Below are 72,089 nucleotides of genomic sequence, written 5' to 3'. Positions count from 1 at the left end.
CACCGGTCCCCCCCTTGCTCAATTTCCCTCTCCACCCTAATAACCACACCTTGACCCAGATCCCCCTTATCTCAAAGGCTAATTTTTTCACACTTTTGCATAAAGTTTCCTCTGGCTCCCCTAGCGATTGTTGCCCCCCCTCGGCCCTTCGGGAAGCCTTTATCTCTTGTCCTGAACCCCCCCTAGCCCTCTTAAACAACTCTCTGACTATCGGGGAGGTTCCTGGATCCTTCAAACGGGCCGAGGTGGTTGCCATTTTGAAAAAACCTTCGGCAGACCCCTCCATCATGAGCAACTACCGCCCAATTTCCCTCCTCCCTTTCCTCAGTAAAGTTCTGGAGTCGCACGTAACCCAAATCCTTAGTTCTTTTGTGGAAGACTCGTGTGTTTTAGACCCTCAGCAGGCTGGGTTCAGACCTGCGCATTCCACAGAAGCAGTTATCCTTTCTGTGATGGACGAACTGCGCAGGGGGGCCGACTCTAACACCTGTCAAGCCCTGGTCCTTTTGGATCTGTCGGCCGCCTTTGACACGGTCGACCGTGACATCTTGGTCGACCGTGTCAGAGAGGCTGGCATCCAGGGCACCGCCCTGGACTGGGTTCGGTATTTCTTGACTCAACGCCATCAAGCAGTCAGGCTGTCCCAGTTCTCTGCCACCCAAGTCGAGCTGACCTGCGGCGTTCCACAGGGTTCTTCCTTATCCCCTCTCCTTTTTAATTTGTACCTGGCCCCACTAATTCGTTCCCTCCGTAGTTTTAATGTCTCCGCGTTTAATTACGCGGATGACATTCAATTGATCTTCACCATTGATTCCTCTGATGAATCTATTTCTACCTTTCAAAATACCCTCTGTTTTATCAGCAATTGGATGGGCTTAAACCACCTGAAGCTCAACCCCGACAAGACTGAGCTGGTTCTTGTCGGGGGACCTTCCAATCCCTGGCATCCCTCCTTCTGGCCTGCAAGTCTCGGCAGCCCTCCATGCCCTGCTAATTCAGCCAAAAGTCTGGGAGTTGTCATTATCAGCGACCTTTCGATGACACCCCAGATTAGTGCCGTAGTATCATCAAGCCATTTCCAGCTCAGGAAAATACGTAAAATCTCCCGCCTACTCACCACTGATGCCCTTATCTTGGCTCTGCTTGTGTTAGTCATGTCTAGGCTTAACTACGCAAACGCACTATATGTAGGCATTCCTGCTTATCAACTTAGGAGACTTCAGTTGATCCAAAATCAGGCTGCCCGCCTGATTTACTGTCAACCTAAAGATCAACATGTTCGCCCCCTTTTAAAAAGTCTCCACTGGCTTCCGATAACGGCTCGATGCAAATTCAAGCTTGGCTGCATTATCTCCAAATCTCTTGCAGGTCACAGCCCTCTTTTCATTTCCTCCCTGCTTCACCCTTATGCCCCTCCTCGTACCCTCCGATCATCTCAGATGGCTTTGTTATCAGTCCCCAGATTCAAGAGGAAGAAACACGGTGGCCTTAGGTTCTCTTTTTTAGCCCCGTCTTTTTGGTACTCCCTACCCCTCCCTCTTAGGTTGTCTTCCCCTCATCCCAAGTTTAGATCTTCCCTTAAAACTTTTCTTTTCACTGAGTTTTATAATTAGTCGCTTTTCCTTTGTTTCTATTTCCGGCTCCCTCAGCAAAGCGCCAAGAAACCTAATGGTGTTAGTTGCGCTCAACAAGTTCATTTAACATAACATAACATAACACTGTCTGTTTGGACAGCCTCTCAGGCTGTCCAAACAGTCAGTATTATCAACAGTGGGCAATCCACTCCCCCAAGACACTCCCCCCTGAGGCTCGAGTTAGTAACCAGGAAGAAGTTATGCTGACTGCTTTCTCGCCGTACGAGAAGGGCAGGCAAAAATAAATGGTAGTTATAAATAAATAGCTACCATTTGTTTCTGTCTTCTTCTCGCACGGCGAGAAAGCAGGGGGGGCGGCGCCCAAACGCCCCCATGGTAGAACCGCCGCTGCTGCCCTGTGCTTATGACGAGTTGACCTTGTCATGAATAAAGGGATTCATAAAATGTCAGCACCCAGCGGGAAAACCCCCTAGCAGCCAAGGTGTTAACAAAGGTTGGCTCAACACTTTTCAGTTGCTTAGTGGTGTATTTGAGTGTTAAACTGGTATTAATTAGATGAAACGATTATCAAGCCATTGTTAACATGCACAAATGGCTAACGAATAATACTGTCAAAAACTGTGCTGCATTACACCGTATAGTTTGTCTTTGCTTGCCACATAATTTGGTCTTCCTCTGCCACATAATTTGATCTTCCCCTGGCACATAATTCCAGTGGTCCTGATTGTATGGCTCATCTGTTCTGTTGGACTAGGGTCCCATGTTCGTGTTCTAATGTGTACTGCTAAGAGTTAGCATGTATGGTCCATGACCAGAATAATTACTGGAAAAACAAGTATAAAGCCGGAGAATAACCAAACAAGTAAGTTAGGTGGGGGAAAGGCAACCAGTAGCTAAAAACACTGGAGGGTAGCAAGAAGAAAGTATGTAGCATCAATCTGAGAGATACCTGCTTTGTACTTCATATGGGACAGTTCTGTTCATTTTATCTCCCTGATCTGTTATCATTCGCTTTGTGCCTGAGACCTTGGTGTTTTTAGAGGTGGACGAGCCACTGAAAGCTTGAGCCTGAAGCCTGGCTCTGGCCCAGCTCGAGGTCCTGTTGGAACTTCGAGTTCATAGTAAGGCGAGCTTTCATGTTGCTTCTGCCGAATCTGGGGAGCCAAGTTTCTGTCTCGGCGTCAGCTCAACATAATGTGATTCAGAGCAGATCACTTCATCTCCCCATCCCTATCAACAATGAATGGTGACCTTTTATAATATAACAGATGCTCATGTTAAGTGCTCCAATACCCTCAGGTCGAGTTTGTCCTATATAAAAAAACTGCAGAAAATTATACAAGGAGATAAAAACGAAGCCTTAACATAAGGAAATACAAATATAAAGCCATTTACTAGCTTATTTGTACAAAGTGAAACCAGAATCCCTGGATACATTGTGGCTTCCCAGCCTAAATTGTGTGATCTTAAGCAACCATTTGATTTTACTAAAACTCTTTTTACTTCATTATTGTTTATGAAAGCATTTTCAAATATGTGAGTTCAGAATACCAATTGCACAAAAAACTATTGGGTTTGATTTATTAGACTATGATGATGCTCTATAATAATCTGGACCAGTACATGATTTCCATGACAATGTCCTTGCCTGTTAGTTCACTAACCATTATAGTGCCCACTTTTAAGAAGATGGGCAGATCTGATCCTAAGTGCTATCGCCCCATCTTCCTCCTGGACTCTTCTGCAAATCTTATTGGCAGAATACTTTTGCAGAGACTGGACCAGTGGGCTTTCGGTAATTCTATCATTTTGGAGGCTCAGTACAGGTTCAGGAGGGGCCTGGGGACAGTGGAGAAATGTGTGAATTTAGGTCTGCTTATTGGCAAATATACAATGGCTAAGTCAGGTTCCCTTCATCTGTGTTTTGCTGACCTTAGCAGTGCCTTTGTTCTGGTGGACCACTGAATTTAGAGGCACACATTACTTCCACTAGGAGCTTCTGCAAATATTGTTTATTACCTGTCTCGGATGTATGATAATCTGTTTGCAAAGTAAAGATATGGCCCCAATGGGGATCGACCTCCCTCTTTTAAAATCATGAGGGAAGTCAGGCAGGGCTGCATCCTGCTCCATTTCTCTGTTCTCTTTCTAGTAATGGAGTAGATGATACCCTGCAGGCTCTGCAGTCTGACTCGCCCATAGTTGGTGGACATCCAGTCCCAGTGCTTTTGTATGTAGATGACGTGGTCCTAATGTCTGGGACCACTGCCGGTCTGCAGAGACTGATGGAAACTTCTGCAGACTTTATGGAGGCTAGCAAACTAGACATTAATATACATCAAAAAACATTCTCAATGACTTGAGGTGAAATATCCTGAAATGTAAGACATTTTTTTATCAAGGGCATCCCTATTGTGAAGGTCAATTTCTTTTGTTATTTGGGCATCCTTTTTTACTAATAATGGTTTATGGACTCAACACATTCAAAATGCTTGATCCACGACGATTGGTGTGTGCGAGGGACTTTTTTAGTTCTTCTGTAAATGGGTCAGCAGATCCATTAGGGAAATAGTTAACATTAAAAAGCTAGGGCTCTCTCTGACGCTATGTACAGAGGGGGGCCTGTGCAGTGATATTATCTGTAGCCATCTACAGGAGGAAGAGAATGCCTTTCTTAGACGCCTCTTGTTTATCCCAGCTTCAACACCATCCCCTATTGTACATAACAAAGTGGGGATAATCCTCTTGGAGGACCTACTCCCTCTTAAGCCCATTTTACTCTGGCACTCAATTTGGGCCAAAACTGAAACAGCTTTTACGAAATCTATAATTTTAGACTGCCTAGCATTAGACCATGTTCTTCATTTCCGTGACTACCCTGTATTTATGAAGTTTCCATATCATTGCTTGATACCCCAGTGCTCCAAGACCCTTACTTAATCCTTGTTTTTCATAAAAGCGAGGTTAAGGCTCTGTTTTTAGGTGATAGTACAGAAAATAGGGCCCTTGTTGAGTCCGAGAAATTGATTGTTATTTCTTATCTGTCAGACTCTTATCTAGAGGGACTTCAATTGTATCTATCTCTGGTAACCATTATGCAACATTACTAATTATGAATCAGTGGCGTAGGGACTTGATACCATGCCCATGTGACGGCATTTGGAAACCACAGCACTTAGCACTTTATATTATTTTGTCATTTTTTTGATGGTATAAGGAAATTTTATGTGAAATAGATTTTTGTTGCAAACAGTATTGGGGACTACGTCACCCTACTGTTATATTCCGCTTTAGGTGTCCATATATAGGTTTTCATGATACATGTCCTTATATAGACACAATTCGCATTGACCTTATATAGGCATAAGATCCCAGTCCTTATTTAGGCATTATATCAAACACATAGGACCTGCTTATCCAAGGCTTCATATTTAAATAAGTAAGTGGAGGCAGAAGTTTTCATCACTTTTCTTCAACTATCACTCCTCGCTTTCTTAAGAGGTAGTGTCCTTCCATTTCATTTGCCTAGAATTTCTAAAAATACTGTGTTTTTTTAAATGACAGTCACACATCCGATGTACGGTTATATATGGAAAAAACTTAAATAGTGTATCTAACACAAGACACACCTGTAGGTGTGTTAATATCACAAAAACAATTGTAAAAAGGCAAAATGGCACCTCACGTGCGCACCACCAGTCGAGCTTGCTGATTGGTACTCATCAGCTATGCTCACTTTTTTCATCATCGGTAATCATTTTGCTTGAAAAAAATATATATGTGTCCCAAAAATTTGTGCCAAAAAATTATAATACCACAGTGACATGTGTGTTATGACTGCTACACAGACAAGACCCAGTGAAAATAAAACTGAAATAAGTCGCACAGTTACCAATTTTATTCTTTTCTTGTGCACTTATTCAGAGATTTAAAACCAGCTGCATTTACACAGATCACTTTCTTTCTCAGCCGACATGTTTCATTGTCAACACTACTTTCAGGCAATTTCATCAGGGCAGGGTCATTTGTCACCAATCTTGGACACTGGTGCCGTTTTTTAGAAAGAATTGACTGTCAAATGAAAAAAACACACACATTGGCCAGGTTACTAAAACCATTTCTCTTTTCACACATACGACCACATACATCAATGTTGGGCTTTTCATTGTCTGTCTTTACCATGTGGGAGCCCAAGTCAATCGTACCGGCTCTCCACTCATTACACAAAAAGGCGTATCCTCAACTGTAGCGTATTTTCTAGGAGCAAAGAACACAGGTGATTATCAGTATCTTATCACATCTTTATCGTAATTATCCCTGCCTGCTTGTTCTGAATCTGTCAGCAGAAATCTCATCTTAGTGTCCCCATTGGAATCGCTACGTGCTTACACGCCCACCTTCTCATATCGCTTGTTTACTCAACCGCTTTCCTGCTTTCATTACGGCAAGCCGCTGGGTTTAATTTACTGCATCTTTGTGACTCTGCATTATTTAGGCATTAGCCATGCTATACAAATACAGGCATGGTCACCTACATCCGTCCACCCCAACGTCACAACGAGTTCTTAGAAACAAGACCCTTAAGCACTTGGGAGTTCCCCTAGCACCGGATTATTGATTTCTCCAAGAACTCATTTATTATGCATGAACCGCTATTCCTTAGGGGTTCATTCCTGACATCTTCCTCTGCCCGACTTTATGTCAATAGTCACATTCCAAGGAACCTACTGGGTATAAATATACCTTCCCTTGCCCAAGCAAGTAGGAGGAGACCTCAACTTTAGAGGAGCCCGTGTCCCGGTCTGACACACTGACAAGAGACGCTGTCATCCCTGCTTGCAGAGAATCCAGCTTCCAGGGTTCTGACTCCCTTCGCGGGGAGTTATGAGTTTGAGAACGGGAAAGAGATTCACACCTCTCACATTCTCAAGCTATGGAGCTGACTAGAACCTAGAGGGACTCTTGGCATACCAGACTTGGCATACTATAGCCAACCATACTATAGAATACATCACCTACTTCTTACCTTGTACTACACTTAGGTTAGGTACACTGGGGTAGAACTAGTTAGAGGAGCATCTTATGAGTACTCACATTTTTAGCTTATGTTATTTATGTATATGAATATATGTGTCATAGCTAAAAGATATTGGTAATACAGTATTATTTCTTCCTACTGCTTACGCTGTACATAATATATCTCGCATACTAGCTCACAATTGTAACAGCTCATATCTCTTACATGAGAAACAAGACTGGTGAATAGATCCTTTTATTGAAACACCGTCTATTCTTTCTGTGTAACTCTGAAGAAAGTAAGCATGCATGATTAGCTGAGTGAAACTGGTATCTGTTGTTTCCACGATTCTGAGAGTGTTCTGATTCTATATGGAAACAAAATTGTCATGCTTATGCGGTTGCGAGAAACTACTACCTTCTTGTTTACAAGGAGTTTCTAGTGGCCTCTGAGTTACCTGGTACAAAGTAATTAAGTTTAATATACTCGATAGAGGCATGCTGACCTCAGTCTTATGCCAAAACTATAGGGTATATTATTCCAATGCGCAGAGCCTAATAGGGAAATAGGAACTACACTACATGGCGCCCAAATTTTGGTAAGGCACTAATTTAACGCTTTTTTCAGAGACCCCTACTCATATAATCCATAAGATGTCTGGAGTGGGTAGGGTTAAGTATCCGCCAAAGCTGAATAGGACAAACATCCTATATATTAGCTGTATATATTAGCTGTTTGGTTTGTTCAACGTTGAAGAATACAGTGTTCCAAAATATTGTGCACCTTATCTTTCTTTCCTTGAAACTTGTTCTACATTTTTCAAAAAACAATGTCCCTGAATGGGGATACTAACACCGAGAATTTTGTAGCTGTGGCTGATCCAGCCATAACAGCTTTTAATTTACAGGTTTAAATGAAACTGATGAGGGTGTTATAAACATCCCTCCAAACTTAAGGAGAGCCATCACTCTAAAACTTATAAAACACAGCCTAACACCAAGAGGTGGTAGAGCAGTTTTCGTGATAGAGGCACACAAATCCTTTCAGACAGAGGTATTCTATCCATCGATTGTATTTCCAGAATGAAATCCAGTAACAAAAGTATTTCACTTCTTAAAAGAAGGTGAACCACCTGAGAAATATATTCCTTTCGAGGATATTAAAATTCCACTCACATACCAGGAGTATAATCTCTGGTTCAAAGGGGCCCTAAAACATCACAAAAACATTACCAGGCTCGGTCCACTAGGTAGACCAGGTGCAACATGGCCGATTCTAGCTGGATACACACCTCAGCCTGACATCAAAGAGTTGTCAGACAATGTATTGCTTACTCAACTACAAGAGTTAATAAAAATGTACATACAAGTAGTCCAATATGACATGCAGACTTTCACAGTCCAACCACCAATGAACATTCCACATCAAACACCTCAACAGGGATATACACTAAAAATGACTCCACAGACTTTACATGCAGTCATGGGTAAAATGCCCACAAAATGTGATCAAATTCCCTTCTGGGGAGCTCAAAAAATTACTCAAATCGAAGCAGTATTTCCAAATACTAGCCCTTATGAGAAACACAGAATCCTAACAATATGTTTACTAATGGGGATCACACCACATCTGGAAGACTGCACCACTTGGGGCATAGTCTTTGCTGCCATTTATACTAAACAACAACAGAGATTGCATGTGCTGCCACTCATTTAACTCTCTTATTTTGAGTTTGAACATCTGACCATGAAACAAATGTTACTGTGACCAACATGTGTCGTTTTATTTGTATTTTATTTTGAAAAGAGGTTGTTTCTTATCATTTGTATCTCAAAGGACAATTTAAGAATTTTTGATGCAAAATTTAAGACCTTATGTACAACAAACAAATCATCATTACTCAAAGAAAACAGAACTTTTTTTCAGGTAGAAATCTTTTTAGACTTTTTAGACAACATATAGTACAAACATTCAATCATACCACTCTCAAACCACACTATTTACATACATACAAACAATACAAAGAAAGAACATATAAATTGTATCTACAATGTAATCACTTTGATTGCCGGGACACCAAACCATATGAATATGGTGGGTCCGGGCTCCCTGATGTAAATAGTGTGGTTTGAGAGTGGTATGATTGAATTTTCAACGCACAAACAACGAGCAGCCTAGGTGGACCGGACCGTACCTTGTCCTTCTTTCCAAAAGATCAGCCGTTCGGGTGGAAGGAAAAAAGAACTGGATCCACGGGACCCACTGTAAACGGGTCCCTCTGCCTCTTCCATATGACCGGTGGGTCCAGGACGGAATTGCTGACTCTGAGACTGAAACTGTACCTCGCTTTACACTCTTCAGCGATGCACGACTGAAAGGAACTGGTACAGAAAAGGAGAGTGATCGTATTTTGCAAGGATTTGTGCCACTGTCAATGCAGTTGGACACTACAGAACCTGAAACATTGTTTGAAGACCACACCTTACCTGGGAAACAACGATATAATCTGAGGTCGAGAAAAAGGACTAATAAAAGTGAACTTATGTGACTTACTTTCCCCTAAGAACCATTTTTGATTTTACAGCTCGCTCGCCCAGGGAACTTGCTCATTTTGATTTTCGAACCGCCATCCGGTTCTGCTGCTAGGGCCGCGGTTGAAGTCTGAGTAGTGCAGTTGGGGATGCCTAGGTCAACGGTTCTGGTCGGTCTGAGGGAATTACCCCGGACTGGACAGAGCGCACTTCTTGGCAGAATCAAACTCCCACCGCGGGCAGCAACTAGAGGATGGAGCTCCCGAGGGTAGAGAGACCTGCTAGACCCATGAACTTTAAAAGGCAAATATGCACCGTGATGGCCAAAAAGAGATTCTTGATAATATGTATTCTACTGTTGTGCAGCATAACGGTAGGCAGACAAAATATTGAAATTAAAATATCGATATACAATAATATCGATGTTTTAATTTCGACAGTACAGAATATCGATGTCCAAAATATCGACAGACAGAATATCGTTTTTTTAAGGTATGTATGTTACTAGTATCGAATTTTACTAATATCGATTTTTTTTTTCGTGTTATGTATTTTATTATGTTGTTTATATGTTTGTTAAACATGTTTTGTAATGTATGTTTGAAAATTTGTAAATTTGTTTACATTTTGCGTTTTAGTATCAGAGCGGGTTGTGGGTTTATAGGGGAATAGGGTGGGAAGTAATTTAATAATAATTAAGTAATTAATATATGTTTGTAAATATTTTTAACTAATAATTAATTGGTAATTAATTAATATTAATTAGTTAATTAATTAATATAATTTTGTACATATTTTTAATTAATAATTAATTGGTAATTAATTAATATTAATTAGTTAATTATATTAATTAGAGTAATTTTTTTATATATATAATTTTTTGTTATTGTCAATTAATTAATTGGGAAAAAATAATATTAATTATTAAATGTAATTAATTACAGCTAATGTGCTAATATATTTACTATATTGTTATTGTTAATTAATAATTAATTGGTAATTAAATAAGATTAATTAATTTTGGGTAAAGGAGTATTTTTAGGGTTCAGGGTCAGTTTTCAGTTTTTGGGTAAAGGGGTATTTTTAGGGTTCAGGGTCAGTTTTCAGTTTTTGGGTAAAGGGGTATTTTTAGGGTTCAGGGTCAGTTTTCAGTTTTTGGGTAAAGGGGTATTTTTTGAGTTCAGGGTCAGTTTTCAGTTTTTGGGTAAAGGGGTATTTTTAGGGTTCAGGGTCAGTTTCCAGTTTTTGGGTAAAGGGGTATTTTTAGGGTTCAGGGTCAGTTTTCAGTTTTTGGGTAAAGGGGTATTTTTTGAGTTCAGGGTCAGTTTTCAGTTTTTGGGTAAAGGGGTATTTTTAGGGTTCAGGGTCAGTTTTCAGTTTTTGGGTAAAGGGGTATTTTTAGGGTTCAGGGTCAGTTTTGGGTTTTTGGGGTACAGTCGTACAGGGTAAAAATAAAATAAATTTAAATTAAATCAATTAAAGGAAATTAAAAAATATATAATTACATTAAATTATTAAGTTTTTAATTTATTTTATATGTATATGTATTATTTTTAATTTTTAATTATGTTTTAATATTTTTATTTGATATTTGTAAAATTATATTTATTTTAAAATTATTTTTACATTATTATTAATACATTTTAAAAAACGATATTTTTAATTTCGATATTTTTGTACTACGATATTATTTTTTCGATATTTTTGTACTTACCTTTATGAAGATATGACTCCGATATTTTTGATTTCGATATTTTTGTGTCGATATTTTTGTATGTAGATATTCTGTCTGTCGATATTATGTCAGACATTCCAGCATAACGATGTTCTTGATTAGCTATACTCTATCCACGTTCCAAGTTACCCTTGTAAATAACACTCAGCCCACACCTCCTCCTACTGTTCCCACACACTCCTTTCACCCTCTGCCTGAACACGAGTCCGCCAGAAGACTAGAATTTGTAAATAACTCATTAATCCAGCTCCTACACCAGCACCAGTCTATAATGAACACAACGAACTGTTGGATATGTGGATTTATGCCACACACGACCGATAAGGGCATCCCGTACTTCGTCCTGCCATTCAGTTAATATGGTTCTCTGTGGGCTTTCCAGACAATGTTCCTGTTCGCCATAGAACCATATCCACCGCGTCCCATAGGGAGCAGTTCCAGCAACAAGGCACTAGTGGCAGGAGTAAGGAATATGAGCAGGGATATCGACTCATATCGAACGATTCCCAAAGACGAGTTTGCCCCGTACAGTAGGTGGAACATCACCAAATATGGGATTTCCTTAAGTGAGAGCCAGAAATCGAAGAAATCCTCCCCAGTTTGGGTAGTACCCCACGGAGGTCACCTATGTCTGCAAGGTATTGGTAGGGATCCGAAAGCACAGTTGGGGATGAGCGTATGTACGGAAACATATGTGTTCGCATCCCGAACTTCCCCTCCATTCTTAGCGGCTAAGGGTACGTACTTCGTCTGCCATGACAAAGCATACACATGGTTGCCCCCTGACTTCTCGGGCATATGTTTTATCTTGTTTCTGCTGCCACCCACCTACACGGCAGATTACCATCGGACAAGGACAGTTAGGGGTGTCGTGAGTCAAGACGACACTGCGAGTCAAGAGTTTGGGGACTTCGCAAAGGGTTTTCTGCCGTTTTGGGGGCCTCTGGTGAACAGCAGGAACATTCGCCAGTTAACAAGGGTAGTTGAATCCTCCATGACTGAGACGGCCGGTGCCCTTAGTAACCTGACTGCCGAGCTTCAATCGGACCGACTTATGACCCTTCAAAACCGGGTTGCCCTAGATGTCATACTCGCAGACCGTGGTGGTGTATGTAGAGTGATCCAATCCAGTTGCTGCATTTTCATCCCTGATAATGCTCCGACGGTGTACCAAGCCATCTCCAAACTACACAAAATCTCTGATTCCCTTCACTTGGAAAAAGGGGATTGGTCCTTGCTCGGGAGGTCTTGGGAACTGATATCTGCCTGGGGATGGAAAACTCTGATCTTCATTGGGATGATCTTAGCCATTCTGTTTATGTTCTGCCTGTTTGTGCAGTGCGCTCCTGCAATATGTGGCCTCTGTGCTACTTCATGTGCAAGGAAGCCTGTGTCGAGGGACGAATTGAGCAACAGAATGATGCTACAGCAACATCTCCATGAATTCATCAATACAGATTTGGACTCAGATTAGCATGAGTTATTGCCTAATATGAGGGCAAAAGGAGGGTCTGTGGTTCTGAAATTCCGGACCTTGCTGTAATATGGTACCGAGGTCCAACACTCGTGTCACAAAATATCATCGTCCCATGACGAATTTGGTATCGGCAGACCGGTAATGATTAGGACATTATCCCTGTGCATTTGCGTCATGATGGGGTGATGCTAACACCCTTGAATCATGGTTTCCGTTCCAAACCCTCGGACTCCATTTTGTGAACGGCATCCGTCTTATGCCTTGCCCTCATATAAGTCAATTGATTAAGGTCGAGCTTGATCTGAAAGGACACGTCCACCTTAGCTGACTTCCCATGACCTGGCCGAACTGACTCTACCGCCACCAGCCAAACCTGTTTGGGCAGCTCCTCGCCCAGTGGCCGAGTAAGATATCATCAAAGCACAACATGCCATAAACCATTCACCACCTACAGACCATGTTTTCTGCACACATACACCTGTCCATGTTCCTTGTTTATGGGCAGTTTTATGACAAGGAGGTGCCCTGTTCTATTGGGGTTTCATCGATATCTGATTGTAATTCCGGGCTGGGCTGGGTCATCTATCACCAACTGGACATCTAAAATATGGGTTGGCCGTCATGACTTCGCTCTTTGCTTTATTGTGTAAATATGTCTATGACCATATCATAAACTCAAGAATTCTTGCCTGAAGTGTAATATCGTATATAAAAGGAGAAGGCTGGTTCTGTAAAAACGAACAGTCTCCTGAGAACTTACGGCCCGTGCTGTCGTACTTCTAGGACACATGTTACTTGGTTGCAGCCAATAAAACTTGGTCTCTGACTTCACCTAGAAGACTCTTGGTTTCTGTGGTCCTGAACAGGGAGAACTCAGAGGTCTTCGGAGTGTGATCCCCTGGCACCACCGGGTTCCTAAAAACCCGGCACCTCAATTGACTCCCTTAAACGCACAATAGCACACACTAAAAGACTATCTACCACAACACAACCTAACCCTACTACCTTTGAGGAAATTATAATTTCCCCAGAAATGAGCGTAACACACAGTAATGACAAATTTATCCTTTTTGACAATGAAAGCAGTACAAACAGAATAATAATGTTTGCACCCACTCACAATCCTGGGAAACGCAAAAGGGTAGATTTGCACGATTTAGGGGAACAAATTGAGGGTTCAAGAACTACCTTTATATCCCCCACACAAATACCCACTTCCATAGCAGTGGTTCAACCTGAGGAACATAATACCACAGTCAACATCGTAGAAGGAATACTTCTGGCTAAAATAGAGTTATTGATTAAATCCTTACTCTTACCGTTATTCGAACGGACCAGATTACTAAACACAAAAATGGACTCTTTAGATACACTGGTAAAAGACAATATAGTGGCAACTAATAGAATTCACGCCACTCTAGCCTCTAAGGGTATAGCCCCAACAGCCCCGACTCTTCCGAAGACTAACATTGTGAATAATAAAGATGGGGGTAATAGACTGAAAACGGGACCACCTACCACAAAAGTTCCGCAGCAAAAACCTGTTCCTGTCATAAAGAAAAAAACAATTACTGAGAGTATACCCCAGCAAAAGGTCACGGAAGTCTCTACAACACATCCCCCTGCTAGGAAACATCCTATCCCTACCAGTCATCATGACCAAAGTACACGGCCCAGGATTAAATCTGTTCCAAGAAAACAATGCGTGAACCTCCCCCCTGAGTCACTCCCTTATACCATCATCTTAACTGGCGTGGCTCCCCTTGGGGATGGTAAAAGAGAAACACACAAAGATCTTTACAACAAGGTAACATTCTGGTTAAACAAAAATCGCCCACTCCCTCCAAACTCGAATATTGAAATCCTTAATGTTAGGAGGGTGGACTGGGTAGGTTACAGTAAAAAAGATTTTGAGGGGGATTGTGTGGTAATCAGCTTTAGAGAGCCATGGGTTGCTGAATACATTAGTAGGGAACCAAGATATGGTAGACTTGGGGATGTACAGACTCTATCTCTGCATTATTTTTATCCCGCACTAAATTCTAATAGAGCCCAAACACCGTACCATTACTTTAGAAGGGAAAGACCTAGAGATAGATTTCATTTTGAAACACCTATTTACCCACTGTTTCAGCCCCACCTCTCGAACCGGTTTGCCCCCTTATCTTGTCTGGATGGTGTGAACTGACTTGAATATGAGCCTTCGGTAACTGGGTTGACTGGAGTCACAGTGAATTGTTCCCCCACCAATCCTATATCTATAACGGACAGGATCGTACCAGAGTATAGAGAAAGCGCCCAGGGGAGGATAGGAAGGGGTGAAACCTCAAACCACACTCCTAGACCCTTGACCTTTGGGGGGAACGTGGATCCAGTTGATATTTTGCCAAAGACACCAACACATACCCTTACGGTCTTATCCTGGAACATTGCGGGGTTAAAGGGGAAATTGTCAGAGGCTGATTGGGGGTCTTTTGTGGATCTACACGATGTAATTATACTACAGGAAAGTTGGTCAACTGATGCCATTTATCGGATTGGTTACCTCAATTATTATAAACCAGCCTGTAAAGGTTTAAAAGGTCGCCCCTCTGGAGGCCTTGTTATTTGGATCAGACAATCCTTAGGCTTTAAAATCATAGACCTTCCTACTCCTAGTAATGATATATTAGTCATGAAATTAACCAGTAAAAATAACCAAGACCTCATCCTGATTAATATATACGCAAGAGGGCGACCTGGTGGGAAGTCAATGAGAACGGCAGATGATTTAGATTCCCTACTGAATATAATTGACAGAGATAAATGCGTAATGGTGGCAGGGGATTTCAATTGTTCATTTGAACCGATTCCCAATTTGGAAAATGGGGGATATGGGGAAGCTGATCAAATTTGGAACATTCCCCATTTAACTATTCCACCTGTCAAAAAAGTAACAGAGGCTGTTATGCAGTGGTTAGGTCTTTGCCTCGAATGGGATCTACGAGCAGCGAATGGGAGGACAAAATCAGACCAGATGGGAAATGCTACATTTGATAACTCCCATTATTCTAGCCGTATTGATTACTTCTTAATTAGGATGAAGTTCTGGAACCTACTTGAGGATATGGAAATTGTCACAAGGCCAGAAAGTGATCATAATCCTCTAGTAATAAACCTATTAATAAATGGTGATCCACATACAGATACTGTAACCAATTTTGTTACTGTCGAGGCTGTTCTTACGAACGATTGTAGAAGGGTACGTTGGGCTAGGTTTCTGGATAATCCCACCATTATTGATAAGGTTTCAAAAGAGGTTTTAGTAGCTACGAATCTGATGACGCCCATATTAAACGAAGGTACATCACTGGAACAAATTGGGATGATTCATGAGTCCCTTTTTAACAAAATTAAAACTTTTTTATTGAACCAGTAAAAAGAAGGGAAAATGGCTCGGCTCAAACAGGAGCGAAATGGTATAATAAGACTTGCCGCCTTGCCCATAGCTCCCTGATAGCTGCTATCAAATCTAAGTCAGCTATTGATATTAAACAAGAAAGGGTTAATTACAAGAAGGTGCTTAAGCAGGCAAAAATAAACTGGGATGAACAACGTTGGTTAGACTTATATAATGCCAGTACTTCCACTAACCAACAAAAATTTTGGGAGGTTGTGAAATGGGAAGGGACTGGGGACCAGCAAGTACCTGTCAATTACGTCCCTGCTGAGAAATGGGTCAAGCATTACTCGGCACAGTTTAGTAACATGGAACGGATCTCCCTTAACACTAGGGAAGATACCAGTGTTCCGACTGTGGTACCCTCACATGATCAGATTGTCTTCACAGAAATGGAAGCTATTAAAGCTTTAAAACAAGTGCAGAATGGAAAAGCTCCTGGAATGGACTGTGTCCCTGCGGACCTTTTTAAGTATGCTCAAGTACACTGGGTCCCTTATATAACCATCTTAGCGAATGCCATAGCTAGAGGGGTCAGAATACCAGACTCGTGGAAAGGGGCGGAGATACTACCCGTGTATAAAAAAGGGGATAAGACTGATGCGGGAAACTATCGACCCATCAGCCTTATCGACGCCCTACAAAAGGTAATCGCCAGAATGCTGCTAGGCAGAATCCAGCACTGGATGACAGAAGTCGACATCCTGTCTCCATTGCAGGCTGGCTTCAGGGCTAATATTAGCACAGTTGACCAAATACTCAGATTTGTCATGATCTACTGGAAGACTGTGTTCTTAAGAGGAGGCACTATATTCGCGGCATTTGTGGATCTCAAATCTGCGTTTGATTTGGTCCCCAGAGGAAAGATGTGGGCAGCTTTAAGGATAATGGGTGTTCCTACTGCCCTTCTAGAACTTACAATCAGGATGCATGAGGAAAATTTCGCCAGAGTTAGGTGGGGTCGTCAGGGTCAGGTAACGGACTCCTTCCCCGTGACCCGTGGAGTGAGACAGGGCTGTGTCCTGGCCCCTACCCTATTCATACTTTTCATCAACCAGGTGGTCAAGTTCCTCTCAGCTACCCCGACAGATGCACCAACACTGGGTGGGACCAAATTTCCCTTTTAATCTTCGCTGACGACACCCTAATTCTGGCTAAAACTCAGATGGGTCTTCAGGTGGCTATTAATAAATTTGTGGACTTTTGCAATGAAAATGACCTTGAAATTAATGTTTCTAAAACCAAGTTCATGGTCCTGACAAAAAACAAACTGCTGAGGGGTCATGTATCGATGAATGGGTCTAGCCTAGAACAGGTTGAGGTTATGACATACTTAGGTGTTGCAATAGATTATAGGTTACGCTGGAAAGAACAAATAGCGGCACTTAGTCTAAAATTTGCTCGTTTATCTGGTTGTTTAGTGAAAGAGCAACATTGTTCCTTGACCAAAAGAGTTTTACCTGCGCTTAAAATTTATAGCGCCAAAATTAGTACTGCCATACTTTACGGGGCTGACATATGGGGGAGTGTGGATTTGGCTGTTCTAGATAGGATCCAGAACAAATTCTTTTGCAACTTAGTCAGTCTCCCTCCTTCCACGCCAGCATTACCACTCATGCTGGATATGGGCTTTTATTCTATTATATTCAAAGGTAGGAGGCGCACAGCTTGATTCACAAAAAAGTTGCAAGAACGTTGTGTTCTCAAATGTTTTTAAGGGTTGGGTGCTCCCAACAGGTAATGTGTCCGTCCTAGGCACGTCTATCTAAACAATGGTCATGTGTCACCATGAGATCATAGTGACATCCCTGAATATCGGGCACTCCTTTGGTTCTCGTAGAAATGAGACTCCAAGTGTAGTTCAACAGTGAATTTTAATCATTCATCTTGAGTGTTAAATCATTCAAATTTTCAAATTTTCATTAAGTAAATGCATCCAAAGAAAATTATCCCAATGCTCCAATGCATTTCGGGCATGCCAAGCCCTTCATCGGGGAGCCTCTGTAATTAAACCAGACATAGCGATCAGAATGAAAAATAAAGATAAACGAGGATGTAAATATCAATTGTAAGTAGGTGCATATAACGCTAGAGTGGCCTTAGTCAAAACGAGTGGATCAGGCAAAAAGTTGGTGAAATTAGTCCGTGCATATGGTGAAAACTAGTAGCTTTGTGCGTATGTGCAAGTAAAGCTCGGTAACCAAGTTTAAAAAACGGAGCGGGTGAAAAAACGGGACAAGCGTGCAGGTTCATACTGAAAACGTATGGCCGCGAGTTTAACAGTGAAAGGTTTAAATAACACCAGAGTGCCCAAAGGGAAAGAGCCGAAGCAAACATCCGAGTACGTGTATGATTATATTCAGATCCACGCGTGCAGCGTTTGAAAGCGCTTAGAAACCGTGAATGTAGCTATGGAATTAAAGTTAAAACAAAGTATCTCAGTGCTATAGAGAATCGGTACTCACTGGTGCTCATGTGGTCACAGGCTTCAAACGCCGGTATCGGTGTGTGGTAGGAAGTGTTGTTAGTTTAGTAGGGATAGACACAATAGAAAACGGACTATCAGGGAGGTGTAAAAGTGGTGGCCATCTTGGAAAGGTTGCCAAAGTGGCGAGAATGAATACAGTAGAGTAAGGACATGGGTAACATAAATTATATCAAGAAACATATCAAGAATAATCGCATTTTGGGAAACAATGGTAATTATATAAAACATGAAAACTCCAAACGATCATTGAGACCGACTGGTTTCATAGTCTGCATACGATCCAAGCCATTTCCCTCTGAAGTAAGTGCTTGTTGTTGTCTATTCCTTCAATTTTACGCACTTGTTCCAGAATCAAAAACTTTAGTTGAGAAACGTTATGTCTGTTTTCATTGAAATGTGTAGCCACATTGGATTTAGTGTTCTGGAGCCTGATGTTGGATTTATGCTCGTTGATACGAGTTTTTATCTTTCTTTCAGTCTTTCCTATATAGCTTTTACCGCAAGGGCATTTAATCATATATACGACATTAGTTGAGTCGCATGTGGCATCTACAAACAGTTTAATGGGGTTGCCTCTCATGGGATGGTTAACTGTTGTTCCTGTGATGATGTTATTGCAATTCCCACAGTTTTTACATGGCCTTGTGCCTTTAGAAGGTGTTTTCTCCTGATGTTTGATTGTCAAAATTTCTTTAAGGTTGGCACTGCGGGTATAGGCAAAAAGAGGTGGTTCCTTGAAAGTGGTGCCAAAATCTGGTTCAACGCTCATAATGGGCCAATGCCTTAGAATTATCCGTTTGTATGTGGAACTCATGTTGGAAAATTTGGAAACTAGTACCATCCTGTTAGTGATTTTAGGAGGAGTCTTAGCAAATAATGACTCTCTAGGAGTGTCCATGGCTTTCTTCTTAGCATTTTCAATGAGAGTTGGAGGATACCCTCTGGTTAAAAACCTTTTTCCCATTTCGTGTAATCTGATCTGAGTTTGATCAGGGTTAGAGGTGATCCTTCTAATCCTCAACATTTGTGATGCGGGTAAATGTGTTTTCAAAGATCCTTGATGGTGGCTTGAAAAATGCAATGCGTTATTGCGGTCAGTTTTTTTGCGGAACAGATCTGTTTCAAAACCATTGGTGGTGATTGTGATCCTAACATCAAGGAAAGTGATGGTTTTATTGTCAATCTCCCAGGTGAGTTGAATGCGTTCATTGGCCTGATTTAAAACAGTGAGGGCTTGTGACAAGGATTCTTTCGTGTCTTTCCATACGATGAAGACATCGTCAATGTATCTTGCGTACATTTTTGTGTTGTTGGTCCAAGTCGGGTTTTCATAGATGTGTGTCTGCTCAAAGTACTTCATATAGATATTAGCGTAGGTGGGCGCCGCGCAATTACCCATAGAGGTTCCGGACAGCTGTAGATACCAGTCGTTATCCAGTTGGAAGTAGCTTTGATATAAGGTAAACATGGTCAGTTCCATGAGAAATTGTTGCATGCCAGGTTCAAGGTTGCTCTCTAGGATGGATTTTTCCATGGCTTCAATGCCTCCTGCGTGGGGGATGGAAGTGTAAAGAGAGCGGACATCCGCTGTGCATAATATTATACATTCTCCTTCTGTGATATTCACACAAGCAAGTTTTTGAAGAAAATCAGCAGTATCTTGAATGTAACTTTGCATGTTTCTGACGCTGTGTTGTAGGTATCGATCGATGAATTTGCCAACGGGTTCATGCAGTGAACCCTTGGTGGAAACTATCGGCCTGAAAGGGGGATCCTCTAGGCTCTTGTGGATCTTAGGTATTAAGTAGATGATGGGACTCTTTGGGAAGGGTTTAAGTAAGTATTTCCTTGTCCTGTCATCGATGGTTCCACTCTCGTAGGCTTTTTGTACAATGTTAGTTAATATCTCTTTGAATTGCGTGGTAGGGTTGCCTGGTAGTTTCATGTATGTCTGTTCATCTTGGATGTGCTCTTTCATCTTACGGTGATAGAAAGATGAGTTCATTTTCACCAGAGCGCCGCCCTTGTCTGCTTTAATGCATTTTATTTCTTTGTTCTCGGAAAGTCTTCTCAAGGTGTCCTGATCTTTTTGTGTAATGTTTTTTTGTTTTTTCTTGTTGTAATTCAGTTTCAGGATGTCTTGATTTACCAGTTTTTCAAATAAATCAATGCTTTTGTGGCTTATGGGTGCTTCAAAAGTGCTAGTTGGTCTAAGGCCCATGAGTAGATCTTGTTTGCTGGGTAATGGAGGTAGTACGTGGTCAAAATAATGTCGCAGTTTAAGTTTCCTAATGAACTCATAGGTATTGACTTGTAGTTCTAGTGGGTTAGTCCTGTATGTCGGTACAAACGACGTGCCTTTGGACAGTAAATCCATTTTGTGTTTGTTTAAGGGAGTATCAGAAATATTGATAATCAAGTGTTCTTCTTCTTGTTGTCTTTCTTTGTGCTCCGTGTGCTTGGGTGAACTGATTCTTTCTCCTTTTCCTTTTCCTTTTCTAAGACCCTGCCTGGGTCGTTTATAATGTCTCTGCCCTCGGCTAAAAAAGGCACCGCGGTAGAGGAACCTGGTTGTTGACTCTGAGATACAACGTTTGGGGTGGATTCAGTTGACTTATTTGCTGGTGTGGGAGTCTTCCTAAGTGGACGGTTGGAAATATCGCTCTCAGAGGAGGATGTGTCAGTTTGAGAATTCGGTGGTCTGTTCCTTCTGCGTTGGGCGTATACATCTGCCCACGTGTATACTTCTCCCAATTTATAATCTTGGGTGTCTCTCCTGAATTTCCTAATTTTCCTGTCATTGATTTCACGGGAGTGTTTATCGATTTGCACCTTGATATCTTCCAGTATCTTGCTCCATTCCTCAGTAGTAGTCATCTCAGATAATTCGTTCTCCACTTCTTTGATCTCCTTGTTCAATTCGGTTAGGATATTCGAAAGTTCTTGTATGATCAACAGAATCAAGTCTAAGCTGCATTTGTTTAACACTGCGTTCCATTTCTCTTGGAAAGATTTTGAGTTTTTACATAGCGACGGTTTCAATGCTATGCGCAAACCCCTCGGGATGCGTAAGGCGCAGTGGTATTTTAAAAGTGTGCTAGCATGTAGCTTCTGATTTATTTCTCTCTTAGACAAGTACAACAGTTGTCGTATACATTGTTCCTTAGTGCGATTAGAAGTATTAGAGGCTATGTCTTCGTTAATTAGCGCATAGATGCGAGCCGTTTCATCTGCGTCAAAAGCCAAAACGTCCGCTTTGGCATCAGTGGATCTGCTTATTTCTTCATGTTGCATGTTTAATTGATGCGTGCTGCCGCCTGGTTGGGCGGAAAGGATAATTCAATAATATTCAAAGGTAGGAGGCGCACAGCTTGATTCACAAAAAAGTTGCAAGAACGTTGTGTTCTCAAACCCTACCACGCAATTCAAAGAGATATTAATTAAAATTGTACAAAAAGCCTATGAAAGTGGAACCATCGATGACAGGACAAGGAAATACTTACTTAAACCCTTCCCAAAGAGTCCCATCATCTACTTAATACCTAAGATCCACAAGAGCCTAGAGGATCCCCCTTTCAGGCCGATAGTTTCCACCAAGGGTTAACTGCATGAACCCGTTGGCAAATTCATCGATCGATACCTACAACACAGCGTCAGAAACATGCAAAGTTACATTCAAGATACTGCTGATTTTCTTCAAAAACTTGCTTGTGTGAATATCACAGAAGGAGAATGTATAATATTATGCACAGCGGATGTCCGCTCTCTTTACACTTCCATCCCCCACGCAGGAGGCATTGAAGCCATGGAAAAATCCATCCTAGAGAGCAACCTTGAACCTGGCATGCAACAATTTCTCATGGAACTGACCATGTTTACCTTATATTAAAGCTACTTCCAACTGGATAACGACTGGTATCTACAGCTGTCCGGAACCTCTATGGGTAATTGCGCGGCGCCCACCTACGCTAATATCTATATGAAGTACTTTGAGCAGACACACATCTATGAAAACCCGACTTGGACCAACAACACAAAAATGTACGCAAGGTACATTGACAATGTCTTCATCGTATGGAAAGACACAAAAGAATCCTTGTCACAAGCCCTCACTGTTTTAAATCAGGCCAATGAACGCATTCAACTCACCTGGGAGATTGACAATAAAACCATCACTTTCCTTGATGTTAGGATCACAATCACCACCAATGGTTTTGAAACAGATCTGTTCCGCAAAAAAACTGACCGCAATAACGCATTGCATTTTTCAAGCCACCATCAAGGATCTTTGAAAACACATTTACCCGCATCACAAATGTTGAGGATTAGAAGGATCACCTCTAACCCTGATCAAACTCAGATCAGATTACACGAAATGGGAAAAAGGTTTTTAACCAGAGGGTATCCTCCAACTCTCATTGAAAATGCTAAGAAGAAAGCCATGGACACTCCTAGAGAGTCATTATTTGCTAAGACTCCTCCTAAAATCACTAACAGGATGGTACTAGTTTCCAAATTTTCCAACATGAGTTCCACATACAAACGGATAATTCTAAGGCATTGGCCCATTATGAGCGTTGAACCAGATTTTGGCACCACTTTCAAGGAACCACCTCTTTTTGCCTATACCCGCAGTGCCAACCTTAAAGAAATTTCGACAATCAAATATCAGGAGAAAACACCTTCTAAAGGCACAAGGCCATGTAAAAACTGTGGGAATTGCAATAACATCATCACAGGAACAACAGTTAACCATCCCATGCGAGGCAACCCCATTAAACTGTTTGTAGATGCCACATGCGACTCAACTAACGTCGTATATATGATTAAATGCCCTTGCGGTAAAAGCTATATAGGAAAGACTGAAAGAAAGATAAAAACTCGTATCAACGAGCATAAATCCAACATCAGGCTCCAGAACACTAAATCCAATGTGGCTACACATTTCAATGAAAACAGACATAACGTTTCTCAACCAAAGTTTTTGATTCTGGAACAAGTGCGTAAAATTGAAGGAATAGACAACAACAAGCACTTACTTCAGAGGGAAATGGCTTGGATTTATCGTATGCAGACTATGAAACCAGTCGGTCTCAATGATCGTTTGGAGTTTTCATGTTTTATATAATTACCATTGTTTCCCAAAATGCGATTATTTTTGATATATTTCTTGATATAATTTATGTTACCCATGTCCTTACTCTACTGTATTCATTCTCGCCACTTTGGCAACCTTTCCAAGATGGCCACCACTTTTACACCTCCCTGATAGTCCGTTTTCTATTGTGTCTATCCCTACTAAACTAAAAACACTTCCTACCACACACCGATACCGGCGTTTGAAGCCTGTGACCACATGAGCACCAGTGAATACCGATTCTCTATAGCACTGAGATACTTTGTTTTAACTTTAATTCCATAGCTACATTCACGGTTTCTAAGTGCTTTCAAATGCTGCACGCGTGGATCTGAATATAATCATACACGTACTCGGATGTTTGCTTTGGCTCTTTCCCTTTGGGCACTCTGGTGCTATTTAAACCTTTCACTGTTAAACTCGCCGCCATACGTTTTCAGTATGAACCTGCACGCTCGTCCCGTTTTTTCACCCGCTCCGTTTTTTAAACTTGGTTACCGAGCTTTACTTGCACATACGGACAAAGCTACTCGTTTTCACCATATGCACGGACTAATTTCACCAACTCTTTGCCTGATCCACTCGTTTTGACTAAGGCCACTCTAGCGTTATCTGCACCTACTTACAATTGATATTTACATCCTCGTTTATCTTTATTTTTCATTCTGATCGCTATGTCTGGTTTAATTACAGAGGCTCCCCGATGAAGGGCTTGGGACGCCCGAAATGCATTGGAGCATTGGGATAATTTTCTTTGGATGCATTTACTTAATGAAAATTTGAATGATTTAACACTCAAGATGAATGATTAAAATTCACTGTTGAACTACACTTGGAGTCTCATTTCTACGAGAACCAAAGGAGTGCCCGATATTCAGGGATGTCACTATGATCGCATGGTGACACATGACCATTCTTTTATTCTATTAAACATCAAGCCCAATATAGGATGGTGGCGTTATGGAGACGCATATGGTCTACCCCGGAACTTGCCATGTTTGCCCAAGAGATACAGGATGTAAGAGCACAACAGGGGGCAGGGGATATACCCTGGTTTAAATCTATCAAGAATACTCTTACTAGAATGGGTCTTTATCCGCTTTGGTCCGAGCCGGGTACTCACATCGTATAGGTACTTTGCCACTAAGGGATTTTACTAGTGGATGGCAGAACTCAGAGTCTACATCTTGTCCCTGTTGTTTTGAAAGCAAAGAATCCATAGGTCATTTTCTATTTGTATGTACTGCTTACCACGAACCACGCCATAAGTGGCTGAAGCCAATATGTAAAAGACTAAACACCCGGGCGAGCAGGGAAGCACTGATCATCCTGAGATACAACACAGCCGAATGGCTATCCATAGGGCTGGCAAAATTCCTTGGGTGGGCCTGGTTAATTAGAACAAGGTATGTTCGTAGCACTTCAAGCTGAAAAATTAAAATAGCCTGCCATAGCCTATCTATCATACTTGGGCAGTACTAATGTATTGTTTTTTTTTTATATATACTTGTTTTAATCTTTTTACGGACGTCTTCTTATGTACATTTAATTGAGCTTTTTAAACAAATTCTTCTTTGTCTGTTTAAAATTTTCATATTCTTGTTGTATGTCTTGTATTATTATGCTTGTCTTTTATGAAGAAAATTCGAAATAAAGACGTTAAAAACTGATAATAATGTTTGCAACTGCAACTAATTTAAGAAAAATCCTACAATGTGACCAATGGATGATGGATGGGACTTTTAAACCATGTCCAAAACCTTTTTATCAACTATATTCCATACATGGATTATACCATCACTATAATATCCCTTTCATTTACTGTTTGTTACCTAACAAACAGCAAAATACATATACAGAAATATTTAGGGGCACATTAGGATGGTGGGCGGAAAACGTCCACGACCGCCATGGTGGCAGGAATCTACCGCCCGCCATGACCGCGGAAATACCGGCATGCGAATTAGTAACAACCGCCGAAAAAATCCGACCGCGGCGGTAGCTGCCGAAATGAAACCGCCCGACGCGTGCGGTGATGGCAAAACTCCGAGCGCGGTGGCCGAAAATGCAGCTGATAATAGAAAACCGTCCACAGGTCCATCGGAGATACCGCACGAGCAATTAGGACAATGCCGAGGGTGTCGCGGTCGGGACGCCAAGGACGCACCCAGGAGTGAATCGAAGAAATGGCGGCCAGGCAGCAGCGAAGCCACCGCACCGGACAAACATAATAAACATGGCGGACGATGTGAAAAGACCGCAGTGATGCCCAAAACTGCATAAACAAAGTAGCCCTGCACCCAAAACATACAACACATACACAGAAACACAAAATAATATAATAATACACTGAACAACTCCCACAACACTAATGACCACCTAAATCCGATTGGACACACCCACACAGCAGAGTATAAAGCCACCCCCTGAACTGACCACAATCCATTGCTACACTCCAGAAGACAAGGCATACACCACATCTGACAGGAGAGGCAAAACAGCACAGCACACCCATCCATCCACCAACCACCACCACAACAACCACCATCACTAGCAAACACCACCACACAACACCCCACACACATCATCACCACACCCCTGCACCCAGACACCACTGCACACACACACACCTCAACCCCCCACACCATGACTGCACAAAAAATGCCAAAATTCACTGAGAGTGAGTTGACAGTCATGGTTGATGAGATTGTAAGAGTAGAGCCGCAAATATTTGGTAGCCTGGTCCAACAGACACCATTAGCCACCAGGACACAAATGTGGAAAAGGATAGTCCAAAGGGTGAATGAGGTAGGGGCCACCCCAAGATCAAAGAAGGAGATCCAGAAGCAGTGGAATGATCTCAAGAGGGTGGTCAAGGAGAAGAGGAGCAAGAACTGGACGCTGGCAAACATGACTGGCAGTGGCCCTCCCCTCCCACTAAAGACATTCACACCATGGGAGGAGAAGGTGCTTGCCATCCTGCTACCGGAGAGTTTCACAGGAGTAGCCGGGGGAGTGGAGGCTGGTAAGTACAGACAAATGTCCCACACCACTATGACAAGTACCTCCTTGCAATACCCAAACACCATTGTAATGACCATCCCCACCCAACATGTAGCCAGCCACCCTGCATAGGAGGCCTACATGGCCGAGTGAGGTCTGTACAACAACTCACACCATACCCCCTGTATGAAAGCTGAGCATCATGGAGGACTCCCCCACCCAAGCAGCATGTGTCAGCCATTACACTGTTTGACAAACAGACTTACAGGTTGGTAGCCATCTTCACTCAAAGGGTGTTGGACGGAGGGAGGCCTGCACTACTACTCCCACCATTCCCCCTGGCCCACACCCCAGCATCATGGAGGACTCCCCCACCCAGCAGCATGTGTCAGCCATTACACTGTTTGACAAACCGACTTACAGGTTGGTAGCCATCTTCACTCAAAGGGTGTTGGAGGGAGGGAGGCCTGCACTACTACTCCCACCATTCCCCCTGGCCCACACCCCAGCATCATGGAGGACTCCCCCACCCAAGCAGCATGTGTCAGCCATTGCACTGTTTAACAAACAGACTTACAGGTTGCCAGCCATCTTCACTCAAAGGGTGTTGGAGGGAGGGAGGGAGGCCTGCACTACAACTCCCACCATTCCCCCTGGCCCACACCCCAGCATCATGGAGGACTCCCCCACCCAGCAGCATGTGTCAGCCATTACACTGTTTGACAAACAGACTTACAGGTTGCCAGCCATCTTCACTCAAAGGGTGTTGGAGGGAGGGAGGGAGGCCTGCACTACTACTCCCACCATTCCCCCTGGCCCACACCCCAGCATCATGGAGGACTCCCCCACCCAAGCAGCATGTGTCAGCCATTGCACAGTTTAACAAACAGACTTACAGGTTGCCAGCCATCTTCACTCAAAGGGTGTTGGAGGGAGGGAGGGAGGCCTGCACTACAACTCCCACCATTCCCCCTGGCCCACACCCCAGCATCATGGAGGACTCCCCCACCCAGCAGCATGTGTCAGCCATTACACTGTTTGACAAACAGACTTACAGGTTGCCAGCCATCTTCACTCAAAGGGTGTTGGAGGGAGGGAGGGAGGCCTGCACTACTACTCCCACCATTCCCCCTGGCCCACACCCCAGCATCATGGAGGACTCCCCCACCCAAGCAGCATGTGTCAGTCATTGCACTGTTTAACAAACAGACTTACAGGTTGCCAGCCATCTTCACTCAAAGGGTGTTGGAGGGAGGGAGGGAGGCCTGCACTACAACTCCCACCATTCCCCCTGGCCCACACCCCAGCATCATGGAGGACTCCCCCACCCAGCAGCATGTGTCAGCCATTGCACTGTTTGACAAACAGACTTACAGGTTGGTAGCCATCTTCACTCAAAGGGTGTTGGAGGGAGGCCTGCACTACTACTCCCACCATTCCCCATGGCCCACACCCCAGCATCATGGAGGACTCCCCCACCCAAGCAGCATGTGTCAGCCATTGCACTGTTTGACAAACAGACTTACAGGTTGGTAGCCATCTTCACTCAAAGGGTTTTGGAGGGAGGGAGGCCTGCACTACTACTCCCACCATTCCCCCTGGCCCACACCCCAGCATCATGGAGGACTCCCCCACCCAGCAGCATGTGTCAGCCATTACACTGTTTGACAAACAGACTTACAGGTTGGTAGCCATCTTCATTCAAAGGGTGTTGGAGGGAGGGAGGCCTGCACTACTACTCCCACCATTCGCCCTGGCCCACACCCCAGCATCATGGAGGACTCCCCCACCCAAGCAGCATGTGTCAGCCATTGCACTGTTTAACAAACAGACTTACAGGTTGGTAGCCATCTTCACTCAAAGGGTGTTGGAGGGAGGGAGGCCTGCACTACTACTCCCACCATTCCCCCTGGCCCACACCCCAGCATCATGGAGGACTCCCCCACCCAAGCAGCATGTGTCAGCCATTGCACTGTTTGACAAACAGACTTACAGGTTGGTAGCCATCTTCACTCAAAGGGTGTTGGAGGGAGGGAGGGAGGCCTGCACTACAACTCCCACCATTCCCCCTGGGCCACACCCCAGCATCATGGAGGACTCCCCCACCCAGCAGCATGTGTCAGCCATTACACTGTTTGACAAACAGACTTACAGGTTGCCAGCCATCTTCACTCAAAGGGTGTTGGAGGGAAGGAGGGAGGGAGGCCTGCACTACTATTCCCACCATTCCCCCTGGCCCACACCCCAGCATCATGGAGGACCCCCCACCCAAGCAGCATGTGTCAGCCATTGCACTGTTTAACAAACAGACTTACAGGTTGCCAGCCATCTTCACTCAAAGGGTGTTGGAGGGAGGGAGGGAGGCCTGCACTACAACTCCCACCATTCCCCCTGGCCCACACCCCAGCATCATGGAGGACTCCCCCACCCAGCAGCATGTGTCAGCCATTACACTGTTTGAAAAACAGACTTACAGGTTGCCAGCCATCTTCACTCAAAGGGTGTTGGAGGGAGGGAGGGAGGGAGGCCTGCACTACTACTCCCACCATTCCCCCTGGCCCACACCCCAGCATCATGGAGGACTCCCCCACCCAGCAGCATGTGTCAGCCATTACACTGTTTGACAAACAGACTTACAGGTTGCCAGCCATCTTCACTCAAAGGGTGTTGGAGGGAGGGAGGGAGGGAGGCCTGCACTACTACTTCCACCATTCCCCCTGGCCCACACCCCAGCATCATGGAGGACTCCCCCACCCAAGCAGCATGTGTCAGCCATTGCACTGTTTAACAAACAGACTTACAGGTTGCCAGCCATCTTCACTCAAAGGGTGTTGGAGGGAGGGAGGCCTGCACTACAACTCCCACCAGTCCCCCTGGCCCACACCCCAGCATCATGGAGGACTCCCCCACCCAGCAGCATGTGTCAGCCATTGCACTGTTTGACAAACAGACTTACAGGTTGGTTGCCATCTTCACTCAAAGGGTGTTGGAGGGAGGCCTGCACTACTACTCCCACCATTCCCCCTGGCCCACACCCCAGCATCACAGAGGACTCCCCCACCCAAGCAGCATGTGTCAGCCATTGCACTGTTTGACAAACAGACTTACAGGTTGGTAGCCATCTTCACTCAAAGGGTGTTGGAGGGAGGGAGGCCTGCACTACTACTCCCACCATTCCCCCTGGCCCACACCCCAGCATCATGGAGGACTCCCCCACCCAGCAGCATGTGTCAGCCATTACACTGTTTGACAAACAGACTTACAGGTTGGTAGCCATCTTCACTCAAAGGGTGTTGGAGGGAGGGAGGCCTGCACTACTACTCCCACCATTCCCCCTGGCCCACACCCCAGCATCATGGAGGACTCCCCCACCCAAGCAGCATGTGTCAGCCATTGCACTGTTTAACAAACAGACTTACAGGTTGGTAGCCATCTTCACTCAAAGGGTGTTGGAGGGAGGGAGGCCTGCACTACTACTCCCACCATTCCCCCTGGCCCACACCCCAGCATCATGGAGGACTCCCCCACCCAAGCAGCATGTGTCAGCCATTGCACTGTTTAACAAACAGACTTACAGGTTGCCAGCCATCTTCACTCAAAGGGTGTTGGAGGGAGGGAGGCCTGCACTACAACTCCCACCATTCCCCCTGGCCCACACCCCAGCATCATGGAGGACTCCCCCACCCAGCAGCATGTGTCAGCCATTACACTGTTTGACAAATAGACTTACAGGTTGCCAGCCATCTTCACTCAAAGGGTGTTGGAGGGAGGGAGGGAGGCCTGCACTACTACTCCCACCATTCCCCCTGGCCCACACCCCAGCATCATGGAGGACTCCCCCACCCAAGCAGCATGTGTCAGCCATTGCACTGTTTGACAAACAGACTTACAGGTTGGTAGCCATCTTCACTCAAAGGGTGTTGGAGGGAGGCCTGCACTACTACTCCCACCATTCCCCCTGGCCCACACCCCAGCATCATGGAGGACTCCCCCACCCAAGCAGCATGTGTCAGCCATTGCACTGTTTGACAAACAGACTTACAGGTTGGTAGCCATCTTCACTCAAAGGATGTTGGAGGGAGGGAGGCCTGCACTACTACTCCCACCATTCCCCCTGGCCCACACCCCAGCATCATGGAGGACTCCCCCACCCAGCAGCATGTGTCAGCCATTACACTGTTTGACAAACAGACTTACAGGTTGGTAGCCATCTTCACTCAAAGGGTGTTGGAGGGGGGGAGGCCTGCACTACTACTCCCACCATTCCCCCTGGCCCACACCCCAGCATCATGGAGGACTCCCCCACCCAGCAGCATGTGTCAGCCATTGCCTCCTGCACAGCGACTTAACAGGTATGTTTCTACAGTAAATCCGCACAAAGTGTGTGTGTGTGACCTGCATCCAGTTAACCTACAACAATCCAAATTAAAGCATTGACAATCAATATGTATGACTCCATGACGTCCCCCAGCACTATTAAATGTTACACAATGTTGCCATCATAAATACAACTGATGACTGCACATGTAAGTAGTGTACAGACAGATGATGATATGCAGATGACACAAACACTAACCACTCCCCATCTACTCCACAGGCGACGAGCATCTCACTGCTGAGGACAAAACCAACGACCAGCAGAGCCAGTCTACACCCCCCGCCCATGGACTCTCTGAAGCAGACTCCCAGGACAGTATGGATGATGAGCTCCGGCCCGGACCATCAGGTGTTCCACAGACCCAGAGGTCCCATGACCCCATCCTCCCCACCTCCACCTCTGCTGCCACTACAACGCAGCAGACCCCTGCAGCCACGGCCCCTACCACCACAGCCACCACCGCCACAGCCACCAACACCACCAGGTCCACCAGTACCACCTGCAGCAACCTCCCTGTCCCCAGGGACGACCGACCCACACCAACAGCTGTGGAGGGCAGGGAGAGAGTGCATGGTCCCCAAGTGGTGAGGGGAGAGGTCCGTGGCGGCAGAACAAGTGGGAGGCCCAGGGTCAACACCACACCTCGGGAGGAGTGGACACCATCCCTGGACCACTTCAACAGAGTTGTGGAGGCCTACCAACAGGTCCAGGGACAAAGTGGCCGGTCGGAAGATTTCATGAGGGAGCTCGTCCTGCTGATGAGGTCCATCGATAACCGTCTGGGTCAGATGGTGGACCTCATGGGCCAGCAAGTGGCGTCGCAGAGGGACAGGCCTGTGTCCCAACCACCACCTTCGTCCTCTCTTGTTGTGCCGCAGGATGACAGTGATCCATCCTCCCCTGCGCCAACAGAGAGGGACGAGTCCACTGACGTCGCTGGCCAATCAGCAGGCCCCCACCCAAAAGATCTAGGGGGCGTCCTAAGAAGAGCCTGGGAGTCTCAGGAGGCAATGCACCTACCACAAGCCAGTCACGGAGCCAGCCGTGAAGACCACCCTCTTCCCAACTGCATTCACACTTTGGACTATCCTTGCCCACATTGCCCTGGCAATGGCACCTCACTGTTGGACTGGGTCACCACATCCCTGTGGACTCTACTCTTACAACTCATTGAACTGGACTGTGAACTCACTGCTCATTCCACACCTTCCTGTAAATATCACTGCACCAATCACATGTTCACTCCATAAATTAAATACTTGAAGCACAATATTTTGTGTTGTGATTTTTATAGTGCAGTATGTAGATATATCCAGATGTCCATGATGTGTATCAATGATGTACAGTATGCAGGACAGGGACCCTCTGTAGCACCTAGGGAGACACAACAGAACAACAGTCACTGGTGTCAATGTGGCAACACACAGATTACAGCACACAAAATAACCTAAACCACACGGCCAAATTACACAATGTCTAGCAAATGTGCAGAAATACAGTCCCATACACATCTCGGCACAGAACTTCCATTTCAATAACTGCACACATGGGTGACAGTACATGTGGCCATTGGTCACTGCCACGCATAGCCATTCAGAACAAGAACAACATCAGACAATGTTCACATAGTACCTAGTCACCCACCTTCAAGTGAAGTTGCGGTCGATGAGCTGTTGGCGCTGATCAACTCCTTCCTCCTCTCCACTGTCCTCATCACTGGATTCTGGTCCCTGAGCAGGTTGTGGCCTTGGGTCATCACCATCATCCAGGAGCAGGGGTACCCTCCTGTGGATGGCCAGGTTGTGCAGCATACAGCATGCCACAAAGATCTGGCACACCTTCACAGGCGAATATGCCAGTGCGCCTCCGGTCTTGTCAAGGCACCGGAACCTTGACTTAAGCAGTCCGAAAGTCCGCTCAATCACCCGTCGGGTCCTGCCATGGGCATCATTGTAGCAGATGTCTGCTGGTGTCTGGGGATTCCGTAGTGGGCTCAACAGCCATGGGCGACTGGGATATGCTGAGTCACCTGGGAAAGGAAAACACACATTGCAATGTTGTACAGCCAGAGTGCAGCAAGTGACACACAGCACGCCATTGCAGTAGTGTAACTCACCCACAATCCATGCACGTTCGGGATGCAGATTCTCCATCATCCGTGGCACCATGCTGTTCCTCATGATGTACGAATCATGGGCTGAACCGGGAAACTTAGCACACACATGTGAAATTGTCATGTCTGCAAGGCACACCACCTGCACATTCATGGAGTGGTAGTGTTTCCGATTACGATAAATGTGCTCCGTCGCATGCGGTGGCAACAGAGCTACATGTGTGCCATCGATGGCACCGACCACATGTGGGATGCCCCCAAGGGCATAGAAGTCACCCTTCACAGCAGCCAATTCACGTCCCCTGGGGAAATGTATGTATTGATTGCGAAATAGCATCATAGCCGCAAGAACATCTCTCAGCACCATGCTGAACATTGGCTGCGACACCCCCCCAGCGTTGGCCACGGTCTCCTGGAAGGAACCAGTCGCAAAAAAGTGGAGTGCCGCCATCACCTTGTAGGTGGGTGTGAATGCCGTAGGATAATGACGGCGAGGCTGCAGGTGGGGCTCCAATAGATCACAGACGATCTTCATTGTATCTCTGTCAAGCCTGAATTTTCGGATGATTGCCTCATCCTCCATGTCCTGCAGCACTGTCAGGTGACGGAGTAGATTCGGCCTCCTCCTAGTCAAGGAGTGAAAATAAATTGTTAATGACAAGCAACATGTGATGAGCATGGCACAGAGCATAAATGATGTAATGTGAAACTAAGGAGTACCAGAGAGATGCATGGCACTTCAGGTGACTTGGCTGGCCAATAGCTACACACAGAGGGCATGCCTCTCCAGTGACAATACACAAGTGCCACAAACACATCTGGGACAGTGGAAGTTGAAACAATGGGAGAACGAATCACATGTGCATACAAGGTGCAGCAAGAGCCACCATGTTATGTTGAATCGCCATGTCTATCATACCCATCTGGTGTACCTGCCACACCTCAAAGCATCATGTGACGTCGGTACACATTCATCAACACAATGATCACAGTAGCAGGGCCACATCTGGTTGTGTGCATGAGCAGTTGTGAAAGCAGAAGCCTTGTCCGATACAATCATGGGCGTCCGCAGAAATGTTTCTAGGGGGGGCAACATTTCACTTCATCACCATCCTCAGACATGATTAAGCACAACTATTAAATAAAGTAGCATCACAAACACACAATGCACCTCCTCTCAAGTTTTGCGTACCCAACTGAAACCCTGACCCACAACACATACCATTGCATTACTCTATGTACCTATATTACACAGAGCCCAAGATGTACTTTTTCACAATTCGGCATCTTTCCCAATTATATAAACAATTTATCATACCAACACTGAGCAGCGCCGATTGTGACAGTAAGGTGACTCGTTTTTTACTTTTGTTGTGAGCCCTGCAGGATGCTCGGCCTGGTCAGGCCTGGTCAGAACCGGTCGCTCCACTCGCAGCTCACCCCTCCCTGCCTTGCTGCCTGGTATCGCTGTTACCCTGCCTTGCTGCCTGGTAATGTTATTATATCCTGCTTTGGTTTGCTTGTGGATTGTGCCAGCTATTTGCGCCATTGGTGTGGTGTGTGCCGAAGACCTGCATTGTGTACCATTGTTTTGCTCTTGTGACCGCGAGCTCCTCTGTGCCTGATATCGCCCAGCATTATTTTGCCAGCTTGTTATGCCCTTAGCCCGTCCCTGCCGCTGCTCCCCCATGGCCCCACCCCCGTTCCCTCCAGCTTCTACAGAACCTCCGCCCTTGACACCCCGCTCCCGCCTCCCAGCTGCCCCTCCCTCGCTCCACCCCCCTCCACTTACGACTGAGTCACCTACGCGCAGCGGGCACACCCCCTATACGCACCGAAGGTGCGCCAAAGGTAAGCCCCTCTAAGCACGTTCCCGCCCAGACCGCGCCCAGCGCCAGAGCCCCTGGCCCCCGCAAAATCCACTCCACCCGCCTAACATACGACGCTGCATCCCTCTTTGCACTCAACACCGGCCGTCTCTCAGACTGCCACCAAGCCGCCCCAGGACGCACCCATGGACCCTTCACCTGCCAATCCTGCAACTTCACCTGCATCAGGACCCACACTACATCCATAAATGCCAAACTGATCTCCGACAATAACCACCTGAAGTGACTCCTGCACAACACCCGCTCGGTCCACACACACGCCATTGAACTATGGAACCCACTAGACACCACAACGCTGGACGTTGCCTTACTAACAGAAACCTGGATGAACGCCTCATCAGCGCCAAACATCGCCATAGCCATCCCGGACGGTGACAAGATCATCCGAAATGACCGCATCAACAAATCTGGAGGAGGCATCGCCATCGTCCACAAGAACACCATCCACGTCACAACCAGCTCCGACGACACCCTCACAGCCGCCAAACACCTTCACTTCCAGATACACACCGACCCCAAGATCACACTTAGAGGCACCATCATCTACAGACCACCAGGACCCCGCACACAATCCAGCAAAGACATCACTGACTTTATCAGCCCACACGCCCTCCCCTCCGATAACTACATTTTCCTAGGGACCTCAACCTCCGCCTGGAAAAGAAAACGACACCAACACCACTACCCTTTTGGACAACCTCGCCAATCTCGGACTCAAACAACTGGTAAACTCCCCCACCCACTACGCTGGACACACGCTTGACCCGATCTTCTCCTCCAGCAAGGACGTCTCCTTCATTCATGCCACAGGACTCCACTGGACGGACCACAGCTGCGTCCTCTTCAACTTCAAGAACACCCCGAGCCACCACCACCCACAACAAGTCCCCCGCAGATACTGGACCAAAATTACCACCGACCAGCTCACCGCATCGCTAAACCAAAAGCCTCCCGCCAAATCATTGGACCCAAAACAAGGAGCCATCAATTTAGCACAATGGATCACCCACTGCGCTGACGAAGTAGCACCCTTGAAAAACCATCACAACAAACCAGGTAGCAAAAAAGCCACCTGGTTCAATGACGACCTCAAGAACTATAAAAAGAACTGCCGCACCCTCGAGAAAGCCTGGCTAAAAAAAACATTCACAGACAACATGACCGCCCTCAAGGACGCCACCCGCAAACACCACCAGCTGATCCGATCCAACAAGAAATCAGCATTCAAGGATTGACTGGACAACAACGCCCACAACAGCAAGGAACTCTTCAACATCGTCAAATAGCTTACCAACCCCAGCGCCGGCACCAACGACATCACTCCCTCTCAAGACCTCTGCGACTCTCTAGCCTCGTTCTTCCATAGCAAAATTGCTGACATACATAATAGCTTCGGTGAACAGTCCACCCCCCGTTACCACCGAACTGAAGCCCCCCACCACCACCCTTTGCACCTGGAACCCGATCAGCACAGAAGACACCATCCGCTTCATGAACTCCATTCACTCTGGATCACCAACCGACCCATGCCCCCACCAGATCTTCTACGAGGCGACTCCATCATCGCACCCCATCTCACGGATATCATGAACTGCTCCCTCAACTCCGCTACCTTCCCGGTAAGCTGGAAACATGCCGAACTCAGTGCCCTCCTGAAGAAACGTACAGCAGACCCCACCAAGCTGAAGAACTACCGCCCCATCTGGCTCCTCCCTTTTCCTGCAATAGTCATAGTAAAGACCGACAACAGTCAGCTTGCCGCCGTCCTCGAGTCGAAAGGCTCCCTCGACCCCTCACACTCCGGATTCCGAGCCAAACACAGCACAGAGACCTCCCTCATCGCAGCCACAGACGGCATCCGAACAGTACTCGACAACGGGGAAACAGCTGCCCTCATCATCCTGGACCTCTCCACAGCGTTTGGCACGGTCTGTCATGGCACCCTTGTACAACGCCTCAGCAACGATGGGATACAAGGAAAAGCATTGGATTGAATTATCTCGTTCCTCGCCGGCAGAACCCAGAGAGTCCGCCGCCCCCCTTTCAGATCAGAGGCCACCAAAGTCATCTGCGGTGTAACACAAGGATCATTGCTCAGCCCCACCCTCTTCAACGTCTACATGAGCTCCCTCACATCCATCGCACGCCACCACAACCTCAACATCATCTCCTACGCTGACGACACACAGCTGATCCTCTCCCTCACCAAAGACCCAAACACCGCCAATACCAACCTACACGAAGGGATGAAAGACGTAGCCGAGTGGATGAAGGACAGTCGCGTAAAACTGAATTCAGACAAGACGGAAGTCCTCATCCTAGGATCATCCCCCTCTGCATGGGACGACTCAAGGTGTCCACCGGCCCTGGGCAGCACACCCTTACCAACGGACCATGCTTGCAACCTGGGGTTCATTCTAGACTCCTCCCTCTCGATGACCAGACAAGTCAACGCCATCTCACTATCATGCTGAAACATCATAGGTATGCTCAATAAAAACTTCTGATGGATCCCCACTGAAACAAGAAAGACGGTCACCCAAGCACTTGTCACAAGCCAACTGGACAATGGGAACACCCTCTACGCGGGAACCACAGCCAGATTACAGTAAAACTACAACACATTCTGAACGCCTCCGCCCGACTCATCCTAGACATACCCCGCGACAATCACATCTCCGGTCACCTGAGAGACCTTCACTGGCTCCCCGTCAACAATAGAATAACGTTCCGCCTCCTCACCCACGCACACAAAGCCCTTTGCGACCTAGGACCCAAATACCTCAACACGCGCTTGACCTTTTACACCCCCACCCGCCAACTACGATCATCTAATCAATCCCTCGCCGCAATTCCACGCATCTGAAGAGCCACCATGGGCGGAAGATCATTCTCCTACTTAGCGGCATATACCTGGAATTCTCTCCCCACCCACCGCCACCTCACACAGAACCACCTCTCCTTCAGGAAACAACTCTAAACCTGCCTATTTGATAAGTAGCGACCCCCCCCCCTCCCCTCAAACGCCTTGCGACCCTCTGGTTGAGTAGTGCAGCATACATATTTTAACTTGACTTGACTTGACTTTCATTAATGCAGGGGCAGGGCTCACTTCACACCTAAGGCCACTTCAAGCATCTGCAATTATCATGCCGATGCAGCGATTAGGATAAGAGAGTTGCTGATCACGCCCACAAAACCAGCCCTGGCCAGTCTGCCAGCGCTGCAAGGAATCCGGAGGGTCATATTTCACTTTCAGCCAATGGCAGCATGGCCCAGGAGAGGGAGGCCCACCTCGGGCCTTGTAGCTGCACCTCGACTGAATACCCCAAGGGAGGGCGCTGCCCACAGGACGTACTTGTGATCCAGGGGGGGGGGCAAGTGCCCCTCCTTGCCCCCCCCCCCTGCGGATGCACATGGATACAATGCAGTGACAACATCCAGGTGAAGGTCTGAAATGAGCCACAACACATTACCAGTCACTACACCATTTACACCAGCTGGAGTCTGTCAATCATCAACATCCATGAAATTCCACACTAATATGGATAAACAACAGGCCAAAGTGTCTGACACTGAACGTGAGTCCACCTGTGGATGACCTGGCTGTGTGGCATCGTGTGTACAATGATGTGCCCTTCACCATGTTGATGCTGGGTGCTGATACAGTGACCCTGATTGTGATACACAGCAATGTGTACGACCATGGCGGAACCTACCGCCGGCGGGGTGACCCCAGCACCACCCCCTTCAGGTGTGTCTCAGCCATTGGCATATGGACGTGTGCATATGGCGCTGGTATGCTCCGCCGCATGAATCGCGGAACCTACCGCCGGTGGCCGGCGGGGTGACCCCAGCACCACCCCCTTCAGGTGTGTCTCAGCCATTGGCATATGGACGTGTGCATATGGCGCCGGTATGCTCCGCCGCATGAATCGCGGAACCTACCGCCGGTGGCCGGCGGGGTGACCCCAGCACCACCACCTTCAGGTGTGTGTCAGCCATTGGCATATGGACGTGTGCATATGGCGCCGCTATGCTCTGCCGCATGAATCGCGGAACCTACCGCCAGTGGCCGGCGGGGTGACCCCAGCACCACCCCCTTCAGGTGTGTCTCAGCCATTGGCATATGGACGTGTGCATATGGCGCCGGTATGCTCCGCCGCATGAATCGCGGAACCTACCGCCGGTGGCCGGCGGGGTGACCCCAGCACCACCCCCTTCAGGTGTGTCTCAGCCATTAGCATATGGACGTGTGCATATGGCGCCGGTATGCTCCGCCGCATGAATCGCGGAACCTACCGCCGGTGGCCGGCGGGGTGACCCCAGCACCACCACCTTCAGGTGTGTGTCAGCCATTGGCATATGGACGTGTGCATATGGCGCCGGTATGCTCCGCCGCATGAATCGCGGAACCTACCGCCGGTGGCCGGCGGGGTGACCCCAGCACCACCCCCTTCAGGTGTGTCTCAGCCATTGGCATATGGGCGTGTGCATATGGCGCCGGTATGCTCCGCCGCATGAATCGCGAAACCTACCGCCGGTGGCTGGCGGGGAGACCCCAGCACCACCCCCTTCAGGTGTGTCTCAGCCATTGGCATATGGACGTGTGCATATGGCGCCGGTATGCTCCGCCGCATGAATCGCGGAACCTACCGCCGGTGCCGTGGAGCATTGCATCCAGCCAATGGCATTGATGATGGCGTTGCCATGATGCACATTTGAAAGTCGCGGGAGGGGTGCTCCGCTACCGCGGAGGCGTTCATTGGATACTTCTAAATGATGCACCATCGCGGAAGCGCACTCCGGGCCCCGGCGGTGCATCACCGCCGTGGAGCATTGCATCCAGCCAATGGCATCAATGATGGCGTTGCCATGATGCACATTTGAAAGTCGCGGGAGGGGTGCTCCGCTACCGCGGAGGCGGTCATTGGATACTTTTGAATGAGGCAGACCCGGACAACCAATTGAAGCAGCTTTCGGCCTTCCTACCGACCACAGGGGGCTATAAATCTGTGGGAGTGAGGCTCACATTCCCACTGCTCCAAGAGCCTGCTGCCTGCGACTATCTCCTGCTGTCTGAGACCCTGTCCTGCTGCCTGAGACCCTGTCCTGCTGCCTGGGACCCTGTCCTGCTGCCTGAGACCCTGTCCTGCTGCCTGAGACCCTGTCCTGCTGCCTGGGACCCTGTCCTGCTGCCTGAGACCCTGTCCTGCTGCCTGAGACCCTGTCCTGCTGCCTGGGAACCCTCACAACTCACTTCCACCACAGGTCTGCCATATCCACAGTGATGTCAAGAACAGAGAAGGTCCGTGCCACTCCATTCACGAGTGAGGAGCTGGATGTCCTTGTGGACGGGGTGCTGGCACAGTACCCACGGCTGTTTGGTGGTCCCAATGTTGTGGTAAGTCACCATGAAGGGAGCTGCAGGGCAGGGTGGTGTCAGACGTGTAGTCGTGATGCTGCAGTACATGCTTGGGGATGTGGTGTGATGGCTTACACTGACAAACAGGCTGTTTCCTGCTCGCAGTAGTGTGTGTGTTGCACTGAGAGTTTCACCTGGGCCTGTACTCGTATGTGTGAGTGGGGGGTGTTACATTGCCGCCCATACAGAACCAAGGGTTGTTAGCCTTTTAGATGCCAGGACAGTGAACGCTTGTGAGGGAATTTAAGGGTGCCCCTTTAGTCAGAGTCGGTGAGAGCCACAGAGTGGGTTCAGTGGCAGCATACCCAAAAGTAGAACATCAGCAAACTTACATGCTACAGTTGCTTCACACTCATTAGTGGATATACCCCATCGGTGGCCTGTGCAATTTCTGCTTTACACACTGCTGTAGATGCATTTGTGTTGAGGCATTATGCCTTTGTGTGCATATCATGGAGACTAGGGACCACAATGTGTGCATGCATACACCAATATTTATGCCATGCAGAGGGTACGCACTGTTCTGGAGGGAAGAAGGTCACTGTGAGTCCAGAGTCTGTGTCTGGCTGCAGTAATGATAGATGCTGGCATCTTACATTGTGTAATTTTTGAATTGCCCTTCTTTACTCTCATGCCTGCAGCTCAAGGTGCACCAACGTAAGGCCGTGTGGAGGGCCATTGCAGCAAAGGTGCGAGCCCTGGGGGTATCAAACAGACGATACACACACTGTCACAAGAGGTGGGACGACATCAGCCGACTGGCAAAGCAAGTGGCAGAGATGACCTTGGGTATGCTACCACGCACAGGACGTTTGGAACGTCGCACCATGACTCCGCTGATGGCATGCATACTGGCAGTGACCAATCCAGACCTGGATGCACGTCTGAAGGGGCATCAGCAGCAAGACAGAGAAGGTGAGTATCTGGGGAGGGAGAGTTTGTCTGGGAGTGGATGCATATGTACAGGGCCTGTGCCAGCGGTGACACATGTGATGTGCGTGTGTTGGCATGCTGTGTCATCTGATGTGAGTGGCGGCTGTGATGTGTGCCTGTATGAGGCATAGCGCCACCATGGCCTTACTGTTCTGCCCATGCATGCAGTTCTCAGTCCTTGACAGATTTTATGTGTCCACATGGTCTCTCTGGTCTGTGATGGTGTGGGGAGTCCATATTGTGCCGAACTGCAGTGTTCATTTGATGAGTCTCATACCATGTCTGTGTACTTTGCATGCATCCATGATGTTTGAGTCCCACTCATCCGACGATTATGTGTAGCCTGATTGCCACATGGTGTTTGATATGGGCTAGTTGGCATTGTGGCATGTGTAGTCAATACGTGTGTGTGTGGTCCCCTCTGATTCCCTGTAGGGGTGTGAGTGGTGATGTGTGTTGTGGCTGCATCATGTCCATGGGGATGGTCAATGTGGGCTGGGGGAAGACCATCAATGGGCAGGGTGTGGTGCTGTGTGGCATCGACATGCCGCACTCAAGGAAGATTGTCTGCATGACAGGCACTGTTGTGGTCTATATCTTCTGAAGATGCACAGTGTTTGCAGGGTGTTTTGGTTCTCTTGTAGCTGTAGGCCTCTACTACGCATGATTGATCTGCTATGGTGTGCACAGATGATGACACTTACACACACCTGTTTGTCTCACTAATGCAGATTTGCAAGACAACACAGCAGTACATGATCCTGAGACAAGTGTTTGCGAGACCAGCACGACAGCGGCAGCGGAGGCAAGTGAGACTGAGCCAAGTGACACTGACAACACCAGCGCTCCTGAGGGTGACAGGAGTATGCATGAGGAATCTGTCGCTGAGACCCAAAGTACCACTTCATCGGATGCCGGCGGGGATGCATCCCTGTCTGCAAGCACAGGGGATGTGGAGTGTGCCACGACATCTGACACCCAGCGGCCAGTGCCCAGCCTCCCATCCACTTCCTCTGGTGCTGCCCGTATCCGTGTAACTAAGAGGGGACATGTGACATTCACACATGGCACCGCTGCCCCTGCACCTGTTCCCCCTGCAGCCCTCAGTGCAGAGTGCGTAGAGCTCCTGCGCCAAATTTGCGTGGGCCAGTCCGCCCTGCTCAATGCCTTCAGTGCCCACGATAACAAATTAGCCCAGGTTCTGGCTTTCATGGAGGGCATACACTCTGACGTGGGTGGGCTACACCGCACAGTCCAGTCATTGTCAGCCACAGTCACAACAGGCCTCCAACAGGCACATGGTCCCATTGCAGCTCAGGTGCCAGTGACGTACACACATTCAGGGGACACATCAGATGACATTGTCCACTTGGGACCTACATCTACTAAACGGTACAACACTAGGAGCACAGGTCACACACTGAGCAAACAATCCCATCCACAGTCGCCATCTCCGAAGAAGAACAGGGCCCCCCCAAAGTGCACGGACAAGGGGAAGTCACAGAAAAGTAAGGCCACAAGATCATTGACCAAACAATCTGGCTCACATGCTGCAGAGGCATCACCAGATAATGACTCAGCGATGACCACAGAGGATGTGTGGCACGTCATGGCTACACCTGGGGAGAGCACAGGGACACAACCACCCACCACATCAAGACCAAAAAAAGGACATTGAGGCAGGTTGAGGAGGGCCCTGTTGGGACCAGGCCAATGGTTGCGGCAGGGAAGCCCATTGTTGTGACCAGCCCTGGCAATGAGGGACAAGAGGGCACAGTGGACACCACCCCTGGGGTTAGTGGTAAGGAGGTCACTGTGAGGGGTACACCTTCCGGAGAGGGTAGGGTGGTCCGGAGGCGTAGTCAGCCAAAGCGTGATGCAGGATCAGGCACATCACCTGAGGGAGTGCCAGTGTCTGCCCCTGATGTGGGACAGTTGGTGTGTGTGCCTATTCTGCCATCTCCACTTCCCATCAACCCCAAGACAGGCAAGCCATTTCATGTACCGAAAAAGTGGAAGGGCACCCCTCCAACCTCTCCCACCCACACTGTGTCAAGGGTGTGCATTACTCCACCTCCATGTGCCACGGTGCCACCTGGTCCACACAGCCCTCCGCCTTGCAGGCCCTCTGTTATTGCCACATCACATGGCCCTCTGTCACACCAGTCAAGTAGTCCTGCTGTCCATGACACACAGCCAGATCACAGTCCGCATGACAGCCTGGAGTGAGTCCACAACACCCTCATACGCTTATTCCACACACACGTGTGCTAGTCAGGACCATTGTTTGCAACCTGGGTGTGTTGCCAACCCTGTTGCTCTGCTGTGCTGTACTCTCCCCTGTGCAGCCTCTCATGTACTTGCTGTCTCCCCTGCAAAGGACTCTGGGCCTGTTGCTCTGATGTGCTGTACTCTCCCCTGCCAAGGACTCTGGGCCTGTTGCTCTGATGTGCTGTACTCTCCCCTGCCAAGGACTCTGGGCCTGTTGCTCTGATGTGCTGTACTCTCCCCTGCCATGGACTGTGCCATTCCTGTTAATGTATGTCCTCTGCATGGTCTCTGCCATTTGTACATGGTTGTGTGGATTGCTGTTGTCTACTTCTGTTGTATTGCTACATCTGTGCAATATATGAATAAAATCTGAAACTTCTGGTGTGTGTTTTCTCATTCTCGTTGCTGTTTGACTTTCTTTTCTGAGTGTTTAACATGCTATATGTTTCTGCTCAACATTGCTAGGCTGTTTGTGGGCATCTTATTTTTGGACAGGGGTGACGGGATCTTCAGTCCATTCTAGGCCAGCTGATGTTGTAGTCTGTAATGGCTATTTCACAGGCAATGCTATTTTCCATTTGGGGATTAGCTTTTGCTGCATACACTGTTCACAGGTCACCTTGGGAGGACACTGTCAGCACAGGGTGTGCAGCTGTAGATTAGTTTTGTATCTGTGTGTGTTGCTATGGGGTATGTGTGTGTTGTCCTTTCTGTGTGCCCAGGCTTGTATGTGTATGGTCATCTTGTGTTGGCCCTTAGTCCAGGTGGCATGGCTTACATGGCATGTGTGGTGTTGGGTGTGGCAGAGGTGTGCAGTGTGAAGGGTCTTGGTTTGTGGAGTATGTATGTGTGCCCCTGTATGGTGTGTGACACACATGTGTGAGCCAGGAGTTGTATGTCTGTTTTTGGTTTTCTATTGCCCTGTGTGGATGTATGTTTGCACTTGTGTGGGCTATGGGGAGTGCAGTGGTGTTGTATGTTGATTCTCAGCCACTCCTGCATTGCCTGTGTCTCTGGTTGTGTGTTGTGTGTTGCAGTGTGTGTGTGTATTGTGCATCATGTTGCTGTGCTTGTTGGTGAGCATGGGGGTGTACAGGATTAGCATCTGGCCTGTGGCTAGCTCGAGTGGTGTGCAGTGTGGTTTGGGGTGGTGTGTTTCTGTGATGTGAGTGCCCTGGCCATGCCTTTGTGTGGCCCTGCCTTCTGCATTATGCGCATGTGTCGACCTCGGCGGTGACGTGACCAGGACCGGGACGTTCCTGCTGGTTGGCGGACGTGCAGTGTTCCGGATGGTGTGGATTGCATTGTACTGGGGTAGGTGATGTGTGGGTGCCCATGTGGATGTGTAGTGTCCCCTAGCAGGCTGCCAGTGTGTTGCTGGGGCCCTGTGTCTGCATGTGTGTTGTGCGGTGCATATGTGTAGTGGCGTACCTGCGTCCGCGTCCGCAGCGGCCCATCTGGCGATAGTGTTGCAGCAGGTACATGACCGGATGCATGTGGAGGGCTGGGTCCATGGGGTTCATATCGGCTCTCGGCGTTCGTGCTCCGCTGTCGACTTTCCGCCTGCTTCAGCTGTGCGGTGTCTCCGCTGCGGTGCGTCGGCTTGTTTGGCCCATCCTAATTTATCGGACGGGGCGGACGTCATCGCGCGCGGCGGAGGGATTCGATAGGCTCCCTCCGCCGCGGTGGCGGGCGCACTTTGATGGCGGTGCGCGGCGCGCCGCGGTGGACGGGAAATGACCTGTGTTTACCTATCCTAATGTTGCGGACGTGAGTTCCGCAGCTCGCGGGCGGTAAAAGCTGTTTTTCCGCCCGCCACCACCACGGTGGTGCCACCGCCCGCTATCCTAATGGACCCCTTAATGTTATCAAAAATAAAATCAATAATTATTTTCCCCAAAAAATAATTATTGATTTCGAGCTAGCTATGATTAATAGCATTTTGAAAACATTTCCCCACACAGCAATCCAGGGTTGCTACTATCACTTCAATCAGAGTATATGGAGACATCTCCAGAAATCCACCTGAAGCATTCTATACTCAACTGATAGCAACTTTGCATATCAAATAAAGAAATTGATAGCTCTAGCCTATGTTCCAGTTACAGATGTAGCGGAACACTATAATTTACTAATTGACCGCACATATTACAAAAAGAATGAAGATAAACTGGCCCCACTACTGGACTATTTTGAAGATACTTGGGTGGGAAGGTTACATAGATCTGGGCACCGACGCCAACCCAAATTCCACATACCCTGGTGGAATGTATATCTAAGTACATTAAACCAAGAGGCAAAAACTAACAACAGTGTTGAAGGGTGGCACAATGCATTCCAAGCTACCACTAGCAGAGCCAAACCCACCTTCCAAAACCTACTAGAAGCTTTAAAAAAAGAACAAAGCTACCAAGAGCTAAGAATACAAAATATCTGTTACCCAAATTGGACCGAAACTAACTAAACAAACTAAACAAATGTTCAGACTCCTGCAAAGCCAAGTCATACTATATCCTACAACCAGAGGACTAGAATACCTGTCACTAATAGCTAAAAGCCTACTATAAATAATTAACCCAAAAATACAAATGTCTTCTGACAATAATGCTAAATATTAAAAACATAACCATTTCCAAATAATTATGAATAATACATATTTGTTTTACATATTAAGAACATTTTGTTAAATGATTTCCGAACAAATATTGAATATTTATAACATCAAACATACACATTACATCAAAATCGACATTTCCAAACCCAAATAAAATAACGTTAAAATTAGCCCTGGGCGTAGTGGGCGTAGTGGGGCTTCGCGGAGCTACGTGAAGTGGGCGAGAAACTACGCCCACCTCCGCACTCCGCGTAGCCCCACTACGCAAACACCACTGGCTGCCACCCGCCTCCCTCCCGCCCTCCCTAAATACTTTCAATGAAAAGAGTAAAATAATTAAAACGCACTTACCTTGCCCGCCGCTGCCCGCCGCGTCCCCGGGGCTCGCTATCTTCATTCTTCCGTCTTGTTTACTAATGCGCATGCGCGGGCGGCCGCGCATGCGCATTTCCTCATGAGAAATGCGCATGCGCTGCCGTCCGCGCATGCACATTAGTAAACAAGACGGAAGAATGCAGATAGCGAGCCCCGGGGACGCGGCGGGCAGCGGCGGGCAAGGTAAGTGCGTTTTAATTATTTTACTCTTTTCATTGAAAGTATTTAGGGAGGGCGGGAGGGAGGCAGGTGGCGGCCATCTACGCTCCGTCTGCGGAGCGTGCGTAGTGCCGCCTGGCTACGCCCGCTCCGCAAAATGCGGAGTAGGCGGCACTAGGCACACTCCGTGCACGGAGCGTAGCTGGCCGCCCACCCCTAGTTAAAATACTTACAATTTATGTAGCAGAGAAAGACATAATCCAGCCAGATATAATCCATACATTCCCTTACAATCCAGGACAAATCCAATATCGGAAAACCTCAAAAACCCGAAAATCATGTAAAAATAAACTAAACACTCCAGGAAATCCCGAAAACACAAGTGTGGACACTTTAGTATTTAAAGTGATATACACACACCTTTAAAAAAAACTGTAACACATATTAGTTTCCCAATCCAATACGAGCCCCTCCAAAAACCCAAAAAATATTAAAAAATATTAAAAACCGCTCCAGGCAATCACGAAAAATAGGAGATAGATGTAAAAATATAACTATTATGAGTTATACACAACTTTCTCCCCCCAAAAAACGCTTCCTTCTATGTAATTCTCATGCGAGAAACCGGAACCTGTAAAAAAGCATACATAAATAAACCCACCCACAAAAACCCCATAACATTTGTAAAAACACTCACAATTAATATTAAACATGTAAGAAGACATTTCCTAACCCTTAAAAGAACACTAGTACTGAAACATACACAACGCATCCATAACAGCGACATTTCACCTAAAACATACCTAAACAACGACTACATACACACAACAAAACCACACACTTCGAATATACCCTCAAACAGTACCACTCTGTTAAAAATAATAGTTAAAAATAACCTTACCTCTCTCTACGCGAAGCAGCTCCCAACCGCGAGCTTCTCCAGTCCTGAATGAAGCTCAATAACCTTACGCGGTAAAAAAATAGTCCCCTTAAACCATATTAGAAAACGATTCATAGTAAATACAATGTTATAAAAAATAAAAAAATACATACCCATGCTTATTATATAAAAATAATTTGCAAGACTCATGATAATTTAATACGTTTAAATATATATATTTTTTATTATTAAATAATATATAATAATTATTATATAATATTAATAGTAAAAACATTGTAAAAAAAGGTAATTAATATATGTTAATATTTTATATTCATGTACATTTATTGCAATCACTTTTTCCTTTATTTTAGTGACTATACATTATTATTGCTTTTGTAAATTATTAATATTAATATATAATAATTATTATTTATTTTTATTAATATAAATTCTATATGTCCATGTGAAATATAAACAATGACTTAAATATAATTTATTTTGTATTTGCTGAATGTATGTATTTGTGAAAAAAAGTTCGAATTAATTAAGTATAGTAATTAATTATAATAATTAATTCATAATATTAATTATTATTATTAATTATTAAAACATTATTATAATAATTACTAAGTATTCTAAATTGTGATGAGTACCAAAGTCATTATTTTACAATATCACATATTATTATTAGACATATTTTTTCCCAATACTGTTCTATACATACAACAACATAATATATCTATATGTATTATTTATTATGAACATTGTATTTAATATGTACCAAATAAATGTCTTAGTTTGTAGTATCATATATAGAACAAATATATTAATTTTGCTGTTACTTTATAAAAATGTATATATTCTAAATATGTATTTAATAATATTAATTTATAAAATATTAACATTATTAAATATAAAATAAAAAAGCTGTTAAATATGTGAATATTATTTGTATGACATATAAGTACTTGTTACCCAAACATAAAGAAAAAAAAAGTTAATTTTTTCTGTATAAATACTGTGAAATATTTCTTTGGGACAATGTACAACATTTACATAAATGATAATGTGTTATTCTGCTAATACTACTTTCCAAAGTACTTTTATGATATGTTTGCTTTTTATTGTATTGTACTGTACATAATAAAAAAATAAAATATCTTAATAAACTTTTTTGTAAACATCCATGTTGAAATGTATTTCTTAGATAATGACACAGTTATGTACACTTTTCTGCAAATGTGCTGGACACTGACCAATTATAATGTACTATCCCTACTCCAGTAAAGCTAATATCAGGGAAGGTGCTGGACACTGACCAATTATAATTTACTATTCCAACTCCAGTCAAGCAAATATCAGGGAAGGTGCTGGACACTGGCCCATTATAATTTACTATTCCAACTCCAGTCAGGCAAATATCAGGGAAGGTGCTGGACACTTACCAATTATAATTTAATATTCCAACTCCAGTCAGGCAAATGTCAGGGAAGGTGCTGGACGCTGACCAATAATAATTTACTATTCCAACTCCAGTCAAGCTAATATCAGGGAAGGTGCTGGAAACTGGGCAATAATAATTTACTATTCCAACTCCAGTCATGCTAATATCAGGGAAGGTGCTGGACACTGGCCAATTATAATTTACTATTCCAACTCCAGTCAGGCAAATATCAGGGAAGGTGCTGGGCACTTACCAATTATTATTTAATATTCCAACTCCAGTCAGGCAAAAGTCAGGGAAGGTGCTGGACACTGACCAATAATAATTTACTATTCCAACTCCAGTCAAGCTAATATCAGGGAAGGTGCTGGACACTGGCCAATTATAATTTACTATTCCAACTCCAGGCAGGCAAATATCAGGGAAGGTGCTGGACACTTAACAATTAATATTTAATATTCCAACTCCAGTTAGGCAAATGTCAGGGAAGGTGCTGGACACTGACCAATAATAATTTACTATTCCAACTCCAGTCAAGCTAATATCAGGGAAGGTGCTGGACACTGACCAATTAAAAATTACTATTCCAACTCCAGTCATGCTAATATCAGGGAAAGTGCTGGACACTGACCAAGTATAATTTACTATTCCTACTCCAGTCAAGCTAATATCAGGGAAGGTGCTGGACACTGACCAATTTAAAATTACTATTCCAACTCCAATCATGCTAATATCAGGGAAGGTGCTGGACACTGGCCAATTATAATTTACTATTCCAACTCCAGTCAGGCAAATATCAGAGAAGGTGCTGGACACTTACCAATTATAATTTAATATTCCAACTCCAGTCAGGCAAATATCAGGGAAGGTGCTGGACACTTACCAATTATAATTTAATATTCCAACTCCAGTCAGGCAAATGTCAGGGAAGGTGCTGGACATTGACCAATATTAATTTACTATTCCAACTCCAGTCAAGCTAATATCAGGGAAGGTGCTGGACACTGGGCAATAATAATTTACTATTCCAACTCCAGTCATGCTAATATCAGGGAAGGTGCTGGACACTGGCCAATTATAATTTACTTTTCCAACTCCAGTCAGGCAAATATCAGGGAAGGTGCTGGACACTTACCAATTATTATTTAATATTCCATCTCCAGTCAGGCAAATGTCAGGGAAGGTGCTGGACACTGACCAATAATAATTTACTATCCAACTCCAGTCAAGCTAATATCAGGGAAGGTGCTGGACACTGACCAATTAAAAATTACTTTTCAACTCCAGTCATGCAAATATCAGGGAAAGTGCTGGACACTGACCAAGTATAATTTACTATTCCTACTCCAGTCAAGCTAATATCAGGGAAGGTGCTGGACACTGACCAATTAAAAATTATTACTCCAACTCCAATCATGCTAATATCAGGGAATGTGCTGGACATGGCCAATTATAATTTACTATTCCAACTCCAGTCAGGAAAATATCAGGGAAGGTGCTGGACACTTACCAATTATAATTTAATATTCCAACTCCAGTCAGGCAAATGTCAGGGAAGGTGCTGGACACTGACCAATAATAATTCACTATTCCAACTCCAGTCAAGCTAATATCAGGGAAGGTGCTGGACACTGACCAATTAAAATTTACTATTCCAACTCCAGTCTTGCAAATATCAGGGAAAGTGCTGGGCACTGACCAATTTTAATTTACTATTCCTACTCCAGTCAAGCTAATATCAGGGAAGGTGCTGGACACTGACCAAATAAAAAATACTATTCCAACTCCAGTCATCCTTATGTCAGGGAAAGTGCTGGACACTGACCCATTATTATTTACTATTCCTACTCCAGTCAAGCTAATATCAGGGAAGGTACTGGACACTGACCAATTAAAATTTACTATTCAAACTCCAGTCATGCTAATATCAGGGAAGGTGCTGGACACTGGCCAATTATAAATTACTATTCCAACTCCAGTCTTGCAATTATCAAAAAATGTGCTGTACACTAACCTATCCAAATTTACTAATCCTACTCCTGTAAATGTAATAGAAAAGCATACCTTTTTCCTAATATTATGTAAAAATTTATAATATTTTTATAGTTTTTAATGATCTTAAAATGTTAATTTTTATATCATGTTATTACATAAAATTGTATCTCTTTATTTGTTATTATTAACAATAATTTGTAAATGAAATTACATTTCTAAATTAAATACAATATTTATTTTTATGTATATAGATTATAATTTATGATAATTAAATTAATTTTGCATAACATTATTATATGATGCTAAAATATATATTATTTTTTATTTATTTTTGTTTATTTTTCCTGTAATTGTATATTATATATTTTAAAATATTTTTTAATTTTTTTTAAATTTATTTAAAAATTATTTATTTTGTTGATTTTGCACTAATTATCTTCCTTTGACAAAATAAATTTTAATGTTTTTGTTAAAATTTTGTAATAAATAATGGTAATTGTGTTTTTTTGCAAAATTCATTTCAAATTTATTTTGCAAATATTATTTTGCAATTTATTATTTGCTCCCTTTTATTATTTTTCTGTTTTTGCAATATTATAATAATTTTGTTTTTATTTTCTACAATTTATTTAAAATACTCCCCACCCTTATCACCTATTAACCCTACATCCCGCTCCTAAACATTTACAAATTTTGTTTTATATTTACATACATTTTTTTTATGATTATTTTATATTTTTTTCACTTAAATATTTATATATTCTACAATATTTAAAAATGTTACTATATTTTTTTAAATTACTCCCCACCCTTATCCCCTATTAACCCAACATCCCGCTCCTAATAATTAAGATACATTTATATATTTTTATTAGATTATTTTTTTTTTTTACAATTTATCTCGATGTTGTCGATATTTTTTCCTATTACTATTTAACGATATTTTGTGTACTCAATGTTTTTGTCACGATATTTGTGTACTCGATATTTTTTAACATTATATATTTCGATATTTTTTCCTACGATATCTTTTTTTCTCGATATTTTACTATACTCGATATTTTTGACACGATATTTTCTCCTGTCGATATTCTGTAGTCGATATTATGCCTAGATACCATGCCAGCCATCTCCAATCATATTCCAATTCACCTAAAATATACTTATGCCAGGAAATGGGCAGTTGCCCAGGCCCCAGCATTATACAAAAATCGTGTGGGATGGGAGGAGAACTCACCGCACCACAAAATACAGCTAAAATAACAACCTACTGCACAATGGCAGTAGCCAATAAAGCAAGAAGCTAAAAAACAGGTCAGGGAGATCTTAGATCAACTTGAATACCAAGGGATGAATCAAACATGCACCTCCTCAATGAACAATCCTTTGTTTCCTGTATCCAAACCAAACAATACATATTGTCTAGTTTTGGATTACAAACACTTGGACACTTGTTCCAACTTGGAAAATCTAAGATTACAATCTGAAGTAGGGAAACAGTCCGTTCAACATGCAATAACGGTCCAATCCACCTTTTCAATCCAGCCCTACTTAACTCTCAACATTGGCACTTTTGATCGCTACCTTCTGATAAGATTCAGACTAAATATATTTCACAAGCTGGTAGCTTTTCCAACCCCAAACGTCTGGGATCCAAATCCACCTTTATGTCCTTGTGACGAAAAATCAATACAAACCACCCTCCACACCGTCTTGTTCTGTAAATTTTATCAGGAACATCGTAAAGCTTGGCTACTGACTCTCCTAAAATCTTGGGGTCTTAGACAATGTCGACCAGCCATGTTGAGCTTGCAGCTTTTGGACACTGAAGCCACCTGCTATCATGTTCTTAACTTCTTGAAGTGTATATACAGACACAGAAAAAATCTTTAAACTAACTTTACTGAACAAATTAATTGATTTTATAAATTAGATACGTAACCTCCATGTCATTTGTAACTACTTTGCACTTCTGATTTTATTATGTACTGCTTTTATGGATTTCCAATTTCTGAAATTCCGAATAAAGTTTATTATTATTATTATTACTTGTTCCAAAACATTTGCAGTGAAAAATGCACATATTACTGCATTATTGAATAACATTGAGCGTAAAAAATATAAAACCACATTGGACATTTCAAATGGTTTCTTTTGTCAAAACATAGCACCGGGTGGCCAACTGCCAAGCATGGCGGCAGCTTGAACCGGGAGCTCCCCAAGGCACAACGGCCCGCAGTGAAATCCGTACAATCATCCGACTCATCTCCTGCCCGAAGTAGCGGTATCGGCTCGGGGACCCGAGCGGCACTTTCTAATCCGGTCCCGGCGGAAATCGGGAGCCGGGAGCTACTCTATCCTGCAGCGCCAACCTGTGGCCTGAGACTGCCTGGCCGCGCCGACCTTGCGTGAATGGTGAGCCCCGGCGGTAGTGCAGTCTGCCCGGCTCTGGCACAGTGACACCGACTGGCCCCCTTCGGGGAACGAAGGCGAGGCTTACTCAGACGCTGCGCACTGCCGGCGCGAGCCCCCGGGGGGCCTGAGGACCTGCTGCATCGGAGCCGGCGGCATAGGACAGTGGATTGCAGTGTGGGCACCGGCGCAGACGGAGGTGCCCCTGGGATTTAATCAGGCGCCATATTGGAATGTAAGACTGTCTGGCACGCACACCACAAGGTGAGACTGGTCGCACTGGGAGCCCTGGCATCCTCCTGCGGTAACACAAATATCCAAGGCCATACGTAGGACTGATGGAGGGGCGGGACTGGGCCCCTAGATCCTGGTATAGTGCTCTGCAACAGGGGAGGAACTTCCAGGGGGTCCGTCCTGAAGGCGCTGGTCGCACCGGGGGATAACATCGCAGTGGGAATCCCGACAGGAGGCGATTCCCTTCACGGCTCAATGTCATCCTAGCACTGCAGCCGTGAGGTGCCCTTCTGCTACCCAGAGAAGGCCTGAACACCAGTAGGCGGGATGAACCCTGCCGAAAGATCGACGAGGGGACCTTGGGACACCGAGGCAAGGCGCACTCTACTGACCACGGGGAGACGGGGTGTCCACACAGCCGGCCGCTCACCTACACGCCTGTGAGGAGTTACAAGACTGGAGGCGTAGACGGAGGGTTGGTGAGGTTGCACCGGGACTGACGCACTGGTCGTTACAGCGGCTGCGTGGCTGAGACTCCGCCATCGCCTGTGACACATCTGGGCCCTGTGTGGAGCGGACTAGGATCCTGGAACCAGTGAGGCAATCACCCAACCGTGCTCCCCCCTGACAATTGAAGGTGTCACGCAGCTCATTGACGTGTGGTACTGTGGGGAACCTCTAGGAGCAAGCTATACATCCACAAGCATAGCGCCATGGCAGGCAAAGGCACTAGAAGTGCTTCGATGCAGGCCAAACTCGACAAATTTGCTTATAGCCAACACGGGCAATCTCAGGTCAGCGGGCGAAACTCCACAGGCGCAACTCCGGACAAGGAAGGGACAAAAAAGGTGACTTTGGAGGACATTATGAAAACCCTCTCTGAGGTTCAAACGACAGTGGGCTCCATCTCTTCCGAAGTTACTCTGCTGCGGGCGGACTTTAAGAAAATGTCGGAATGGGTGTCCCAGGTGGAGGTGGTCACGAAATCGCTCATTGAGGACACTTCAGACCTGCAAGTGGCGATGGAGCGAATGGAGAAAGTCACTAAGCAACTACAGGAAAAGCTTGACGACCAGGAAGGACGCTCCCGAAGAAATAACGTACGTATTCTTGGCCTGCCGGAAACGGAGGCAAAAGGTGCAATGGATCTGTACGTAGAGGACCTCATTAAAACTAAGCTGCAACCTAAAGGCTTGTCACACTTTTTCTCTGTTGAGAGGGCGCACCGGGTACCTGGAGGAACGCCCAAGCCAGGAGCCACGCCGAGACCTGTGCTAGCTAGACTATTTAACTTTAGGGACAGGGACGCAATCCTGCAAGCGACGCGGGTCTCACCGCCTGCCAAGATCCAGAACTCAACGTTGGCCTTCTTTCCGGATTACACGGCGGAGGTGGCCAGGCGCCGGAAGTCGTTCACTGAGGTAAAAAAGACGCTCCGTGATAGAGGCCTACCATACTCGATGCTGTTCCCCGGCAAATTGCGGATTGTTGCCGAAGGGAAAACGTGGTTTTGAGGTGGCTCAGGAGTGGCTTGACGGATGGAGACAAGTGGGACAACCCCAGCGCCCGCACAGGGAACGCCAGAACCATCGCAACGGCAGGCCGAGGGATCAATCGTCCAGTAGTCCCCCGCGCAGGGATGACGCTGCGGGACTGGAATCTGATCTTGAAAGGGACCCACTTGACTCAGGACAGCCTGTCCGGGTTTGCTTACTACGCTGCATAAGGGACAACACACTTGCAGCGTTTGGGAACCTGAAGCTGATGGAGCTGAGTAGGGCGGGCATTGGCCGATGCCTGTAGGGGGCTCACCAACCCCACGAGCAAGTAAGATAGTTGGGGATGGGAATAAGCACTCTGCCAAGTTGAGGATGCGGGCGGGACTCAGTCAGTGGCGCAGGGGAGCAGGGAGGGGGTGGGGGGGAAAGTTGTAATGTTAACGTTCTTGTTACCAGTCATCACTGATGTCGTATGGTGCATTGTCCACATACAGGCCATGCAATCCTGGTACCCTAGCACATGACGCTGCATCTGCGTTACACCACACTGCCACTCATCAGTAACACCGACCACGGGCCCTAATAAAAAAAAAAGCATAGCACCGGAAAGCAGGTATTTAACAGCTTTCTCAATAATGGGGACCTAGCGTCAATTTTGTTGACTCCCACAGAGGTTCAAAAACAGCCCAGGGTTATTCTCAGCAAGGGTAACAGAGTTACTACAAATTTATGACAATGAGGCATTGTCATAAGTTGATGACTTCTATCTGACAGACGATGACCTAGATAGGCACTTGAACAGGGTGAGTACCATTATATTGGGCTTCGCCACTGAGGGCTATAAATTCAACTTTAAAAAAAACTGAATTGCCCATCTCAATGTCCTTTTCCTAGGATATGAGCTTTCAAGTGAAGGCAAGAGCCTGGCACCTAAGTTTTTAGAAAAGCGTGAGCTGCTCCAACCTTCCAAAAATTCTGATACATTTACAATCCATCTTGGGTTTCCTAAATTTTGGAAGAACTTACATTCTAAATTACGCAGAAAGGGTTAAACCTCGCTAGGAATTAATCAAACCTGATTTGTCAAAAAAACATTGGACACAAGAACACACAGAAATCCTGTGTTAACTCCAAGCTAAAATTTGGCATTCAATGTGATACTCACTACCCCGAGTGGAAGTAAGGAAATGGGGAGACAATTGTAAAGTTACAATATGAGTTAAGCATTAGAATTTATATATAGATGACAATATAGACCCAGTCATTGTTGTTTTGATGATTATGTGAATGGAGGGCGACTGTGGTTTTGACCTTACCCTCTATGCTCCTTGTTGGATATAAAAAAACATTGGACACAAGAACACACAGAAATCATGTGTTCACTCCAAGCTAACATGTTAGCAACAAATCACTTACAAAAATGCGTAAATAAACGCAATTTAGTGATCCAAATAATTTTGCGTCAATGCGGATTCACCTATTTAACATTTAATAAGGGTGAAAAAGTACCAATAGCATAAAAATCACATTTGTATACACAAGCCGAAATGCGCTTCACTTCAACAGAAAAGATACTGATAGCAGTTAAAACCGCTGTAGCAAAAAAAAGAGCTCTAGCTCAAGGGAAACGCATTATTGTCTGACTTCAGTACCAGCTTTAGAGGCGGTCACAAAAGCGAGCATTCCAAATGCAAAAGCTTTACATCCTAGATGGATACAATGGGTTAATTCTCTTGCTGCAACAGATGTTAAAAATGTTTTTGATCCTGATTTAAAAACACAAGCGTTCCTGCAATATGAACATGAATGTCTTCTGCCCACTGAATGTATAATTTATACTGATGGATCAGCACAACACGCTACAGGGAGTAAGCAAGCTTACAGTGCAGCATGCGCAATCGTTAATGGTCGCATGCGCAATGGTAAATTCTGACCAATGGTCACTAAAACTCAATATCTAGGAGATTGTACAGCTCAGCGAGCTGAACTACAAGCATTCAAACTGGCCCTTGAAAATACAGATCGCAAATGCCCCACACTTATAATGTGCGATTCCTTTTACTGTGTTCAGTCATATAATGAATATATACAGAATTGGCTTCAAAACTGAATCAAAGATGCAAAAGGTGGCACAATAAAGCACAAGTAGTTCAGTTGAGAAACAAACTACCAAAAGCTCACGTGATACACACAATGAGTCATCAACGTGATGGCATTCATGTTGCATGGAATTCATTGGCTGATGAAGCTGCAAAGGGGCTGTTCAGATGGCTTCCATAGCTGCGATCACTCATTCAAAAACTAGAATAGACAGTGAGATATTGTTTTTTTTTTTTTTTTTTTAAATTTATTTTTGTTGTTGCATCAGGCGGATCATGGGTACAGGAGACAAAACATCTCGGGAGAGCGTCAACATTCCGCTCTTCCCGATATTCTGCAACTTTTTAATAGCCAGTTACATAGCCTTCAACATGACGAACTTATTTTTCATTTTCACCCCCAAACTTCCTTCCGCCCCCCTTAACTCCTGGTAAAGTCTTCAACTGAGAGGCCTCTATCGAAAGCCCCCCTTCCCGCCCTCCCTTTACCCCCCCCCTGCAGCATACCACCCTTCTCCGCCACCCCCCCCCCCGACACCTGAGCCTCACTCCCCCTCTAAGTCGTGACATTAAATATAGGCAATCCAGCGACCCGAACCCTCCAGAAACATCTATGCTGGAATCAGCGTCAAACGTGCCTCCCCGGCAATCCCCCCTGCCACCCGCCCTCCTCTCCGTACAGTCCTACTCCAGTCCATGGTAGTGCCTCCACTTAGTCCATATTTTTCGAAATTTTCGTGGGCACCCTCTAGCTTTGTAGGTCACTCTTTCAGCTGCCATATACATATCTAAACCCCTCCTCCATTCCTCCAGGTTGGGTTTCCCAGGCGCCCCCCACAGTTGTGCTATGTATCTTTTTGCTACTACCAAAGCCAGCAGCAGGAAAATGAGTAGGTATTGTGTGATGTCCACCGCCGTTGACATGCCCAAAAGTGCCAGTTTTGGATCTCTAGGAATCTCCACCTCCAGTATCATACTCAATTCCCTAAATACCTCGCCCCAATATTCCTGTATCACCGTGCATCCCCAAATGATGTGGAAGAAATCGCCTGTCTGGTGCTGGCATCGTAGGCAAGAGGTGTCGGTCACCCTCCCCATCCGGAAGAGCCTCACTCTGTCAAAGTAGGCCCGGTGAAGGACCTTAAACTGTATGAGGCGAAGCCTCGACTTTATGGCCTCTTCCCTCGGGTGCATGAGTGCGAGTTCCCAATCCAGGTTCTCCATCATGCCCACATCTGCCTCCCACCTCTCCCTGAGTGTCTGTAAGTCTCCCAACATATTATTTGTCAGTGTTTTGTATGTCATAGATATTGCCCCCCTCTGTATCCGTTCCTGTAGCAATCGGCCCTCGAGTGGTGCAAACTGGGGTATGTCGGTAAGCGATATGTGCTGTGCCCCCCACGCATGTCTCAACTGCAAGTATTTATAGTATTGGGTGTTCAGGAGGCCAAAGTCCTGCTGCAACGCCTGGAAGGTTTTAAGTTCCCCCTTTGCTATGACGTCTCCCACTGTGGAGATGCCGATGTCGTCCCACCTTTGGAATCCCTTCAGTTTGTACAGCTCCGTCAGCCACCCACACGACCATAGGGGTGTCTGTCGGGTGAGCCTTTCATGCCAGCCCATTCTAACTGTCGCTCTGCGCCACGCCATCAAGGTAATCTTCGTCGCAGGTAGGAGCTGGCGGCCCCCTTTCCCTCCATATAAGAAGTGTAATACCGTCTTATTGCCCCATTTGGATCTCTCTAGAGCATAAGTGGGATGGTCAGCTGGGGCGTGTATCCAATCATTGATCGGGGCAAGGTGTTCTGCCCAGTAATAGGCCTCCAGATTAGATAGCGAGATACCCCCACTATATTGGTGGCGCTGCAGGGTCGTGAGTGCCACCCGGGACTGCTTCCCCAACCTCAAGAAAGAGCGGAGATCAGCATGGATTGTCCGCAGTGTCGCATCTGGTAAGGGATAGTACTCATTTTGCAGGGCGTATAAAAACTTTGGTAACAGGATCATTTTATACAGGGCGGCTCTGCCTAACATGGTGAGCGGTAGCGGTCTCCATCGATCCATCTCCGCCTTCGCTGCCACCAACACCCTATTTACGTTGTCTGCGTAGGAGCGCCGCCTGTCCCGGGTGATAAAGACTCCCAAATACCGGAAGCCTTCCGTAGTGTGAATGAGCAACTCAGGCAGGCACTCCCCCCGCGGCTCACCTTGCGGGTCGTAGAGGATCGACTTATGCCAATTTATAGTGTGTCCGGCCACTGCCCCAAAGTCGCCTAGTTCCTTGAAGAGGGCCGGTATTGTCCTAGCCGGGTCCGTCACATACAGCAGCACATCATCGGTGTACAGGGAGATCTTCTCCTGGTCAGTGGCCGAGTCCCCCCAGTGAAAGCCAGTCACTTCTTGATTGAGCCGGATACGGATCGCCAGGATTTCAATCGTGAGGGTAAAGAGGAGTGGGGACAGCGGGCACCCCTGGCGTGTCCCCCGCTCTATCGCGAACTCTCTCGACATTCGCCCATTAATTCGCACTCTCGCCCTAGGGTTCGAGTATAGAAGACTCACCCAATGTTGGAACTTGGGCCCAAACCCAAAACGTTCAAGAGTGCCCATTAGGAAGGGCCAGTGGACCGCATCGAATGCCTTCTCTGCATCCAATGAGAGGAACCAGTGTGGCTCACTTTTGTCACAGACTTCCTGGAGCCAGTTGTGTGTGCGCCGCAGGTTAAGTTTAGTGGCCCTGTCCGGCAGGAACCCGGACTGGTCTGGGTGCACCAGGTCCGTTATGACCTGTCGGAGTCGCCTTGCCAAAATGGTGGCGAGGATTTTATTCTCAATGTTCAGAAGGGAGATTGGGCGATATGAAGAACAATCCTCCCTGGGCTTGCCCTCCTTGTGGATCGGGATTATGGTGGCTAGGGCCAGGTCCGGCGGGAGACTTCCGGAGTCAAACACACCCGCATATAGTGATTTCAAGTGACGTGCCAGGAGGTCCCCAGTCCGCTTGAAAAACTCCGCCGGGAAGCCATTAGGTCCCGGGGATTTCCCTGGTTTCAGGACAGCCACTGCCTCCGCGATTTCATCCAAGGACAGGTTGGCTTCCAGAGCCTCGCTGTCTTCGGGGGTTAACTGCGGCACTTCCATGTCACCCAGGAACGACTTCACCACCTCGCAGTCTCCGAGGTCCCTAGCCCTGTAGAATTCTTCGAAATAGGTCGCAAAGGCCTCTGCTATCGCGACATATGTGGATGCTCGTGCCGAACCCGGTAGCCCAATCCAGTCAACCCATCTGGCTGCTTGCTCCCGCCTGCTCAGCCATGCCATGAGTTTCCCGGATTTGTCGCCCACATCATACAGGCGATGAAGGGTGGCCAGCGCCTGCGTGTGCGCTTCGTCCGTGATTAGTTCCCTGTATAGCCGTTGAGTGTCTAGCAGAATTCTTAGATGCCCCTCCCCCTTTCGTTTTGTGGTATTCAGCTTCCTGGGTCAAGATGTTTGCCTCTTCCTGCGCTATTTCCTCAGTGCGTTTCCTTCTGGCCTCCCCCACCCTGGAACTGAAGCGGTCCCTCAACACGGTTTTCATGGCTTCCCACAGCGTAACTCCCGACTGCACCGACCCCTCGTTTTCCACCACAAAGACTCTGATATCCGCTCTAATGCCCCCTAAAATCTCCGGAGATTGTAGATCCCACGGCGACATACGCCACTGTGCCTGTCCACTCCCCCTTCCACGCCCTATGTGTACAAACAGCGGGGAATGGTCCGAGACACCCCTCGCCCTATATTCTGCCGAGTCCCCCGTCGAGAGTTCCTGTCTCGTAGTGAATATATAGTCCAATCTAGAAAAAACCTTGTGGGCCCCGGAGTAAAAGGAGTAGGCTTCCTGCACAGGATGAAGCCACCGCCACACATCAGTGAGGCCAATCGTGTCCATTCTACGCGCCAAAGCAGTCACTGCAGCAACTGCGTGAGAGTTCCCAGATCTATCGCTAGTCGTGCACATCACATCGTTGAAATCCCCACCCATAATCTGTACTGTGTCAGCCGTGTCTAGTAGTATGTTCGTGATCTCCTGCATCGTCCGGTTTTGTAATTTAGGTGGAGCATATACTGACAGCAACGTGTACCTGCGCCTCCTCCAAGTCCCCTGTACCCCTGCAAACGTGCCCTGCGGGTCCAACCATGTGCGTGTCACTGTGAAGGGTGTCGTTTTCCTAATGAGTATTGCTGTACCCCGTGAGTCCATAGTGTATTCAGCGTGCGCTAAGACTATGTATTGCCCACGTGCTAGAAAAGCACAATAGTTCCCCCTCAAATGTGTTTCCTGGAGGAATATGATGTCTGGTGCTATGCGTTTAATATGGGCATTAACCAAGCCCCTCTTAATTTTGGAACCCAGGCCATTCACATTCCAGGTTAGCGCCTTCACCCCAGCGCCATCTTGGCTTGGTTCAGCTAGTGTACCTGCCATTGCACTTCACACTGACCATCGAATACCGGACCCCGGGTCCAGGGTAGTAGCAAGGGTAAACTCTGCTGCTTCACTGATACCACCCCCCTCCCCCCCCAACTCCCCAACTCCCCAACGTGAGGAAAAAACAGTACCAACAGTCCCTTCCCTCCCCCTCCCCACTTCCCTCCCCTTCCAGCTGCGCCCCAACATGGGACCAAACCATCCATGGGAGTAGGTCAGTCGCCCTCCCGCACATCCCTCCCCAGACTAAACTGTGTTCAGTTCAAACACACAAGAGAGAAAACTGTAGGGGGTGTGCCAACTTGCGTGCTCCTTTATGCCGAGCTGCTATCTCATTCGAGCTGCATGGTCCTGTCATCAGGAATGTGAGTCCTGAGTGTCTATGATCGGGTCCGGACCCGAGGAGTCTTGTTCCAGCTGACGGATCTCCTTAACCAAGGGGTGTAGCGATTCGCCCAAGAGGTCCATATCTTCCTCACCGGATGAGGGGCCTTCCGATCCCTCCACGTCATCACCCTTGGAGCGTACCCCTTTCCTCAGACTGCTGAACCTCAAACCCGCCACTGAGTCCTTGCCTGGGGATTCCGATCTGCCTCCCCTGTTGGTCGCCGATCCTCGGGTCCTATATGGCGTCGCCGCGGCCGTGTGTTGGGTCCTCCGTAACCTCCGTCGCTGCGGCTTCGGCCGCTCCCAGCTCGATCTTTCCCTCACTGTTCTGTCCATTGCGTCCCGACTGGCCGCCTCCCTACTGTTCAAGATAGGGCGCTCCTCCAACCACTGCCACGCGTCTTCCGGGTGGGCAAAAAAGATAGACTTGTCTTTATATATCACCTTCAGCTTGGCAGGGAAGAGGAGCATGTATTTAATATTCAGGGACCTCAGTTTCGCCTTCACAGCGCCAAAGGAGCGGCGTTGTTTCGAGACCTCCTGGCTGTAGTCCGGGAAGATCATTATTGTAGTGTTCTCAAGGCGGATCTCTCCCAGGGCCCTGGCCTCCCTCAGGATCAGGTCCCGGTCAGCAAAGTTTAAGAAGCGCGCTATAACTGGCCTTGGTCTCGCGCCCTCAGGTGGCTTGGCCAGAAGCGCCCTATGTGCTCGTTCAATAATAAAGCATGTGGAAAATGGCGCCGCTGGGAAAGTAGATTTCAGCCAGGTTAGGAGGAAGGCGGCCATGTCCTTTTCCTCAATCCCCTCCCTAAAACCTACAAAGCGGAGGTTGTTGCGCCTGGACCTGTTTTCTGCATCGTCCACCTTCCATTGGAGTTGACGGTGCGCAACCTGTAACTCCGCCATGTCTTTCCTGAGCGTAGTGATCGCCTCCCCGTCCTCCTTCAATTTGTCTTCCGCTGCCGTTACTCTTTCGGTCAGGTTCCGAAAGTCCTGGCGCAGCAGCGTCACCTCGGCCCCAACCTCTCCAATCTTGGTCTCTAGGGCAGATCGCGATGCCTGGATGTCCATTCTGGATGCTTGGATGGCCTCCAGTAACATGGCCGTGTCGGTGCGGGAGCCTGGATGGTCTGCCATGGACCGTGGCGCCGTGAAATTGTCGATAGGTCCCTGGCGCGGGGGTTTGGGCACCGGGTCTTTCTTCCCCATCTCCACACCGTGTAGTAGCCCAAGGGAGTATGCCGGGATCCCTGCTTCCGTAGTGGGGCGCAGGCCAGTGTGTGAGCCGCCGGATGGGTTCGGCGGGAGCATGGGTCACTGCCTCCGTGCCTCCCCTCGCCAGATAGTCACCGAGGCACTGGGTCCCCTCACTCGTTTCGCCTTTAGGCTGCCGGTTACTAGTTTAGCCCCCTCTCCTGTAGGCCATACTCCTGCCGCCCCCTGGGAGCCTTCTCCGCCACTTCGCTTCTGCTCCCAGCGCCCAGGGCCCCCGGATCTCTTCACCTCCAAGGCGGCTCCAGCCGGCGTCTCAGGGGGGGGGGGGGTTGAGCCGCCGCAGCCCGCGGCGTCCGTGGAAATGGGTTGCTGCTCCAACGAGGTTCGTCACCCTCTCCCCCTCCGCTCACCGTAAGTGTCTGGTCCGCCGCACTCAGTGGTGCGCCGCAGCAGGAGTCGGGTGTCTTCTCCCGTCACTGTACCTCCCGCCGGCGGCCATCTTGGTGCAGGCTACCGCGGACCTCCGATCTCCTCGGGCAGACCTTCTTCTGCCCACCGCAGGCTTTCGTTTCCCCCCGGCTGTGTGGAGGACTCCGGATTACAGGGTGGAGAGCGTCAGCTGCCGACCCGCCGGTCGTGTCTTTAGGCAACCAGCGGTCCTTCTTCTCCCGCGGCCGCCATCATGGCCGCCGTCCCCTCGTCGTCTACTTCCACGGACCCAAACCACTGGCTATGGAAGGCTGACACTTCCCAGGCTGCTCGCTCCCGATCTCAGAGTAGGTTGTCTTCACTCTGGCAGCGTTTCAAGCTCGATTTGCAAGGATTACAGGCGGATTATGGGGCAGCTCGGCCGGAGCTCCGGCCAGGTACGTCTAGTCGGCCATGCTGCTGGCCACGCCCCCCGACAGTGAGATATTGTTGGCTGTCAATGCCTCAAGCAAAGGCAGTGGTGCAGCGTTACCAAATAAATCTCCACTCAAGTACTCTTATGTAATTGATGCGAACAACATTCCTTTTGCTCGAATCCCTGGAGTGGGGGATAGGGTGATTCCAAACATGGAACGTAGATTAGGACTGATCCTAGCAGCACATGAAGGAAAGCCTCTGCTCATGCAGGTGTTTCTGCAACAGTATCTTTACTTAAACAAAGATATTGGTGCCTGGCATTAGGAAACAGACCAAGAACTATGTTTTGGAATGTGAAATATGCCAACAGATGAAAATCTCCACAGTGAAACGTCCTGTGCAGACACCCCTGTTGATTTCGGATAAACCATTAGCTTGTGTTTACCTGGACCACTGCGGTCCCTTGCAAAGGGACGGTAACTATAAATATATCATGGTCGCAGTAGATTAGTGCTCAAGGTTCCTATGGATGTGGCCTCAGCGCTTGGATGACGCTCGAACTGTTATAAAAGATTTGCGAGTCTTTATTGGCACATACGCAATTGGCACACTACATTCTGACCAAGGCCCTGCGCTTAGCTCTCGTGCTTACAAAGAAGCCATGGCCAGTTTGGGCGGAGAATTGTGGTACTCCTCTCCGTTTCATCCTGAGGGAAATTCTGTTGTGGAAAGGAAAAACCCGGACATAAAGCAGTCTATAACAGCTAGAGTATTAGGTTCGGGTGATGGGTGGGTCAAACATCTTTATGGGGTCCAATGCTCATTAAATAATGTGCCAAGACGTTCTGTAGGGGGGTCACTCCATAGGAGGTCCTATTTGGGACTAGAATGTGGGTTCCTGATGTCGAATTTAAAGGCACAGTGGGAGGGGTGGCTTGGGCGCCGATGGTGGAGGTCGCCTGAGCGCTTGGCTCCGCGATCGAGCCGTCATTAATCCTGATCCCCGGGCGATACGGGCACCCCGACCCCCAGATCATTGAGTGCTGCGGGTGCTGAACCGGGGGGCGACTTTGGAGCCCTGCGTAGAGGCCCGATCGAGGTGAACGAGAGCCCACGAGGCTTGCGGCGCGGAGCTCAAGATGCCGCCCGCTCTATCTCCGTGGTCCTGAAGCGGCCCATGGACCCAGGGGGACCGGCGGCTCCGGCGACACCTTCTTCTTACTTCCCCTTCTGGAGGAACGATGTCAAAGCCGACTGCCTGAGCGGCTGGTGACACCTGTGAACTTTCCAAAAGGTGTCCACCGAGACCGTTGCTCAACCGAGCCCTGAACACGCCGTGAAGCCATGGAGGGAAGGGGGAGCGGCCTGACACCTCGTCCTACTCAAGACGACACCGACCGCCACCATCTTGGTCCTTGGAATCGGCAGCGTGTGGGCCCTCTTGAACCACACTGGAAGAGTTCTGAGCCCTGACCGGATACCGAGGGGCAGCGAGAGTGGCCGGACGGAGCTCGGCCTAGTCACAGTATCCACGTAGGCCGAACCTGGTGGTCAGAAAGGCCTGCAATTGATGACGCAGGTGACGGTGTCTCGTGGAGATCGAAGACCCCGGCTGTACACTATTGCCTGATAGTGACCATTCTCCCCCCCCCCCCCTTCTGCCCTTTTGCTTCCAGGGGAAGTGCTGTCGGCCTTCGCCTGGCCCATTGCTGCTGTGGCCTGGCGGGGGAGACGGTTCGTCCGGTGCCCGCGCCACATGGCATCAACGACGGACGCCATTGCTGCCTGATCCCGGCGACCTCGCCGAGCCTGCGAAGACCCACTGGCAGTTATCACTGACTTCCTTTACTCTCTGCGGTCGGATGAACCCGATTGGGCGAGCACCTAGTTCTGTGCTCCTGGCTTACGAGCAGTCGTGATATCTCCAGCCGCCACACCGGAGACCGACTGGCGGTCCGCATCGATACGGGTCCTTCGCCGGGAGAAGAAGGCATTCCGATTGACCCTCCAATTGACTGGGCAACCTCCGGGTCCACCCCTGGGGACCGCGGCCGCCATGGTGAAGCCGAAGATTACTAAGGGTGGCACTCAGGCCGCCTCAGACGTGGAGGCGCCTGATAAAGAAGATCGATTGGACCCAGAGATGTCGGGGAGCCCACACCTCCAGCAACAACTGAACAGGATCCTGGCGGCAATCACTGATACGCGGTCGGCCCTTCAACAAGACATTGCCCAGGTCGCGACGAGCCTGGGTTTGCTCAGAGCGGACCACGGTAAGCTCTCGGACAGAGTAAAGGAAGTGGAGAGCTCGGTGGGAATCTTGGAACCTGCGCAAAAAACTTTAGCTGCCGCCATGAAGGACACTCTGACCCGCATAGATGCTCTGGAGAGAAGAGCAGAGGACGCAGAAGGGTGCAATAGAAGGAACAACATCTGTGTGGTGGGCCTGCTGGAAAAAATCGAAGGTGGTGACATGGTGGCCTACTTGGAGGGCTGGCTCAGGACTGTGGTGGCACCTGAGGGGCTTTCGTCCTTTTACACCCTAGAAGGGGCGCACCGGGTGCCATCTAGGCCACCGCAACAGGGCCGACCCCCACGTCCGGTGGTGGCGCGGCTACTACATTTCCGCGACAGGGATCTGCTTCATAATGCCGCCAGACAAAATGGACCGTACCAGGTGGCAAATAGCAGGGTTAACATTTTTCCAGATTACACATATTAGACCCAGCGGAGGCGAGCCTCCTTCTTAGCGATCAAACGTGAGCTGAGGAGTGAGGGCATCCAGTACTCTTTGCTATTTCCGGTGAGGCTTTACATCATCACGACCAAATTCTTCGATACCCTGGATGACGCGTGCAATTGGCTTGAACTGTACAGAGCTTGCAAGGATGGCCCTGGGTCCTCCTTCTCGACTACCTCGGAGGTAGGCCTACAACGGAGGTCTAAGAGGATCCGGAATCGCAGAGTCAGACCTGGCCGACCCTCGACAGTGGAGACTACCGCGGAACGGCGCGGGGTGCTGGAGATGGTATCCAGTATGCCAGGCTCCCAAGGTGGACCTATAATTGAAGACTCGGAGCCGGGCGGAGGTGGGGGTCACACGGACACTAAGGACTCTGAGACTGATAGTGTGACCGTCCCTGTGATAACTCCAGAGACAGCAGAGGGCCTGCTCGATGGCCAAGGGTGATCTTGGGTGAGCCGGTTTCAATGGAGGGGGAGGCGGTGGGGGGGGATGAGTCTTTGTGGGAACTGTTGGGTGACTGGATATGAGGTGGGTTGGGGGCAAGCCCATTTTTTAGCCCTCATAACTCAGGGCTCGATCGCACTTCAGTAGCTTTGAGGTGCGGAGGCCCCCTATCGACGCTCGACCCCCACTTTGCCCTTAAGTCACACCTGCGGTGGCTACCGTCAGGATAGTTTTGGGTTCTTTTGTGGGTGGAGTTTGGATGGGAACTAGATGGCACTATTTGGGACCTGTTCTGGGGAGGGAGGAGGGGGAGATGTGTTCGGGGGTTGTTTTGTTACTGTTGGGGGGGAGGTACGCCATCGGTGCGGGGCATTCACTCTGTTTTCCAGTACTTGAGCATTGCTGGGGGAGACTTGGAGAGGTACCATGGGACAATTGTCTTCATTGTTTTCGATAGTCAAGACTTTTACCCATCCCAGAGCGTTACAGCCTGAAATACCCCCATCCCAAGAGTTCTGCAATCAAATAGCTGACTTTTTTGAGGAGAAAATTGACTCAATACAGAAAAACTTTCCTATACCCCAAGTCGATCAGACTTCTACCCTCTCTGATCAGGGAGAAAACACAATTGGAAGTCTTAAAACTTTCACACCGGTCAGTCTAGCCCAAACACAGGATGTAATCCTAGCTTGTAAATCAGGATCACCTTCGGACCCATGTCCCCCAAGAATTCTCAATCAGTTAATTGATGTGGTGAATCCAATCAGAAACAAGATTGTTAACTCTTCCCTCAATACAGGTATTGTCCCACGTGAATGGAAACAGTGAATAGTAAAACCCCTGATGAAAAAACGTAACAAATCCCCCTCAGACCTCACTAATCTACGTCCAATATCACTCCTCCCAGTTTTGGGAAAAATCACTGAACAGATGGTCTATAGAGAACTAAAAAGTCATATAGAAGCATACAACGTCCTCCATCCTGAGGAAACAGAAATTTTAGGTAGTCAGTGTGTCCCCTCCCTCGCACCCTATCCACGTACCTATGCCCCATGTCTGTCCATGTTATCGTGTAATTCCCTTCCCGTGCCTGTCATAATAATGCCCCTGCATTTCCGTCTAATGTTAGCATGCCAGTTATTAGGCCTTCCATGAATATAACGTTAATTCTGCACTGAGGCCTGCGCTGCCAATGCATTTACATGGTACACGTTTAAATATCACGAAGCACACGTTTTTGTGGCCCAGCCGAGCCAGGCCCTGAATTCAGGCTCCGAGCCTCTTCTGTCTCTGAACACTGCAGTTTAGGTATGCATCCCTGACCTCTACCTTACTCCCTACCCAGCCGAGAGGTGCCCGGCCTAGCCTGCCTGCCAAGACGGTATTTTGCCTACAGTTATCTGCTCAGCCTCCGCAAAAACACATTCCAGTCTAGTGAAATAGGTAAACATACTTCCGCCTGCAGACCATAGGGCCTAGCCTTCCTGTCTCCATGCAAGTGATTTACTGAACCCGTTGCCATAGTAGGCCCGTGGCCCAACGCAATGCACGAAGAAATATATGCACACACAAGCATTTAGTGATGAACGGCCTCTGTTCGAGAGACCTTTACTTCAGACAATACATCCTCCAAACACAAGATATCAGATATGCCAAAGGTGCAGGTCGTTCTGAAATCCCAGACTCCAGACTCCTCTACTAGTGCTAAAGTCAACCCCCCAGCTCTCCCCAGTTACACGTCAATCTCACGTCATGATCAGTTGCACGCACATGTAGGGTAAAGGTTTCTGCTGATCCTGCAGACCTCCTCTATGCATCCACCCACCTATGACACTTCTATTACTCATCAAGTGCACACCCTTGTGTACGCCTCCTTACACGCCTTCTTTTACACCCATATGTTCTTATCTCTCTCTTTTCACTTGCTCCGCCTGGAGTTTCCGCCTACTGTATTCATTGCAATTATGTGGTTTTACTATATATAATGTGTGATGTTAATAAAACGTTAGATATCCCTTCCTGAACCTTAGTGGTGATGTAACCCGATTCTAATAGACTCGAGCCATTCTAATTAAAGCCCTTTTGACTCAGATACCACGGACTCTGCCTCTCATTTTTATGAGCTATCCTTATTGTTATTAATGTATAGAAAAATAGTCCGGGTAATTTTATTTACCACATAATTCTGGTCCCCTTCCCCACGCGCCGGCGATGTAAGCGCAGCCCTCTGACCCCTTCTACAGCCGTGACGGACCCATACTGTGCACATCCGCGGGTTTTCCTGCTAACTCCCTCAGGCCCACGGAGGAGACGGAGACTGCGACCAGGCATACACACGAGGTGGTGAGGATTGCGGACTGTCCCAACCAGAGCCCAAGCCGAGAGAGCAAGGTCTGAGGTATCCAGAGGCCCACCTGTTTCTGAGGCGCATGCGTAGCCGCAAGAAGCCGTAGCAGTCCAGTCCAGTATCGAGTTTCCGAGGCCTTCAGTTTTGCTTCCCGGTGAGTACCGTTGTTGGGAACGCATATAGACGGGTCCATTTATTTGAGCCCGGTCAAGACGGGTCTGGGTACACAGATCCGGTAAAGACGTGTCCATTTAGGTGGATGCGGTATGACGTGTCTCTTTATGAGACCGGTATGACTGTACTGTTCTAGCAGTGCATCCAGTATTCTAGTGTTGTATTTCGAGATTTTCAGAATTGTGTTATTCTATGTACCAGGTAGTATCTGTAATGTTTTAATGTCGTGGTATGAATGATTGTTTGCAGTCTATTATTGTGCTTATTGTGTTTTCGTTCAAGCTAGTTCAAACATGCCGCTGTTCTCGAAATTACGTCAGATAGGAACCAGGAAAGGGATACTCGAAGAGGCAGTTCCCGTCCCGCCTAGGGACACTCCCGGACATTTTATGTATCATAAACATGGCTTAGATGCCATACTGTACTTAGATTTATGGGTAGATTACACAAAGGATCTGGAAGAGAAATATAGATGGCCTGTCTCAGGGACATGGGATGCTGATTGCATCATGAGAGTAGAGGAAGCACTGTGGAAAAAGAAAGCCAGACAATCCCAGAAAGATGCCATAGAATTGTGGCGTAAAGAAGCGCATAGAAGAACAGAGAAAGAAATTAAGAAAGCAGAGAGAAGTAGAGAAGCATCAGAAAAAGCCCAAGAAAAAGAACTACTAGAAGAAGGTGAATGAGTTAAAGCAGAACAATTAGACAGACAAAAAAATGCCCTTATTAAAGGCATGTATCCCCTCCTCGCTGAGGGCCTACCTAAAGTACCCCGGAAGTACCCAGTAACTTGCCGCCACCACTGGTCCCGACTAAACTCCGTAGTCATAAACAGACCGCAGCGGACATCTTTCTTTCCTCCTATCTAGATGACGCTGCTCCAGAGTATGTAAATGTAAATGTACCTCCTACTAATCCTCCTCCCAACCCTATCAATAATACTAATCCCCCCACTGTTCCTCCTGCCACCGACCCCCCTACCAATCCTTTTCGCACAGCACCCGCAGTACAAGATCAACCCGCATTACCAGCGACAGCGCTGCCAGTAAAAGCCGATTCAAGCCTAGGCGATTCCAGTCTAGGAGCAGCGGGAGGGGGTCCCTCCACCCCGCCTCCATTAAAACGATCATCCCTACGGGATTTAGCACTACAGCACACGCCAAAAGCAGCTACATACCAATCCCTTAGACAGTTCCTTACTGATTGTATATATGATCCAGTACCGGGGGAGGGTCCAATGCTTATATACTCCGTACGATTAAGACGCGTTGCAGACTATTTGCTTATTCTACCAGGCATGAAGGACCATTTAGACAAAATATACCACTTCATTAGAACAGGGGAGGGACCAGTAAGTATTCACGAGGCCATGGCACATAGAAAAGTGGAGCTTCAACGTATGCTCTTACAGTTTTTGAATAATTGTTTGATCAGGGAACAAGACCAGCCAAATAAAGAAGTAACTAAAGTCATGACAAACTGGAGTGACAACATAGCTGCTGGTAAACATGATAAACAGAGTTGTGTAGACGCAATGTACAGGAAAATTCGTAAAGAAATTCTTGAGATACACAAGAAAGAACAGGCCGAGAAAGAAGCCGAGAAAGAGAATGACGAAGTCTCAGAGGACGATGATTTAGTAATAGAGGACGAGAGTAAAATACATTACGTAGGTAGGGCAAGACCTTTTGATAGACCCATACGCCTAGAATACAAGAAACGTTCTCTTTCTCCCATACCAGAACAATATTCCCTTGAACACATATTCCAAGCCACTGACCAAGCATTGAAAAAACGAGTAGGGAGTAGCGAGCTTAGTACTATGCATGAACAGGAACTAGCCCGGTCAGCAGTTCAATGGGCTGGCAATTCTAACATATATAAGAATGACATAGTAGCGCAAACATTTTTGAGTCTTCCTCCGGAAGAACAGCGTTTAGATGGTATTTACATGATTCAACATCTCATCACACTGTACGAGAGTCAGCATTCCGATCCAGGTCCCCTGTATAAATTATTGGACGATTTACTCCTAGCAAGATGGAGAGGCCTAGGTACCGAATTAATTAACGTCATTCTAGATCAACGACATAAATACATGACATTCCTGACCCCACACTTGATTTCAGTTCCATCCCGAGAAAGAAAGACAGAATCCTCTACGAGAGGTTCATCCCGTTAGAACTAGGGGGGGTGAGCTTTAAAGAGTATACGTTTACACACCCTTGACGAAAATGGAATTATTGGAAATGAAGAAATTACTGCCCTGTCACGATAAAGACCCAGCAGGGTTCCACCGTGAATTAAAAGACAT

This window comes from Lissotriton vulgaris, chromosome 9, assembly GCF_964263255.1.
Source record: "Lissotriton vulgaris chromosome 9, aLisVul1.2, whole genome shotgun sequence".
Taxonomy (NCBI): Eukaryota; Metazoa; Chordata; class Amphibia; order Caudata; family Salamandridae; genus Lissotriton; species Lissotriton vulgaris.
This window is presented reverse-complemented; position numbering follows the sequence as displayed.